Source organism: Conger conger, chromosome 10 (genome assembly GCF_963514075.1).
Source record: "Conger conger chromosome 10, fConCon1.1, whole genome shotgun sequence".
Classification (NCBI taxonomy): domain Eukaryota; kingdom Metazoa; phylum Chordata; class Actinopteri; order Anguilliformes; family Congridae; genus Conger; species Conger conger.
The window spans coordinates 37517315-37582978 of NC_083769.1; the positions used below are offsets into that span (position 1 = coordinate 37517315).

The 65664-nt window shown below is 40.5% G+C and overlaps 1 protein-coding gene across 1 annotated transcript; it reads left to right on the forward strand.

The window, feature by feature from the left end:
• The first annotated feature begins 22053 nt into the window (after positions 1–22053).
• Positions 22054–57699, forward strand: grm6a (glutamate receptor, metabotropic 6a). The gene is made up of 10 exons (XM_061257220.1): positions 22054–22566; positions 42380–42596; positions 43044–43179; positions 46033–46187; positions 46493–46633; positions 46954–47154; positions 51447–51586; positions 52004–52627; positions 53480–53791; positions 57460–57699. The coding sequence occupies exons 1-10, from the start codon at positions 22054–22056 to the stop codon at positions 57697–57699; spliced, it is 2679 nt and encodes an 892-aa protein (XP_061113204.1).
• Positions 57700–65664: the final 7965 nt, after the last annotated feature.

A 65664-nucleotide genomic window follows, 5' to 3' on the forward strand; every position in this document is an offset into this window, starting at 1 on the left:
TACGGGCGGAACCCAGCCGAGGAGCAAATTACCCAACTGTCCAGAGACAGAGAGGATGAAGGAGGGATGGAGAAATGGGGAAGGAGCATACAGGACAGATGGAGGTGTAGCCCTACCCCCTTCAACTCCCCACACAACAGACGTCAATTACCAAAAATGTTGCAGAGAGAAAATCTAAAAATAGTGAAACTAAATTGTGCACATTTAATTACCCTCTACCTATTATGGGTTCCTTACTGCCATAGAGAAATTTCCCCCAGTTATCAAACCTATAGTTTATGGAGCATGTCATCACACTATAGGGAAGCTATTCTAAACATCTCTTTTGATTCCACTTTCAGTTGCTAAATAAGAGCGGCCATTTTATTTTGATAAGAAATAGAAGCAAGGTGTTTACACATGTCTCCATGCACTTTAATGGGACAAATATATTATAGTTCAGCTTTAGCAACAGAGAGGGAGCAGCCTGAGAAACATTTTGTTTGTATACGAGTGATACCTTTGGCGGTGCTCCTTGTTTTCAGTCCTAATGCTCTCTGTGCCAGTTTCACAGACGCAGATTAATCCTGAATTTAGTCTATAAAACAAGGCTTAATCTGTGTCTGTGAATCTGTTTCGTATTTCTGGAGTGCAACATAAACTAGCTTCCTATTGGCTGGCTACTTCTTCTCCCTAATTATGTAAATGTAAGTACGAAATATGCCAGAGCAAATCATCAAGCAATCTACAGGGTAGCAGCTCCCAGCAACAAGACTGTTTACAGACCATTTTACACCTTGACTGAGACTACAACAAATGTTAAAGGAAAGCTGAGAGAGATATATTGCTGTTTGGATGTTAGCAGTGCTTGGAGTGGGAAGAAATGAGTGCAGGAACTAGGGTGAACAGATGAGATGGCAATAAAGTACAGACATCCATGTGATTGGGTTGGAGATTGCAGTCATGGAGCTTGCTGGGAGGGGGGATCGGGCAGATGCAGAGCTGATGATAAGTAGCTGAAACAGTGCCGGCAACATAGAAGTCATTTACGGGCCACTTCGAGCACTGAATGTTAGAATAAAGATGAAAAATAGACAATTTTATGACACCGAGGACTATGAGTTGCTGTTAAAAATCCAGTCTTGGAGCATCTGCATGGCTCATGAAAATTTAATATTTTGAACTCCCACAAAGTTTTTCTTTTTGCTTTAAAAATACAAAGCTGCTGTTACTTATGCATGGCTTCACTGAGGCTAAGGCATGAACATCCAGCATCAGCAGTGCCTCTGCTCTTCTCAAATCACACAATTCTTCAGCTCACCTCCACTTATTTATTTTTAATGCACAATTTATTGTTACATTTTGGCGATCGTCCGTCCACAAATACTTCTACATTATTCTCTCTCTCCCTGGGTAGATTAACATGTAATAACATGCTGTCAATACAATTTGCTAAAAAGCAAATTACAAGATATATTATTTAAACATTTTCATTCAAAAGTCTAGTGCCCAGTGGTAGTCCAACTAACAGAGTAGACTACATAGTCCAACAAAGACCATACATACACTATAAGAGCTGATGCAACACTGAACATTTTACTGTGTCGTATTTATGTATCTATAATTACATAGGCCTTTATATTGTATTAAAAGCAAGTCTGAATACAAATTTTTATAATATTATATCATACATGTACATGAGGCAAGCCCTGTCAGTAAAACAAAATGAAATGCAAAATGCCATAAAAGAGAAACAAAAGTCGATCCGCAAATACTGACAATTTGGAATGTATTCCATATATTAACCTACAAAATGTCATCTTCACACCACACATGCACATAAACACACGCGTACACATTTAATCCAAATCTGTACCCATTAGTGCAGCAGAGTGAGAGAGAGAGAAAGAGAGAGTGAAAGAGAAAGAGAGAGAGAGAGAGAGAGAGCGAGAGAGAGAGAGAGAGAGAGAGAGGAGGGGGGAGTACGGAAAAACCAGGCTTTTAAGGGATTTGACAGTGATTTGTAGCATCACAGTTGTGAGGAATGTTGTGCTTTTTTATTTGAATTTAACACGATTCCATAATAAAGTCTTGAGAGCCAAAGTATTTTCACTGTTAAAAAACTAGAACTAAATTAAAAGATGAGTTTAAATTGTGTTTGTACGATTTATGTTTTTTTCAAAGGCTATCGATGAGTGGGACATGGAATACTTGGGATGGAAGTGGCTTTCGTGAATCGTGCAATTTTCATTTGCACTTCGTAGCGGCATAATTTTCATGAGAATTTAATTTGCGTTTCGGGATGTTTGATTGTTCTCCGGGAAACCATGACTTTGAAAAACGACGAGATGGCACGCGCAGGTAGGCTAAGTACTACAACTATATTTTTTCCTTGCCTTCATTCAGATCATGTAGCCTTTGAGTGTCTCCACTTCATCTAAATTTACTGAATTGTTCTCACAGCCAGGTCGACGGTAACGTAATTAACTTTCATACTTTCAGTCAATATTTTCAATAACTGGGAACAATCATGCAATGCAATGATAAAAGCAACAATGACGGCAGTTATATAATTTTCTATGTATGAAACAACTCTACCGTTATCTGTTTAGCCACACTGAAACCCATCCACCCAACTTAGATTCGGAAAGACATTCAACTGTCTTAACAGTTCACTCCTACAGATGTTCTGCTAAGCTGTAAGGACATTAAAGATGTTTTTTTTTTACTTGCACACTGACAAGAAAAGTAAGTCGTGATTTGAATAACGGGCGGTCTATTTTAAATGAAACGTAGACTACCTACTTTACATGCGCAGAATCCTGGCAGATTGCCAAGTCTGAACTTGACTCAAAGTTGGTGAACCCTTGTCATAAATAGACCGAGCTGAATTACGTGTGCGACTACAGGATATTTTAACAAAGCAGATCGACAGTAATGTAGTAACTTCAAACAAACGCGTATTTGCAGATTATACAAATGTAATTATGTCAATAATGTTGTGATTTATTTTCTTAAAAGGCTTTACGATTTTCTCCACCTGTTGTAGGCTACACTAGGCTATGCCAAATAGGTTATGGTCGCGCACCGGCTACACTATGAGCGCATATATTTAGGTGTTAGCTAAAAGAAACGAGCTACGCAGTAATTAACTCTATAACTAATTTGCATCCATTACATTTACATTATACACACTGTGAGCAATTTATTAGGTGGACATGTACACCATCTTGTTAAGGCAAATATTTAATCAGCCAGTCATGTGGCAGCAACTGTGCAGAAGTGGTCAAGAGGTTCAGCTGTTGTTCAGACCAAATATCAGAATGTGGAAGAAATGTGATCTAAGTGACTTTGATCGTGGAATGATTGTTAGTGCCAGACAGGGTGGTTTCAATCTCAGAAACTGCTGAGCTCCCGTGATTTTCACGCACAATAGTCTCTAGAGTTTACCGAGAATGGTCCGAAAAACCAAAAACATTCAGTGAGCAGCAGTTCTGCAGGGAAAAAACGTTAATGAGAGAGGTCAGAGGAGAAGGGCCAGACTGGTCGAAGCTGACAGGAAGGTGACAGTAATGCAAATAACCCTGCATTACAACAGTGGTATGCCAAAGAGCATCTCTGAACACACAATGTGTCAAACCTCTCAGTGGATGGGCTACAGCAGCAGAAGGCCAATACGTCTTAAAAAAGACCTAATAAAGTGCTCACTGAGTATATATCACCAGAATTACCTCAAAAATTCTAAAAGACCCATTAACAGGTACATATAGCTATAGCATGCATTGCAGCTACACAATGCACTGCACTACATTTTAGACTATAGCCATTTTACAGTATAGCCTATCTTATTTGTTGCAATTGTAGGCTATATAACATATTTAGAACTGCTTTTGCAAAATGCAAGTTTTTGGGTTTTTAGATTACAAATATTGATATATGTGGCCATAATTGCTATGACAAATTAATATGTTAATGTAAAGGACCCATTTCAGGATGTTTCAGGATATGCAAGCCTGCCTATTATTGGAAAAGCATATTCTGAATAAATATGAAAAAATGAATACGAATAATTACCGTATACAACGTGCATCCTTAGTTATCTGTAGTAAGTGAAGACCAGGCTGCCTGCCAAAATCTTTTCTCAATGTAAACTTACAGTACTACAGCTTTTAGCATATGGGTAATTCATTCAATGTTCAGGATTTTACATAAGACGCATTTTACTGACCTACATTCCCTCTGTCTTTGAATAATACAGCGTGTACATGGCTCTGTGCACTGCGTGGTGATAATGCAGTAGCCTATGAAATGAAATATTATTTACATTACTGGTGTAGACAAGGATGCAGGTGTGATGCTAAGCTACTCTTGAAAAGCACTATCATATTCCATATCAGTGAAGTGAATGGCAAGGCATGAGTTGCGTAAACGCATGTAACAAAATCTCAGTTCAATTGGAACATTGAAAGGCTGTGATCATATAAAGCAATAACGACCTTTTACTCCTCTCATATTTTACTGTTTATTGTTTAAAACTGTAGGCAGTCTCATCGCATAAGTTTGTACTGTTCTTGAAGAGAACATTTCAAATAGAAAGGAATAGGTCCAATAAAGTAATCTATAGGTCAACAATTGCCTTGCATATAAAAAAAAGAAAAAAAAAGAAGCTTTCTGCTTGAATACTTTTGGTTTTGCATTAATTATATGTATAATGTGATATAATTTTAGGCAAGTCCTTTATCTGTGAAATTGACCCCCAGGTGAAAGGAAACGCTTCTATATTGAAGTATTCCATATGGTCCCTCTAACTGTTTTACACTTGTGAATGGCATGGAAACCTTGAATGCAGTTGGATTTGCAAACACATTCTTTCTTAGTTTCAAGGGGTGCCCTTCTGCTTCTGGTACTCCAGAGAGCATTCATGTATATCTCATTTTGAGGTTGATGGTTTCTTTACTGACTGGTGTTCAGAGCTATTAAGACAATACTGTAGCTTTGTACCCTGTTCTGGTACCTTAGTACTAGTGACAGCAATTGAGCTACAGATGGGGACAGAATAAACCTTTATCAGATAATTATCCCAAAACCGCTTTTAAAATATCTGTGATTAGCAAGCACTCCAATTGAAATAAGGAGCTCACATTAGCAGCTGAAATCCTTAGTACTTTGTGTATCTCATGTACCCCTGCCTTTTATTATTCATATTAAATGTAGCTATTTCAGTAATAATGGAAAGAAATCTAATCTCTTTGTTGTCATTTAATTGTTTAATGTGAAGTGCTCAGATAACATTGTGTAAAATGTTTCACATTTGGCAAATTTAGATAAAATGTAATTGGGTGCTCATGGGTGATGCTCACTAAAATTGTAAAGATTTACATCTCTGAAAAGGCCCAAGTCTCAAATATGTCCTGTTTACAATCAATGCTTGAAAAGTAGCCTAATCCAGTGTTTAATGGAAAAAATAACATATATTTAAGCTACCTAGATGATTGAAAAAAACAAATTATGTGCATCTTTACAAGTCTTTTGCCTGCTTGCACCTGACCTGGGCACTTTCATATCTATTGATCTGTTGTGTTAATTATGTATGAATTTGGTTTCATTACATTGATATAAGTACTGTGGAGGACCTACATATCGATCACATTATTCCACTTTAGATTAAATATTATGCCTGTAGTAAAATATGGACTTGGAGGACTTCCCAGGAGAACCACACTGAGAGTGCAGATGCAGTTCTAACTGAAGACGACGTGGCTTCGGGAAAGTTCCCGTGCGGGCCTCATAGCGTAACACAACCCTTTAGCAACGTTTACTTTCTATGGTGCGTTTCTTTAAACCAGAGGAGAGGAACAATTAATCAGCCCAAAGTATTGTTACGTGTAACAAAAAGCAGCTGGCTTTTTTCTGTTAAGTTCAGCTCCCAGACCACTCCAGGCTCTGCTAAAGATTGCACCGCCAGCGGACGGCGTTGACGCAGAGCTGCGCTGCTTTGTCTGGGAAAGAGTCGCGCGGCTGTCCGTTCAGCACTCCCGACCGGAGAGCTGCAGCACACGGGGCGGCAGCAGCCCCTGCACAGCTGCCGCCACGGCCTCTTCCTCATTACCGGGTCTATGTAGGATTACTGCTGCCCTGGGAGGGCTAGCCAGGTCTTTTGTGCCTTTCAGCTGTCTGATGCCTACTTACTGTAGGTCTGCGGTATGAATTTCATGTCTGAAATTAGATGTCTGAAGTAGTGGAATTACTCTCTTATGGTTTCAGATGACTAGTCATTTATATTGGTTCTGTATTGATTAGGTTGGTAGATGGAAGTTCCAAATGTTGGAACCACTTTTGTAATTGTTCCATTGGCTTGACCATTTATTTCTCAGTTGATCATTTGATTGAAAATAGATTTTTGCATGTCATTTTCCTGAAAAGGGAACAGACATAACTCTGTTGCTGCTATAGCTATAGAATACCTTGTTAATGCTCAGTTGGATTCAGATCTAGGCTACTGACCGAGTGAGGTGATGACATATGAATGACGTCATCACCAGGCTCCTCAACCGATTGGATGGCTGTTCCTCTTCAGTGGACAGGAGCATGGTCATCTTGAGAGATGTTCACTCTGCAAGAAAGAAATACTTTTAACTGCTGTCTACCTGCACGTGTACTCCTCTGATACAGTGACTATGCCAGGTCAACTGGTGGACCGTGGAGTGTAGAAAAAGGCCAACAACAGCAAAACTTTCAAATTATATATTTGCCTATGATGCCCTGTACTGAAGAAGGGATTTGCACTGAATTCCAAGTTGAGAATATAATCTTTAATCTTGGTAAAATGCGTAAAAAACATCCATTGTTCACAAAGGTATTGATAAAGAATTTGTTGCATAAGTGTCCTCAGTGCAGAGAAAAGTTCACAGGGGTCTATGAATAATTAGAAAACACCCAAGTCCCAAAGCCCCCTGAATTCCACATCCTAGCAAATACAGTTTAAATGGCAAATGGAATAGTTTACCTCTTGTCATCCTTAAATACACAACAATAAAAAAACAAAGCAAATTGCAAATCTGTTGATACGAGATGCTCATGGTGTGTGGATGTGTCTGACATTCTCTGGGCTATTATGCTCATCCCGCGGGATTACATAACGGCCTGTGCGACCTTCGGCCAGCGATTTAAGAGCCATAAAAGACGGTCATTCCCCGTCGGACCATGAGTTAATCGTACATTAGACCGTGTCCATGCAGCTGCATTCCAGCTGTTTTTCGCTCCGACAAATCTTCTTAGGCCCCGATCAAACAAGGCATCACGTGCAGTTTTGACTACCAAACGGAGCGACTGAAAGCTACGAGCAGTTTTCAGTTTCAGATCAATTTGGTGTAAGGCAGAGCGGACATTATGGATTCTGCAGCTGTGTGCCGTGAGTGGCATACAGGGACACGGACAAAACTTTTAATTTGCTTTTAGGCAAAGAGCAGAAAATGACTGTGGCAGGAACTCTGGAAGACGTCCAGGAGAATCGTCTTTTTCAGAATATCCTGTACTCTGTGCCTGCCTAAATTCTGCTTCCAACGAATGAATGAGACCCACTCACCGTAGCAATGCTATTTATTCAATACTTTATGTCGGATATTTATGCAGTTGTAACTCATGTTTGAATTGTTACTTTGATAGTTAGGTGTCAGTGTTGAAAAGGGTTAATTGCTCTATTGTTTGGCTGGGAGACCAAGTGCAGTCTCCCAGCCAGGGGTGCTAAGCCCCCTGTGGCTCCCCCATATTTGGAACAGTGGTAAAAGCCAAGAAAGTGGCCCTTTCAATGGGGATGGGCCCCATATGCACTGTGCATATCTTGCATATGGGATAGGAATATGTCTCCTACTATCATATCATCCTATTACGTATATAAGCATGATCCATATTTACATAATGATAAAATGTATAATCTTTGTTAGACTGGTTCACTGATACATGGAATGAGAATAATTTGGAAAAGGTTCAAACAAAGGACTAAACCCTTAACGCATAAGGCTTACAGTGCATGTCATATAACCACCAGGTCCTACTGGAAGAACTGTACAGCGGTGTAACCACAGCACTTCTGTGAGTGTAACCTTCTTCTGGGTATTGAATCACTGTTGATTGTACCCTGAAATGGAGTGATATAACTTTACAACCAAGCCCACACATTAATGCTATGTATGCTGCAGTATCTTGCATTTGAGCATTTGACATTTTATATATAAACAGAATCATAGTGTGTCAGTTTGGGGGGGAGATAGGGAGACATGCATGAATTGCTAGACTAGCTAGTACACTGTGAGACTTCATGTTTGACTATGTGAAACTAAGTAGTTCTGCAGTGTGTCTCACCCAAAGTTTAAATGAAACCTACAGCTATGCTGTCATAATCTAGGTATATAATACACATTGAAAGTCAATTTTTGCTGCCCTATGTTAGATTGTCATGACACTATAAGACTATTATAATGTGATGCTTTGAAATGAGCAGTGAACTCTCACTGACTCCCATTTGACTAAAGTCTCATTTCTTATACAGATCATGCTGCATTCAAGCCTATGCACATTATTATTATTAAATATGCGGAATTATCTTGATATCAATCACTAGACATTTTTAAACACCTTTTTCTGTATTCGTTTTTCTTTGAATGTTGGATGTGAGTGAGAGCAGACCAGGCCAGTAGTGCTGGCTCTAGGTTTTGAGGGGCCCAAAGCCCCCACAACCAACCCACCCCCTAAATGATATAGGCAGTTGCGGTGCCCTATGCATCTGCTTATGTGACTTATTTGCTCAAGCAAAGGGTCTAAAGCAACCATGGGTACAGAAAGGGACAAAAGCCAGCCAAATGTTCCAGTATGAGGGTCATCTCTGAATGAGTCACCTGTCCAAAGGTGCATCTATCGATTTTCTGCATGCAGTAAGAATACATTTACGTAGATTTTCTTATGACTCTTGAAGAGATAATTAGAAGCCATGACACAATACAAGCTGAATCCCTGATTTTCTGATTGTATTTTGTGATTGTACAATTTCTGACCTTGGCTTACTGATTAGCATTGTAGTTGAGTGCAGATTGAAACTTACTTACTTACTTAATAATCACTGGTAAAACTGGTACTGGCACTGCATAGCATTGCAATAAAATGACTCTACACATTAGAGTGGCAAGTGCGCGCAACCATTCAACATTAAAACACAGCTATTTCCCCGATACGAATGCACTATTTCTACATTGTCCGGTCGGACAAATGTACCAGATAAATGGAGAGAATGAGGATGGACTCCAAGGTGGTGTGTCCAAACAAATCACCATTCCTTGGTGCAGTCACACTACCCAGAGTCCATGATTAAGCCTGGTTATGGCCGTGTCATCTATGGCGGTAAGCCAGGTGGGGTAGCGCATAGCTGGCGGTTGTCTTAGCCAGGGAGGGAGGAGCTCCTCACTGAAGAGAGACTCCTCTGCTCAGAGCCAGCTGCAGGCGTAAACACTATGCAGCCGTGTAGGGCCACAGCCATCCCCGGGCCCCGCAATTCAAGTTTAAGTGGTGGGTGTGGTGTACTGGAGCAGTCTGGGACCACAGCAACATTCGTGTTCAGGGCCACCAAAAACCCCCGGGCCGGCTCTACCTCTGGTTGATCTGGTGGAGTCTCATCCTCCAGTACAGTGGCACTCAGCTGCTGTAGTACTGCAGATTAAAGAGAAACAGTAGCTGCGCTCTGGAGCATGAGCTGAAAATGGTGCATTTCTGCCACAGATATAAACAAATGCCTAATATGGAAGACATCAAGCTACAAATAAGAAATCATAAAATGAATTTGGGCTAAGCAAAGTTCACACATTTACATTTATTACATCATGTTTCTAATTCACTTCTCCCATCAACATGCATGTTTATATGAAATGGAGGTGTGGCTTTCATGCTAAGAAGAGGAAGTACTGTCCTCCCATTTCTCAACATAAACCCTATTTTAAAGAAAATGCCGAATACATTAGTTGTATTTCAGCGAGCTACTTTTATCTAGAGCCTGCCAGCCCTTTCACATTAGAAGATATAAATACCAGAGAACAGCTGTATTATTCCTCTGCTGGCAGATGTGTATGTAAGCAATACATAAGGGAAATTAAGTCAATAAGCATGACTTAAAATGTGGGGGGGGGGGGGTGAACTGAAATGACATTATTGACAGTGCACCCAAGTTACGGTCAGATACAGGACTCATCTTACAACCTGACCTAGACATCCCTTCCCTCTCCAATTCAGCCAGGGTAAGCATTGTCTGTCCATTCATCTTTCACTATACCTTGCCTTCCTATGTTTATGCACAGCATAGTTACTAAATATACAGGATCATTAAATTAATGTGTAATAAAACAAATCTGACGTGCAATTTTGGAACTGCTAGTACCGCACTGCTCCTACAACTGCCATTGCCTGTCATTTATTTTGGCCATATTACAAAAGGCTTTGGTAGGTATACTTTCTGAAGTTCAAATATAACATCTTGAGCATCTTGAATTAGTATTGTTATGGGGGCTAGGGGTTGTGATCACAAAAGGTGTCAAGGGAGATTTTAATTGTGGACTTTTTGAAATGTGAATAAAATATCAAAGATTCATCAAATGGGTGGTTGTAGCCCACTCTGAAACACCCATGTCTATGCTAGTGATGTGAACATGATGTAAACATCACTCTGAAATAAATTCTGTGAACATGTTGCTTTCTTCTTCAAGACACACCTGCCAGGTTAGATTTAGAAGACTGACATTACGTATGCAAACTCTGACAGGTTAATCAAGCCTCAATGCTGTAATTACAAAATGATGTATATAATGCCATAAAAATATGAAATATTTAAAATGTACACTGACTGTTCTTGGTATATCATCAATAATATGATAATTATATTAATGAGCTCATGTCAAATTAGCTCTTCCAAAACGATTCATTTCATGAATAACAATGTAATTATGAATAGTTTGAGAAAGAATATAAGTGGCAGTATCCATACACAGTGATTTCACCACTGGAAAGAAATCAGTGTTTCAGCATGTGGCCACCTAGAAAATGTTACTGTGAATTTTGTCGGGACACAAGTCTATTTATGATTGTGAATGCCATCAGTCCAGCAATACCTTGGCTTTTGTCATGTGAAGTATCCATAGTACAAAATTAGTTTTCTCACATCTGAAAAAAACAAAATCAGATATCACATTTATACTAAATCAAACCATGTCTTCATATTGTGGCATTAGGATTATATGAATGATAAGATATCAATCTTGCTAATACCCAAACAGAAGTGTCCTGTTCATGTTGTGGATATTATCCAACAGCAAATGTAACACAAATATATGGTTGCTGGATTGAGTTAAGTGAATCACACTCGTAGATAGTACATTTTTCTAAGATTACGGCATTTTATGGGTGCAGTAGGAGCAACTTATTTGGATCCATTGCAACACTGTCCTGTTTTTTTTTACAAATCCCCACCACTCCACTGTCCCTTTGGTAATTGTTAACTTTTATTTTGTATCTTTTCCTGGTATATTTTTTGATTCATGTACACACCTGCCTGTAAAAAAGATTTTTCCTGATTGGATAATAAAGGTACATTTGAATTTGAGTTTCACATAGCAGGGTAATTTGTTTACAGCAAAGTAACTGCTGTTTTTACTAAAATGTTACTGTTGAGCCTCTGCAGCTCTCCAGGCTGAATTGGATGGTATAACAGAAGAGACATGAGAGTAAACTGGAACAGATTTACTGTCTCACTTCCACTATCCGCCTTCAGGGAGTAACTGAGAAACCAGAAAACTGCCAATCAACTCAAAAGTTTCAGCAGAAGGATATAATACATTTAATAACAGAATAAAGAAAGGAACCCCAATTACTTTTCCCTTTCAGTTTCAACCATTTTATTTTAATTTACATCAGTCTTTCTTTTTCGTTTTTTGTTCTTGCTTTGGCTTTCTCTCTTCATTTTCAGCTGTCATGTAAATTAAGCCAGTAGACAATGACCATATTGTAAAAGAAAGTCTTTTCTGAATTCCTGATCCTGAAGTTTTGAACTGGAATATTTATTTGGTATTTGTGAAAGGGGAGTAATGAATCAAGCAAAAACATTTACACATACAGTTGAATGCAAGAATTTGCACGTACTTGTGTGGATGGTTATGATTTTCTGGGCATTTAAGCATTTCTTATTGTCAGTGGCATGGCCCAGAAACGGAAAAATCCAAAATGGAATTTAAATCATTTCCCCGGATTATCTGAGGTAAAACGTGACCGGGTCCATTAGCAGAAGCCTTGTGCTGACAGGTTATGTTTGAGTGGAACATTTTGCTCTTGTACTTTTCTATTTTCTATCATATTATTGTGGCTTGTTTAACTGCTCTCAGTGGATTCTATCTCTAGTCTTAGCTTTGAAAAAAGCTATTAATATTATTATTATTATTGAATGAAATGCAGACCCTAGCTGCCTGTATCCTCCCTAATCTGGACTACTGCCAATTAAGTGTCATTCTGCACGGAGAATTCTGCTAATGTGGTGAAAATGCAGAATAGCAAAAGTAGAAAATCGGGTACATGCAGAACGTGTATACAGAGTACACATAAATATATAATATGACCTTCAAATCAAAGTGCTGTACAGTGTTGACGGAGAAACTCAAATTCAACCACCATCAAAGTGTAGCACCCACCTGGGTGATGCATGGCAGCCATTTTACATGGCAGCCAGACATGCACTTCACATCAGCTGACCATATTCAGCGAGGGCACAGTGGGGATGTGATCCCGGACTCGGGGGACCCATCCATGCACAAGAACTGTGCCTTCACAGGAAGGCCCCCCCCCCCCACTACCACAACTTTATGCTACAAATATACTGTACATAGGGAGACATTTTAGCACAGACTGTGTTGAAAGTATGAAGTTAACAGCTATTTTTTGAAAATGTTAAATGATGTGCTGTTTTTAGAGTATCTCTTTTCAGAGTGTACATTTAGAAAAATGTGACTGAAGCATTTCAGGCTATGTAGCGTGCAAAAGGGTACCACAGTAATACCCCTGCTAAGAAAACAAACTCATAAGCACAGTTATAAGCCCAGTTCTCATAACATTATAGCACTCTGCTGTCCAAAGAATGAAGCATTGCTACTAATACTACTACTCCAAAAGTCATGCTCTGTTGTGAACAAACCTGAGAATATCACACATGAATGGCAAATGTTTGCCATGCAGTGGGAGGTGGGATAAGCTTTTCAGTGGTTTACGGATGATTTGCTTGATGTGAGAGTGCAGCCAATGTGTAGAATGAATGTCAGTTGTGACAACAAACACAGTTTAACGCTGTCATATGGCAACACTTGAGAGAAATACCTGAGCAGTCAGAACAGCTTTCTGTCACTTGCTATTTTGCTGGATTGATAAGCGCAATTCTGGCTAAATACTATTCAATTCAATTTATCTCACTATTTAATGGAATTTCTGGAGTCTAGAAAGAAATAAGATAAATTGGCATTTGGTATGTTGAGAAACTGGAAAAACCTGGCCTTCCATGAGAAAAGAGATCAAATCTTAATATGTTGGTAAATATAACTTGAATCAGACAACATAAAGACTCATGTCAATATCGATACCTTGTTACCTTATCAGCTTTCTTATTTCCCGATCTCCTTGAGAATATTTTTGTCAAGATCAATATGAGTTTTCTATCTTCCGATAATCAAAGCTATTGATTTTGCTGGGTTTTTAGAAATGAAATTATAGTCGGATTTGATGTTTCCATGGAAAGAAGGACGTGTTGTGTGCAATTACAGCATAGATTCACAGAGTAAAACAATAGATCTTTTTTTATCCATTATAAATTCATGATCGCTATAAATCCATGGTAAGCCAGAATAAATACAGCCCATATTATCAGCTGTTTTAAAACTGTGATTACAGATGAGGCTGTAAGGGGCAGATGAGATGTATGGGCTAGAATTGTTTGGTTTTAGGTCATCAGATCTGAATCTTTGGCATCAATGGGAATGACCCTGTTGAACAATAGATTGATGAAGCTAAATTGGAAGAAATTAGAACCTTAGTTAATGGTAGTTGTGTTCCCCTTCTCCATAGCTAGAATGTTTCATTACATTTATCTAACATTTTCATACATGGGTTTCAGCTGAGAAAAAGCTAAACAATTAAACAATGCTAATGTGAATGTAAAATGATATAATCATACTTGGACTGCAGTAAAGTAAGCACCCCAATTGCTGATCATGTAATCAATAACAATGGTGGACTCTGCATCTGTTTTGTAAAAAGGGTAAGTATAGGACCGATGTTCTGTAGTCAAAGCACCTGTTATGGAGATGGAATAACAAGATGGTACCTTATATCAAATTGAGGAAATAAGACAAATGTCTAATATACTGTCTGCTTTAGGTAAATGATCTTCATACCTGGATTTTTTTCAACACTTAATTGATCAATTAAAGCAGTCACTTGCACAGTTAACTCATCTAACCTGGATTTTTAGATCTGAATTGGCTGCTAATAAACCAAAAACCAGCCGACCCTATGGCTCGCCAGGACCAGTGATGAAGATAACTGTATTTAATGAAATTCAATTAGAATTATTGAGAAAATATTGCTGCATGCAGTCTTGTAGTAAATTAAGTATAGTAATCAAATTGTTTATCTAAGAAACAATATATTTGACATGTCTCATTTCTAATATTTCAGTGAATATAAAATAAAATAAATTATTTGAAGACATGTTTTCACATAGGCTACTGTACATGTAGTGAATCACAAACAATATTAAATACATTGTAAAGTCATTCAACAGATTATTGGACAACCATGTCTAAGCCGATGTAGCCTGTATGCTCTGTGACATAGAGTCTACCAGAATCTGGAGGAATGCAATTCTGCTTTTTCACAAGAAATCAATCCATTCATGTCTATTTGATGTAAGCGGAAAATGCTTATACATCATTCCAGACTGTCCTGTGATTAAGTTGAGACAACTGAGAACACTGTGGCATAATGGACTTTATCAGTGTCAGGCTACTCAAACAATCCCAGGGCTGCTCTTGTTTGGTGAATAATGGGTGTTGTCATTTTTAAAGATCCCATTGCCTGAGATAACTGCTTTACCATGGTGGTGAAGATGTTCACACACTACCATTACTGTATGTCGTAACTGACATCAGCCATGCCTTCTACGTGTGTAAGCGTGACCAAAGACATCAAGAAAAATACAGCCCACAGCATTAACAAACCACCACAACCTTTCACTGTAGGAAATTGGTTGTGTTTTCATCTCTTGTTCACCACCGGTACATTTTACTGTGACAGTCGATGTTTACAGTTTTCTATATTCCCCACAGGAAAGCTGTAATGTTTACTCATTTGTTATGCATTGACAAGTACTTTACGTTTGACATAAAGTAGTATTCTTCTGTTATCAATGGCACTACAATCTCAATAAGGCAGAGATCTCAGTGTCTTAATTAAAGACAGAAAACAATTCAACGATATTTGTTAACAACAGACCACAAATGACTGAAGTTTACACCACACTACATTTTTGCCATCATCACTGTACGTCCAACAGGTATGCAAGAAAGTCCCACATGCACTGCAGAACTGTCTATCAAAATAAATGAGCTGCCACACACATTAGCCCACTGTGACAGCACCAGGGTTATTAAAAGTACTTGTATACTGGGAAACAGAATTGTTAAAATTCTTGAACAATACCAGACAGTATTTTTCTGTTCCGTCGACTAATTGTCAGGTTTTTGTGATAAAGTGGTATTGCATAACGTCTGCAGAATTCTACGAGCTGGTACACTCCTAAGCCAGCCGTATGTGAGGGTGCAATAACTGCCTTTGCATTATCAAAATATAATAACTTGGAGACAAAAATCTCAATTTGGCAATTACAGTGTAATAATATACCGTTTGTATGTTTTTCATTTTCATGTTTACTGCAGTTCAAACTGTTTTTTTACACCTCACATAGTTTAAGTGATGTTTTGCCACCATAACAATTACAGTGACTAGAGTGGAAGGGGAGATGTGAGAGATGTAGGCACAGGGAAGACGTTAGACAATGTCTTTCCTGTTTAATTGTGAGAGCTGCAGTATGGCTGCTTTAAACCATGTCCTAAATGAAATGCGTGCAGAGAGACGTATTCTGAATGATAATTGGTATTCGGCATTAAATTTAGCACTTAATCTCTAGATGGCTGGCAGCTCACATTCTGCAGGCAGATAATGTCATCCTATGCTGTGGAAGAAGAGGGGAAGCAGTAACAGGGCCTTTCAGTGCGGCTGCAAAGCCGGAAAGCCATGCCTGAAGCCTTTACACTGTTTAGTGTGGTATCAGCCATTCACAGGGAAAAGAAGAACACTGGGAAGCCCCTTAGGGATCACTTAAAGAGGTACATGGAAGAGAAAAATGACAAATGAAGCACCTACTGCACACGGTCTTGTGCCAGTGCCAGCAGATATACATTTTGTAAATGTAATTTATCAAGGCTTCCAGCGAAATAAATATAAAAACTAAATTGATGAGCACACTTGCTACTCTACCAGCTTCACCAGTCCACTTTGTTTCATCCAGGCATCCACGTTAACATATAATTCACCATTGAACTTGTTTTAAAGAGTGTATTCCTCCTCATTTAAAGACCAAAACAGGGTTACAACATGAATTAATTCGCTACTTTTTAACTGCTAGCAGGCCGTTAGCTTCTTGTGGTTTTAACATAGTAAGAAGACAATCTCACGTTCTTGTCTGCCTGTCAATGACAATATGTAGACTATGAGTCATTTAATGAGTGTAGAGTCACTAATTTGTTTTCCATGCCCACTGATTAAGATTTCATTTACCATTTCTCCCAAGATGGGTTGGGAACAAAGAAACATAAGCAAGAAAATTAAATGCTAAGTGTAAAAATAGCGTTTTCTTGTTTGATTTCTATGGAAAACTGAGTCACCACAATGCCATCTTTTTCACCCACTCAAAGTCGTGGGGCTTCTTCGCAAGTTAATACAAATGTCGGTCATAAATGAAATATGTGTACCTTAACTGATGTTCTTGACCACTCTTACTTTAGCTGCTAAAGCTGGTGAATTAGGAACTTGGCTCACCTTATCTCTACACATGTAGGCCTAAACAACCAAATAAATAATCATCAAATTACTATGTAAATAAATGTGGATTTAAATTATTTTAAAAACAAGCAAATCCAGAATTCTGGTATGTTTTCAGTATGCAGACATACTCCCATCACTACTGAATCTGTTAGCACAAATTCTGTCCCACAATATCCTGTTCAATCATGTCAGCTATTATGTGTATGATTATACAAATAAACGGTGACCATTTCTTATTATTATACACCTATTTCTATTTAAACAGGAATTGGTAAACGATTTTAACAATTTCACTAAAAACCTCCTACAACACAACATCCAATGAGCAGCAATTCTGCGGGCAAAAACGTGTTGTTAATAAGAGAGATGAGAAGAGGGCCAGACTGGTCGAAGCTGACAGGAAGGTGACAGTAACGCACATAACCACACATTACTGGTATGCAGAAGAGCATCTCTGAACACACAACGAGGCAAACCTCTAAGTGGATAGGCTACAGCAGCAAAAAACGTAATAAGTCTAAAAAATAAGTCTAATAAATACCTAATAAATCACTCACTGTATCTGGGGGCACTTACAAACAGATCTACAGTATTATCCATATTATCCATCCATTAAATGATCCACAAAATCCACCCAGGCACATCTGACAAAAAATGAAAAAATACTCAAACTTCAGTTTGCTTTTTTTGGTGCAAGTCTCTCAAAGCCTTCTTTAAATAAGCGAGAATTGACTGGACATGTTCTAAGTTTCAATGGTTTGTGGTTTAGAGGTAGTGTGGCAGTGTGACATCTGACTGAACAAGGACTGCTTTGGTTTGATCCCAAGCCCAGGCCCAGCATGCGGTCTGGGGGGTCTTTGATAAAGTGCTTTGCCTAAACGGGACTGCTCCTCCCTTTAATGTGTCCTGTGAAACATAGTTCTGAAGAGTTCAGAATTTACTGGCACAAGAGAGAGCTAGGATTACTGGGAACAATTTGGGTATTTTGCTAAACATGATCAAGATTAGCTGCTATGCTATACTGTAGGTGGAATACAGTGGCATACACATTTCTAGAGGAAGAGGAATATTCTTTGCCTACATGACATAGCTAAATGCTAATTGATGATTTCATTCACTTTTTTGTGTGCTATGTTTGGAATTCATCCACTGAGCAAAATGTGTCACACTGTAGATGTCCTTCCTTTCCTTTAAAAGAAGCGCTCAATGTGACCACCAATGTAGATGGACTTTTAATCATTCACAAAAGATTGAAATAGAATAGACAAACCAAATAAAAACCAGAAAAAAGCTAAAACATGCTCGGAACAACTGACATATCCAAAAGCATGTTTCACATCATCTGTGAAAGTCTTTGAAAAGAGCACTGCATGTAGCAATTGTCCAATTTACAAATGATCTACACTGTCTATCCTTATCATTGCTGGAACAATGATAATTTAGCATTGATAGATTAACTTATTTTTTCAAACTTATTTTGAAATAAATATGTTAACAGTGTCAAATACTCTGCTTATGCACTACATTCATGTAATCTACATAAACATAATGTTCTCTCATAGATTTAGCTAATGAAAATAAATAAATTATATAAATGTTCTCATACAATTGACATAATATAAATACCTATCTGCTACAAACAGACTTTCCTGGAAATGGGTGTTCACGGTCATAAAGTAAACCTGATTTTCTTCACACATTGAGCAAGAGGGGGAGAGGATGCAGTGAATGAGCTGCTGAACCCGCAGAGCTGTTCCTGAGTACTACTCAATTATCACTCATGGAATTGGATGTGATAGTGAGCACTGTGTACCTTTGCACTCATTAATTAAAGAGTAGAACATAATTAACACAGAGACATATCAAAATGACACCTGATGAAGATTTAAATACAGTTCTCTGTACTATAATGTACGCGCCAGCCACAGAACATTTAGGCATTGTAAAATAAACCAGAGATTTGGCCCGCCAGAATGCCACTCTAGACTATTAAAATATATTACAGATGTTTATTTCAGTAGATAATGATTCTTCTGCTGATATTATCATTCACCAAAAAAATGAAACCATGCATTTATCATTTCTCTTTTTATTCCTGCCAGCCATAGGGTTTATCGACTATAATCCATCAGTAGACTGGACCTCTGTAGATGACATTCTAGTGAATGTGATGTGAGGTGAGCACACTGGCACAAAATGGCTGCCGTGCATTACCTAGGTGGGTACGACACCTGGGTGAAGGCTAAGGGAAGTTTCCCCCTTTTCACGGTAAAGCACATTGAGTGTGAGAAAGTCACTCTATGAATGGAATTATTCATTATTGTGATAATTATTATTCATCATTATCATAAACATACCAGAGTGTAACCCGCTCCTAACCCGGCTCCCACAGATGTTCAGCAGTGGAGCTCAGTGTCTTGGCCTTTTCTCTGTGATCTTTCCCCCCTGAGCGACCATCACTAACCGCTCATCCCATCAGCTTAATGCGCACTTAAGTTAGTCCACATTAAAGTGCCCTGAGTTGCTCCTCAGCATGCGCGATGAAGCAGGCCTCCACCAAGGTCTGCGGTGGAGGCTTAATCTAGGACCGGCGTGGGATCAGCCTTCCGCTGAGGGATCAGCCGTCCGCAGGACGTGGTATCAGTCTGCTGACCTGCACTCCCTCTATGTGGGGCAGATACCCTCCCCGCCCTGCCACAGCTGGAGCTGAGCTGCTCCATTTGCAGTCTGCCGGTGTTAGCCGCAGTGAGGGCCAGGCTTCATCTCATTCACACAGATTGACGTTAGCGGTAATATAAGCCGGTCATAGGGGATGTGGCCTGAGTGATTCCCATGAAGTAGACGAGAACTGCATCGGGAAGGCGATCAGTATATAGGGTGAAATTAATCTGCGGGGGGGGGGAGGGTGAAAGGAGGCAATCAATAGTATTTCATGTGAAATACTGAGATGCTGTGTGTAGAGTAATGGTTACAGATAGGGTGGTGACTTTTAGTGAGGCAAAGATGTCTGATATGATATAAAAAATATCCCATTGTCTGGGATCTTCGTCAGGAATATTAATACATAAAATAATTATGGGATGATACCAGTGCAACAGTTCCTAATTCCTCCACACTGTGATGACATTTAAAACAGAGTACAGTCTGTGGAATGTGCTGAAACAGTGCAATAAAGTACCGAAAATCTGCTATGCATAATGCATTCTTGTGCCTGTCTAGGACACACTATATATGTATATCACACACAAACCAACAGCAAGCAGACAGAGCAATAAAGATAAATGTTCTAATCTCACCTGAGAATATCAAATCCAATTTTCTAAACCACCCCCCCCCCCCCCCCCCCCCCCCCACACATTTTCTTTCTCCCCAATTTGGAATCGTGGATGGTCCTACCCCACCAGCATATCAGCAATGCGGCTAAAGGGAACAAATTAAACCAGCGACCGTTTTTACACTCCAAAAGGCCAGATAAGGGTACTCCAAGAGAGAGCTTCTGCCCAGTGGAGTAAAGATCTATCTCTCAATGATGACAAATGGTAAACTGTACTATTGTTGATAGGAACCATTGCAGTGGTAGCTCGTAGCCCCAGGCAGGGCAATACTGTTCAACCTCCACTCCAGGCTCTCAATTATAGTTGTATTATATTTTAACAATGGAAAAAAACACACTTAAGTCCAGATACGACAAGAAGGTCAAAAACAAGCTTCCTCCAAATCAACAGTTGCATTTTACAGCTATATAGTTATAGTTAAATAGGCTGCTTACTTGTTATGTTTGTATATTATATGTTACTTTGATATATAAAATTTGTGTGTACAGGTTCCATGTAGGTTTCTTGTCAGTGTAAAAATGAAGGTACCTACATGTAGTTACAGTAATGTTAGTTGTCTCATGAAATGTTTGACAGCAGGAATTTCATATTTAATTTCATGTTTTTACGCTCAAAGTCTCAAATGTCTATGATTAAGTGCAATTAGCAAAGTTTAGAGGAAACTATCAGCAGGTTTTTACAGAGAAATATGAGTCTTCAAAACTTAAAAAAATGATGAGCTTCAAAATTGTAAGATCAAAAGACAATTGAAATAGCTTTCTATGAAAAAATATAGAGGCTGAGAACTGGAACTGTTGAGACTGGAATTTAAAAATTAAATTGAAAATAGGCTTTTTAAACCATTTACCTGAAATTAACAGGGGTAAAGAAATGATCTCTTGCCATTGCATAATCAAGCCAAGAGCAACTTCCCCTATTGTATATTGTGCACGTACAGCTTCTTGTGTCTTCAGTGATTTACCTCAGATTTGTTCAGGTGGGAAAATAACTTTTTAAATGAATGTGCAATAGTCAATCCCTTAATATTCCAAATGGTGAATTAGATAAACCTCATAATGATACCCTTTGAATTATCTACATACAGTACATACAACGTAATCCTATAGCTAAAACATTTATAGGGCTACATTAACCGAGCAGAGTTGGCTGATTCAGTAGGGCGAGGTAGATTTTTGTGGGTTACGTGAATGAAGCTACCTAAATACATTAGTCAGCTAAAGAAGAGCAGAGGAAAGAGGCATTTTGTTCACTTCCTTGTTTTAAGCAGGCTACAGTTTGTCTACAATTGGAACAAAATTATACTGCAACCCATAATAAAGCACAAGGTCGAGAGTGGAGACTGTCAGGAAACGGCTGCCTGTTTTGTAGCGGTAACATAGTCACATATCAAAAGTATGTTCTTGCATTCTTGGTATTGAGAAACAGCCTCTCTCTTTCTCTCTCTATCACAGGTGCTTCAGATAGAAGGTAAGGCCTTTCGCTGTGCCAGAGATAACACCATCTCCTTTTGGTGAGGACCATGATGTCACAAGTTCCCACATCTCTGTCTCATCATTGGCATGGAATGATTTGGGCATTTGGGTGGAGCAGCTGTCATTCGTCCACATGGCCCCGCCTCCTCTGGATAATGTGGGCGTGGCTTAGCCCGGGGTCATGGGCTCACCAGGGCACTCAGCCTCACTCCATCAAGATCGAAGGTGACATCACTCTGGGCGGGCTCTTCCCGGTGCATTCCAGGGGACCCCCTGGCATTCCATGTGGAGAGATAAAGAAAGAGAAAGGCATTCACCGCATGGAGGCCATGTTGTACGCCCTGGACCAGATCAACAGCGACCCCGAGCTGCTGCCGAACATCACGCTGGGGGCCCGGATCCTGGACACCTGCTCGCGGGACACCTACGCCCTGGAGCAGTCCCTCACCTTCGTGCAGGCGCTCATCCAGAAGGATACTTCAGACGTGCGCTGCTCAAACGGCGAGCCGCCAATCATCCGCAAACCCGAGCGTGTCCTGGGCGTGATCGGAGCATCGGCCAGCTCTGTGTCCATCATGGTCGCCAATGTCCTGAGGCTCTTTGAGGTGAATACCCCACACACAACCTCTGTCCTGTTCCACACCCATCCCGTAATGTCCTGTTCCACACCCATCCCGTAATGTCCTGTTCCACACCCACCCCACAATGTCCTGTTCCACACCCATCCCGTAATGTCCTGTTCCACACCCACCCCACAATGTCCTGTTCCACACCCATCCCGTAATGTCCTGTTCCACACCCACCCCACAATGTCCTGTTCCACACCCATCCCGTAATGTCCTGTTCCACACCCACCCCACAATGTCCTGTTCCACACCCACCCCACAATGTCCTGTTCCACACCCACCCCACAATGTCCTGTCCCACACCTACCCCACAATGTCCTGTCCCACACATCTTCTGTACTGTCTTGTATCATTCTGTCCCGTAAAGCCTTATGTTGGCACGGGTACCATAAGGGGGAGAAAGAGTTAGGTTGTTTCCAAGGGCATGGGCTGAAAGAGGCCTTCAAACAATATGAGAACGCAGGATCTTCTGGGGTGGGGCCAAATGTGAATTATTTTCATGGGGCCCATCTCTAGTCGTGCCCCTGACTGTATTCTTACCTAACCTCAGTGGTGGAAACTCCAGGTTCAGTGTTTTGTTCCAATCACCTGGATTTGCTAATTAGAACAATTCTTCAGTCAAGAGGTAGAACTAATGAATGAAATCAGCTGGCTGACTGGAATAAGCAGGACTTTCCATCTCTGCTGAAGCAGGCAGGGGGGGCCACCAGGAATTTTGGGCCTCCTGAAAATATCTCAAATCACCCCATCCCTGCACAATTGCAGCACATTTTTCAGAGGACCCCGAAACACAGGACCCTTGGAATCATGCTAACAACCCCCATCCCTATACAGGTAGGGCAACTAGTTGTCGACATGGCTCAGGCAGTAAGAGCAGTCGTCTGGCAGTCGGAGGGTTGCCGGTTCGATCCCCCGCCCGGGCTGTGTCGAAGTGTCCCTGAGCAAGACACCTAACCCCCAATGCTCCTGACGAGCTGGTCAGCGCCTTGCATGGCAGCCAATTGCTGTCGGTGTGTGACTGTGTGTATGAATGGGTGAATGAGCAGCATCAATTGTACAGCGCTTTGGATAAAGGCACTATATAAATGCCAACCATTTACCATTTAGTTGTCATCACTCATGTACTGGAGAAGGCAAATGATCCATAACTTGTTTTGCTAGAAAAACTTTTGCGAAACAACTTTTGAAGTGATAGGAAACCTTCATGTGTAATGGCCACAACTATCTAAAGAATACATCAATATATTGTTTAACGCAATTAGGAGTGAAGATGCCTTGTGCCTTGTGAGTAAAGATTGCTTCGTGAAGCCTTGCAAATCTTATCTCTGTAGAGCATGGAAAACAAGCTGACAGATATGACTCTTGCACTAGTACATTTGTCACCTCACATTAGAGCAACTCTTCATCGTCCAAAACGCAATTAGATCTTTATTGGCATCCTCCTTCACAGGAAAATGTCCAGTGTTATTTAAATTCTTGCTTATCTGAGTTTATACGAGTCCACTCTGGTTTTCTAGCTGAGTTGCAGAGAATCAAAGGGGCTTTGAACTTGAACTTTCCATTTCCTATTGTTCCTGTGAAGTTGCTCTGTTCTTTTGGGAATCTTTTGACCTCTTCTTAGACAAGCCTTGGCATTTAGACAAACTACTGTATTTGGTGGAATCATCAGGAAAGTTAGTTGAAATGCTCTAAAGAAATCCCAAATCTACATCCTCTTTTCTCCCCCTATACAGAATCACGAGCACACACAACAGTACCAGGTGTTGTTGAGCGAAAAGGAAATGAATGTGTGTAAGAGCAAGGTATTAAGTTCTAGCAGCAGTTTTTTCCTGCACCAGTGTCTTGGTAACTGAGGCTGTTGCATAACGCTGATTGGGGATGTTTGACTGGGCAGCCGCGCAATTGACTATAAGGATTCAGGAAGCAGAACTAATCATGTTTACCGTTCTGAGCAGAAGATTTCTGGTATTGTTTCAGCTGGCGGGAGATGAAGTGTTCCCTAGTCGGATGAGTAACAACAAACTGTGCATGATGGCAATGCTACCTCCTTTATACTCAGTCAAATCCTTCCTCCAGGACAGAACATTTATGTGCCACGGCAGACATGGACACGGGCACACAGACAAAAACATCAGTGGTGCTCCAGGCTCTTTAAATAGGGGATGTATTTAAAAACATCTCCATTCCTTCAGCAAACAGCCACAGCAGTGACAGTCAAACCCCATCCCTCTAAATGTGACCCAGAAGTGCTGGCCAGACACAAATATTTCCGGCGAGTCCTTTGGCCTGAATACACAAATACATGGGGTGCAAAGAATCAAAGAGGTTTTGAGCTTGAACTTTTGGTGGTTTATTGTTTATTGAGGAAATGTTTTTGTTTCTTTGAGAATTACTTTTGCCCACTTCTTAGACATGCAGTGGATTTTCAACAGATTACTGCTTAATAATACCGGTGGTATCATTTATATTTTATATATTTAATTATTTCAACTAAAATAAAAAATAAAAACATTATGGTTTTGCATGTACTTAGCTAATGATATAAAAATAACTAACATTCCACTTACATTTGCCAATATGTATGCCTGTTTTGACAAAAAAGCATAATTTGAATATGTATGAATAAACTGAATTGTTGAATATCTTAAAAGTGTTCATTTTAATATGCCACTTAATGCAGTCAAAGGATTAAACAGAAATCAGAACAGTGTGTGGCAAGGAATTTATCTAGGTGTGGAAACCAAAAGCTGTCCCAGCCCTTGAGGATTGTGATTCTTTAGCATTTGTGGGGTGATTTGTGGTCTAAATTAATGCTGCAGAGAAGATATTCAAATGAATCTCCGGGGAGAAAATTTGCTCGGCTGTCAGTGGGAGTCATGTAAGGTCAGTGAGAGTGTTTTTTTATTATTCAGTTGGTTTGACAAGTAAGACAGTGGCATCCCACAGGATACCTTTTTATAAAATCCTTTATTTAACCAGGGAAGGTAAAATAAAGGGAAGATTGAGAACATGTTTCTCTTTTTCGCAGACATCCCAGGAGAAATGCCAGAGAGAATGGTCTGAGAGAGAGAGAGAGAGAGAGAGAGAGAGAAAGAGAACAGGTGTAAAGCCCCTGGACCAATTAAGGGTTAAGGGCCTTGCTCTAAGCAGAGTTATTTCTTTAGTGCAGGGACTCAACATCATCTCTCCAGATGCAGGTCAGCATCCCTATGTGCTCTCCAGGGACTTAAACCAGCAACTCTACAGTTGCCCGTGGAACACCCTAATAGGCTACCTTGTCCAACTAGGCTACCCAAACAGTGACATGAGCTGCTGCTAAGGCAACATGACCACCAGGGGGGTCCCCTTATTATCCTAAAATGTAGTATATATTAGGAGTGCGTGGTCGGGTTGGGGGCAGACCTGGAACAAACACATAACTGGTTTGGATTCAAATACTTTTCTATACTGAGCTTGTCTGGTGTATTGGAACTATCAAATATTATCAAAAAGTGCAAAACCTGCCTTTTGGTTGGTTGAATTGCACAAGGCAATTGGGCATAGGAAAGTATTTGAATCCAAAACAATTATATATTTGAGCCACGTCTGGTTGGGGGGCCCCAAATGAAACCATGCATTGGGCCCTTCACAAGCTAGAGCTAGCACCGGTCATTGGGCATTAGGCAGTAAAAGTCATCATGGGGCATTATCATTATTTTGGAAGCTCTGTTTCTCCCACAGAGCCAAGGCAGGGGAAGCACAAGATCTCCATGACTAATTCACAGATTTGCACTAAACTGTACACTTATTCAATATTCTCTCCTTTTACTGCACAGGGGGGAAAAATCCAATTCTACATGGGTAGGATTATATAAGGAAAGGAAATGTCAAATTGAAACCTTCATTTTCTCCCTTCAGCAAAGGGAATGCATGAATTTAAAATGACCCTTTGAAACATTATGGTCACCCCAATTTCTGAATGAGATCAAAAAGAACTACCGCAGATTGTAAACTGCAAATATATCATTTTACATTACAGCATAGCCTGCATTAGATATGAGTTATTAGACAAGTAGAAGAAAATTACACTTTATCAGTGCTGTTGTACAGCAGATATCATAAGGCAGCAATATATCCAAGAAACACTTGACGTACTGTACTATTATGTACCACAAGTAGAAGTTGTTCACAAACAGTTAAAACTGAATTTCAGATATTGTACTGATTTGAAAGATTCCTGAACAAACTTTTACTTAAACCAGACTTGTACTGTGTGAGATGGTATTACTGTATGACAATGTGCTGGATGAATATTTGTTGCTTGAAATGTGGCTATACTTCTTAACCAATAAGAAACAATACCTGTACGGATGAACGCTGGTATCATGTATTGTCCAGTCATGATGAAATAATAAATCTACTACAAGAACTAATAAAAAGTATAAATATAAATAAGAAACCTTCAACCTTTTTTCCATTTAAGTTAGACAAAAAAAAGAAAAGAAAAACACATTCCCTCTGTCGGACTACAGTACAAAAATCAACCACCAGTACAGTATGCAGTGAAAAATATATACCATACATTCTTGGCACAGATGATAATTGTCTCGGGTAATTCATAATTTGGGGAATCAATGACCTGCCAAAGAAAATCTAATAGATGCAATAACGTCAGGGTATTCAGAGTAGACCTTGGTCAACATACGTAATTGTTTTGGATTGAAATTAGATCGATTATTCATGCTCAGAATAAGATAAAAGATAAAAATCACTGTTTCACCTTATCAAAGGCTTTTGATACTGTTGACCATGCTATGCTGTTGCATAGATTGCAAAAAATAGGCATAGGTCCACAGGCTTTAGACTGGTTTCATAATGACCTTTTGGACAGAACACAATATGTGACACAGGAGGGCTTGAGTTCAGAATGTAAAAACATTACAGAAGGTATCCCACAAGGTTCAATCTTGGGACCTGTTTTTTTTTACACCGTACATTAATGATTTACATTTTACATTTACATTTTAGTCATTTGGCAGACGCTTTTGATCCAAAGCGACTTACAAGTGCATAGGTTCTACCATAAGTCAGAGCATCACATCCAGAAACTAGCAAAATACACAGGAAATGCTGTTCTGAACATAGTTGTCATCAGTCATTTTTTTCTGTCATTTTTTTTTTTTTTTGGGGGGGGGGGGGGGGGGGGGGGGCGGTTAGACAAGGATAGGGATATCAGAAAGGAGGGGCAGGGGAAATCAGGAGGGAGGACTAAGGTAGAGTTTGAAAAGGTGGGTTTTGAGTCTGCGTCGAAATAGGGGGAGGGATTCTGCTGTTCTGACAGTGGTAGGCAAGTCATTCCACCACTGAGGAACCAGAACGGAAAACAGGCGTGAACGTGCAGCTCGACCGCCAGGTGCACGTAGAGAGGGAACCGTAAGGCGACCAGAGCTGGCAGACCGGAGTGGTCTAGCTGGGGAGTAGGGAGTGATCAGGGATTGTATGTAAGGTGGGTATGTAAGGTGGGGCAGTCCCTTTAGCAGCCTGAAATGCCAACACTAGGGCCTTGAAACGGATGCGTGCGGCAATAGGAAGCCAGTGGAGGCCAATGAGAAGCGGAGTGACATGAGCCAACCTGGGCTGACTGGTGATCAGGCGGGCTGCAGCATTCTGGACCAGCTGGAGGGGCTTGATGGCACATGCTGGGAGACCGGCTAGGAGGGAGTTGCAGTAATCCAGGCGGGAAATGACGAGCGCCTGGACTAGGAGCTGGGTGGCTTTCTCAATCAGGAGATGACGGATACGGCGTATATTATACAGAAAGAACCTGCAGGTTCTGGCAGTGGAGGATACTTGTGGAGCCAGGGTGAGGCAGTTATCAAGAGTCACCCCAAGATTCTTTGCCGTACGGGAGGAGGAAACTACAAAGTCCTCAACAGTCAATGAGAGGTCGACTGACGGAGAGGACTTAGCAGGGATGTAGAGAAGCTCAGTTTTGGCAAGGTTGAGCTTCAGGTGATGGGAAGTCATCCACGCAGAGATATCAGCCAAGCAGGCAGAGATCCGTGTGGTGATTTGGGTGTCGGGGGGGAAGGAAATGAAGAGTTGGGTGTCATCAGCGTGGGAATGATAAGAAAAGCCGTGGGAAGAGATAACAGAACCAAGAGACATGGTGTATAGCGAGAAGAGGGGAGGCCCAAGAACCGAGCCCTGCGGGACTCCAGTTCGTAGGGGGTGAGGGTCGGAGACTGCGCCCCTCCAAGTCACCTGGTAGGAGCGACCAGAGAGGTAGGAGGAAAACCAAGCGAGTGCAGAACCTGTGACACCCATCCCAGACAGCGATGAGAGCAGAATCTCATGGTTGACTGTATCGAAGGCGGCTGACAGGTCGAGGAAGAGTATGATATGATATTGGTATTGGTAGGAGAGTTGAATCTGCAAAACTCCATTTGTATGCAGACGACACTGTTCCTTATTCTACTCCATCCAATATTCAGAAGACTTTTCAGGAGTTACAATTGGCTTTTAATGAAATTCAGAAACATCTTTTATATCTGAAACTTGAAAAATACAGAATTTATGGTCTTCTCTAATTTGAAATCAGCAACATTAGGATGTATTCATATGTAAAGCTGTCATTGGTTTATGACCCTCTTATTTATGCTCTTATTTGGCAAGATCATTCCGACATTCCAACAGTCTCTGTTCACCATCTTTGTTGACATACACTGTACCAAAATTGAGATGAGGAAATTGGCTTTTTCCCATAATGCCCCTTTGTCCTGGAATGCATTGTAAAAGACCTTTAAACTAGGACCGACAGTCACTCTTCCTGAGTTTAAGGCTCTGATTTAGCATCATATGTGACCACTGTACTGGTTTTTAACTTGGATTTTGGATACGTGTGATTTTATGTTGTATTGTTGTAATTATATTTGCACATGCCTCTGTCATGCTGACTTTCTTGCCAGGCCGCCCACGCAAGAGAGTTCATAAATAAATGCATATTTCACCCAGGTTTCAAACAAAAACCCATAACCTACGCATACTGTAACTAATTAGAACCCTTTCACCATATCTGACATAGATACAGGTGACCAAAACTAGCATCTTAAAATTTGACCCGCTTCTGTGATGTAAATATATCCTTTGTTTAGATAGCAGAAAGGACTTGCAGTTGTGCTTGGAACACAATGACGGTCATTGCAAAACACATTAGAAATTGTGACTGCAAACTGTAATGAATAAAATTGACTTGAACAGAAAAATGCGGCTTGTGGTGTCAGCTGTCCAACAGCATGCCCCTAATTAATCTCAGCAAAGATATATAAAGGCTATGACAAACACTAAAAGCCGGAGCCCTGTGTAAGCCTGGCTGTGTATCTTCATTAAATGGGCAACTGAAAGCTCAGTGAACCACATATGGAGACGATCCTGGTTGCTGCATTGCTCAGTGGTGTGCAAACAAGGTTTAATGCAGAACATTTGTGTTCAAAAGCGCAAATTTAATTAGAAGAAAGTAAATTAATGTACTAAGGCACTGAAAGAAGAGGTAAAAAAAAAAAAAAAAAGCTTGGGCTGTTGGGCTGTTATTGTGATTTTTAATACGCTTGAATAGACAAAACAGATCGCTTATTCATAGTTGATTACATCTCTAAAGATAGATTGAGCAGCAAAAATAAATTAATATTTAAATACATTTGTTTAAATCCGGTGTTGCCATTCACAACTATTCCATGATTACTACCGAATATGTGCTTACAGAGTATATGATTAAGGTTAAAGTGACATCTGAAAATGCAATAAGGGTAACCTGCCTATCAAGCTGTTTTTTTCTATACATCTTCTCAGACTGGGATGAAGCATGTTGGGATATATAGTTTAGTGCTACATATGTGTGCTCAAAGAGCAGTACGTTGTGAGATATCCCATTGAACTGACTGCATCTCTTCTTACCGTATACGAGCAGTGATCGGTGTAGAAGAGAGTGAGACAAAATTCACAAGAAGATAAATATTCTGAAAATCTTCAGAAAACACATGGACAGTTCATTGAGTGTAAATATGATTTTTTATTTTATTTGCACATGAGAGAAAAAAACTAAATAGCTTTGAAATACAAACTTATTGTAAAAGGAGCCCCTTGAGGCTGTAGGGCATTGTACATAAGTGTGCCTCTCCGCAGACCCCCAATAGGAAACAGACTGTGTTGACCATGTTGACACAGGGTCAGCAAGGTTTGATGAAAAGACAGTGCTCATCAATACAGGACTAAATGGTAAATGGTTGGCATTTATATAGCGCCGTTATCCAAAGGGCTGTACACTTGATGCTGCTCATTCACCCATTCATACACACACTCACACACCGACGGCGATTGGCTGCCATGCAAGGTGCCAACCAGCTCATCAGGAGCATTTGGGGGTTAGGTGTCTTGCTCAGGGATACTTCGACACAGCCCGGGCGGGGGATCGAATCGGCAACCCTCCGACTGCCAGACGACTGCTCTTACTGCCTGAGCCATGTCGCCCCATGTCGGACTATTGCTCCCATCATTGTGCTGCCTCTGCCCAATTCTGCCACCTCAGTGGAATGATCCCTGATGAGTTGAAAGAGCACTGTATAAACATCCAGCTGTGTTACAAAGGTTTAACCAAGTTTGTTAGGCAGACAGAGATAACATCTGATTTGTTGTTTACCTGTAAACCCTGGGTAAATAGAGGGGAACGTGGAATGGTTTGAGGAGACTCGACCTCCTGTGCACCATTCGCGTATAGCCGTTCATATTGCACCTTTCCACGTAATTATATTTCTGCTTTGCACATTTTTGATTAAATTGTATACATTTTGCATCCTCTTGACTCGCACCACTGCACACTTAGCAGTTTAGAGTCCTAGCAGACATAGACAACCTAGGATACCTGCACCCCGTAGTCACTCGCCTATACACAGTGCCATCACAAGATACATAAGTGTATCATTGTAGGCTATACAGGCCACATGCACGTTCACGTCTACATAGATAGATAGCGATCGTATAGAGCCACACTATTAGCGGACATTTGCTGTTCCTTTTGTTGAACTGTTAGAACAGAGCAGTTGAACTTATCTTTTGGAGTCAGATAAATGAGAACAAAATTAAATTAACCCTGTTCCAGTAGCATTGGTCAGAATATACACATTTCCTTCACCGCTCAGATACTTCCGCCTTTTGGTGTATTTGGGGGGTTCTTACAAGGCTAATATGACCTCACCAATCAAAGGATTCACAGAATTAAATTGTTAAACAGATCATCATAGCTTGTCATATGTTAAAATTGAATGTATTTCCTCTGTGTGTGTGGGTGTGTGCATGTAGCACCGCACTGCAATGTGCTGAGGTACAAACCATTGTCATACTGCACTACATATGCCCACATAATGACGCAGCACCTAAATCTCTTATCCTACTAGAATGCTGGTGTACTACTGTTTTTGGGCTTCCCTCCCTGTTTTAGTGGCAGAAAGCTATGAAATAAGAGGATTTACCATACAGATATAGGTCTTTCTTTTGCAGAAGTCATCACACACAGACACACAAATCCTCATCACGTTATATATGACAGGACCATGAAAACAGTGCGTCCAAACAGACCTCAGATGCACCATCTCAGCTCTCAGTCTTTAATTTACCAAAGAGCAAGATAAAGGGAGACAGACAACCACACGCATATTCACTGTCAACTGCACTTATTCTGATTACAGGCGGGTCACAGTGACAAAAAAAACACACAGAACAAGCCTGTCAGTTCAGCTCTCTAGCCGGACCACTTTAGTGACCTGCCAATTGCATAACTGCTGGAACCTGCACTGGGGACTTTGCCAGAGGAGACACACTTTGGATCACCATTAATGGTCTTTTTTTTTCCCCATTAAAGATGAACTTAATTTTTGGTTCAAAGAACAGCATTCAGTACTCTGTTTTTTATATGTTTTTTAAGCACATTGCTTGACAGGGCATTTCAGACACTTAGGAGAGCAAAAGTAGAAAACTTTATCTACATTACACAGGGTTATTTCAGTATGTATTAAGTATCAGCTAAATTTGAGCAATCAAGTGCATTGCAATACCAACTTATGGTATATCAGTCAAAACATTTCCATCTATTTCTGCTTAAATGGGTGGAGTTCAATTTATTGGCAGACTCTGAGGTCTTTCATGAGATCAAGAATTCCTTGACTTTGTCGGCCTCCCTAAGTTTTATGACATTTGTATATAGAGATTTTTTAGAGAGAGATTTGTGGCATGAGCTACAGTATTTGGTGGGTTTAAGTGCTGCTTACACCTTGTTATGTATGGACCACTAGGGCACAACTTGACATCCACAGCTGGAACATACATACAACAAAACCTTGAGAAACCACAAAAAGGCAGTCATATTTTTAAAGATTTTAACAGAAACAAAAGAATGAAGAACATGAAATTGTCTAGTCAACAAATCACTAAAAAATGGGAAGTCTGAGCCCCCTTGCAATAAGAGGTCAGACCAAAGAGCCCCCACACCAAATTGAGAGGACCTGCAACAAAACAATCAAAAAGAACAAACTGAGAAGCACAAGATTTAATCTGTAATCTCATGTTAGTGTAAAGTACCAAACGGCAAACAATGAGCAAGCCACAGCCCCAGCATATCTATATATATATTATACAGAATATTATTTTGGAACTGTTTTAAAGTACAATTCACATCCTTGTATTTTAATCAGATAAATATTCCTTGTATTATTATCAGTAATAAATTATGTGCCTAGTAATAGAATGCCTAATAACAGAATGTTATTAATACTAATTTCAATAACACAAAACAACAAAACATTTCACTGAAACCTAATTTAACCACCTAGTCAGCCCAGTAAATTTAGTTCTGATGTGTGATGTGGACGCTTGTTTGAAGACAGTGTATTGATTTTCTTTGCTCAGTGTAGACTTAGGTTAACAGTGTTCCCTCTGTCACAAAGCCATGAAAGAAAACTTTCTTTCCTTGAGTGTCTGTCACGTTGCAGAGCTTAATGAAACTTTTCCTAACAATAAGCCATTTAACGGGAGCCCAGAAAGCAGATAACACATCAGGCAGCTGTTAGCTGCAGAATTAGGGAGGCCTCCTTCAACAATAAGCCTCTGGCAGCAGCTCAGACCTCAGGCTAAATATAGAGCCGCGGGGATGAAAAATAAATACTTGATGGTTCTCTGCTCTAGGAAACACACAGCAAAATGTTCAATTGAACAAAAACCAGGGAACTAAATAAATACCAATGAACTGCATGGAGCAGGTCAGATTGTAGATGCATACCCATGCATATAAAATGTAGGCTACTGCATAGAAGATGCAGAGAGTGTGTTTCACTTGACCTGTCCCCAGTGAAGCTTGAGCTGGTGAAACATGCGACCACACAGCTGACAACAGGAGAATTTTATTACAGGCTTAGGCATGCACCCATGCAGCCTGCACTGTAAGCGATTTTACTGTAAATCTTTTATTCTATCATGTTTTTGCTCACACTGAGGTTTTTCACTTAAATATAGTGAGTGGCAGTTCCGCTTTACACAATAACGATGCTGTTTGCAACTCAGCAACACCAAACTGTTATGTATGTTCAGAGACCCAAGTGCAGACCAAGGGATAATCAAGAATCATATTTATTTCAGTCCAATTGTCAAAAGCCAGGTAAAAAATCCAGAAGGCAGAAATGCAAATGGTAAGGCAAGCGGGAAGTCAAAAACACAAAGCAAAGATCAAAACCAAAAACTTGGAAAAACAACAAATCAAAAGGGCAAAGGCAAACTCAGAGTTGGGCAAAGGTGTGTCTCAGGAATCTCAATCAATAACAGGCATACACAGAATCGACACAGAAATGTTGATCATCGTTTTGACAAAGTTACTAGCAGAGACTGGGGTTTAAATACATGAGGGGAAATGGCATACTAGGTGGGGCACGGGAGTGAGGAGGCTTAACAAATAGACAACAGGTGAAGAACATAATTGGGTAATGATACAATAACAAGGGGGAAACGAAAACGCGGACTAGATACACAAAGACCCACACATAAAACATACGACTCCGGATTAGGGAGTGAACAATTGCACAGAATTAGGAGACGTAGTGCTAGTGAGAGGCAGGTGTGAACACTTCGCTGAATCAAAGTAAGTCATTAGAGATGGAATAGAGAGGCGGAGTTACAAAGCAGAATCGAAACTGGAGATAATGTTAGTAAATTAAGTGATTAAATCTAAATTACCAAAAACTAGTGACTGTTAGTTAATTAGTTAGACAGACAGTTAGTGCGTTAATAGTAAGTAGTACTGTACCATATTTTTATTTGTAAGTTAGTGCTCTACAACATGAGCTGGCGAAAAAGCAGGAAGTAAGAAAACGCGTGGCTGAGAAGGAATCGTAGACAGGGGAGAGACTCGGGCTCAGAAACATACAGACACAGACATCACATGGGAGACTGATGCAATATTATGAATGAATGACCAGATATGAAATTATGAAAAATAATTGATTACAAGAATAATGAATATAACTAACAGACAGATTTACAGGAACATTACTCAAACAGCAACAGGGTAAACAACAACATCAGACCAAATCCATTATTTAAATAGTTGCAGCATTCACAAGAGCTCTAGAACCGATTCTCTCAAAACCTTACATCCATTTTTGGGAATTACATACAGGGTATGTAATTATGGGTTATGGTACCCCCAAGAATAAAATGTATGAATCTGTGAGTCCTTACACGTTTGTGGAGAAAGTGACAATGAAGTAACATAACAGTAGGGGTGGACATCTAGCCTGAGAGCCGTTTTAACATACATAGATTATCCCTATAACCCCAATATAGCTCAGGTTTTACCAGGATATAACCCAAGTCATCTAGGCTATGTCCAAGTCATCTAGTAATGCTTTCACTTTTGAACGTTATAACGTTAGTTGTACCGTAATGTTCCTTAAAGACCAATTTCTTCTTTTTATTCACTATTGATGAATATGTTGTCATTATAAATGTAATACTATAAATGTATGTTGTCATTATCAAAGCACTTCATATGAAACATTTAGCTAAATATTTTTGTTGAAGTATAAAACATTTAGCTAACCGTATAAAACATTGTACTAAATATGAGCAACATTATCTAAATGTAGGACACATTAATTCAATATTTAGCCAAATGTATTAAACATTTAGCTAAATAACATAAAGATCTAATCTAGTCTCTCCAACATTAACGTTAAACAGCTGAGTAGCTAACATTAGCTGAAGAGCTTAAATAGGCTAATAGTGTACTTCTAGAGTATAGACAATCAAATAAGCTGACGTTGTCAAGTGGCAGACAGTAAATAGATTAAATTAGTAGATTAAATTAATATTTTAACTGAATAGTTATCTGTAAACTGAATTGAGTATCTTATCTCTAGTATCTGAGTATCTAGAGATGTTGCGAAAGTTCAGTTGGAGATGAGCTCTCCTACATAACATTAGCCTAGCCAAAATCCACTCCTTATATTTATGAAAATTTCTCTGTAACTTGGAAAAAGGAAAAAACGCCTTCCACACAATTGGGGAAACTTGTGTCACTATTGTCCCCAAGGAACAGCCTTTCACAATTTTTTCACACACTTATCTCTATAACAGGGATGTCAAACTCCAGTCCTGGAGGGCCACAGTGTCTGCTGGTTTTTGGTGTGTTTCAACACGAGTGATGAATTTAAGTCTTTCATTGGCTAATGAATCCACACAACTTGTTCTCAAGACCTCAATTGATCGGAAAGCACAAATACCTGCGGACACTGCGGCCCTACAGGACTGGAGTTTGACACCCCTGCTCTATAATTACAATTCATTCTAATGTGAGGGGCAGCGAACTTGACCGAGGCTGGAGGCTGGCAAAGATTGCCAAGGTGTGATTGTTCCTTCAATGACAAGGGGGCCGGGCTTAGGATCACTCTAATTGGTTGAAAATATCACATGGGCAGCCCCATTACCCCATTTTGTGAAAATAGTATTCTCTATCCTATCTTCTCACCCGATTGAGTGAATGAACATCTTCGGTTCATTTGATTTTACTTTTTTTGCAGTGCTACTAATCTATAGCCATTTTTGTTTTCTTTTTTGGTGGAATCTTCATCTGCATCCCCCGCTGGCATGGAGTTTCACTATACAGTTTGAAGCCCTCATGAGCAGACACACATTCATATGCAACGCCATGTTTGGCTGTGGTTCGATTTTTGCTGAGTTCCCCTTCCCCTTCCATATCAAGTATACACCCAGCTCTAGCCAGCTGAAGCCCTGCCAAAATAAGTTAAGCCAAGGCCAAGGCTTGCAAAATGGCTGCCATTGCATCACCCAGGTGGGTGCTTGGTGGTGCTTGGTGGTGGAGTTTCCTCTTCACTACTTTCAGTCTGAGAAAAGCTCTATATCAATGCAATCATCTGTCTGTCTGTCTGCCTGTGTTTCTATCCAGAAACTTTTGGGAAAAGTGTTTCCGGCAAAAACAAAATTTTTATTCCAACATAACTTCAGTTTCACAGATTTGTGTGCAGCTCCTACCCTCACTTTCTCAGCCCCCGTAGGCTTCTCCCTATCATCATTACCCATAACAAGGGGTAAAGTTATGATCTCTGACTTATGACAGAATGGACTCAGAAAATCTCATCTCTCTGAATAATACAAATTCATTGTTGGCTCAGGATTTGGGGTAGGGGATACTGGGGGAATTGTGGAACAATATCTTGTGGTGGGTGCATTCCACGTGTATCTATGCTAGACAGGGCTTGACGCAATGCAGGATCTGACACCATGTTAACCTGATCAAAGTTTTCTAACATATAGATGCTCTGTATATTCTATTTGTGATAGCTGCCACCAGGCCCCTGTAACATTCATTTCTGTATTTTGGTCTTGTTTATCACTTTACAGACACTTGTCAGAAACTTTCGACACTATATCGGAGCCTGTGGCTGTCACAGTTTCCTTCGGGATGCCTCGTGCCAATGTACCTTTAGCAAAATATGAAGCAGATTTCATAACATTTGCAGTTCAATCATTCAATCTCTAAACCCGGAGGAGATTACAGACACGATAATGAACTCAGTCAGTAAGTTCAACAAGATATGTTTATTTGTGCATGAGGAAAAGCTACTATTTCCCTCTGTCCCAGAGTGAATGTGCTGCCATTTGAATTCTGACTTATGTAACTTGTCAGGTATTTAATTCCTGTATTATTTATTTAACATGCTTTCTGTTAGACATGTTGTGTTTTGTCATTTAGACCCGTCTTGTCTTGACTAGCAGTAGCTATTGTTATACACTTTTGTGACTAATGATATTGATTTGAATACATAGCTGAAAAATTGTGTTGACACATGATATTTTTTCATTTTTTGGACTCGACTCAATGTGAAATTGCAAATAAGTTTTCGAAAGAAAGATTGTGATGAGGCACATGCCTACATTTATTTTAGAAAGGAAAAATCAGCTGTGTGTGTATTGCCCAACAGCTGTGACCTTTTTGAAAATTGCTTTTAAGTAATAGTGTTAAGTGTTAAGTTGAGTGTTTAATGATGATCTACTATGTCAGCTTAAATATTAAACCTGTAAGGTGTATGATCACAAATATGTGATTAGAATGCTCTGAATGATGGTCAAAGACAGTTCATATGTCCCAATATGAAACATTTTACTGTGATCTAGTCAACGAGTGAACCAGAGTTGGTGTACCCTGCCAATTAGCTCATTGGCCAGGGTAATTGGTGAAGAGAAAAACCTGCATTCATACTGGATTTCCAGGAATGGATTTGCACACCCTGCCTTGACACAGTGGGGTACAGCTACCCTCTCATAGAACAAGCCCTGCAGTAATAATAAACGAGTCCGCAAGAGAATCATGACAAGACTATTCATCTCTTAGGATCTTTATCATTCATTATTTCCTCCACAACAATTAAATACCGTCTCCTCCCACAATGTTCAAAGCTAAAACAAAAATGGAACTTGATTAAATTCAACCAGGCTTGTTCATTGTTTTATTGAATAAACTTTGTCATTTTTGATATATGAGATCATCTGGATGTTGTGGTCAGTGAGCATCCAAACCTGCAGTATTGCCTTCAGCAATGAAGATGTGAAAGGAAAAATACTTTAAGAATAAAGGAATTAATATTATATGCTGTAAACATGGTCAAAATAGATGTGGTTAATGGAACAGAATTTATAATACCAAAATATTTCTGCCTTGATCAGCTGGACATTTCCACATTATAAATCTTCAGGCCAATAACGGCTCTTTGCTGGGAGTAGACATGGAAATGGCATTGTTTTGCCAAAAGAAAAATACGTAATGAATATCCACTGCTCACTTGGCTATCTGCTTTGTGAAGGAGCTATCCATTAATTTTTGCACGGAGTATTCAGAATTTCCTATCTCAACCAAAAATAAATTACTGTTATGTTTTTAACCTTCAGTTTACCATACCTATTACTGCTCCCAAACATTGCACATTTTTACAGCATGATTAATGCGAATGAAACATATTGCGATATGTATTCCTACAAGAACAATTCAACAAGGGGATGATGACAGACAGACAGACAGACAGGCAGACAGAAAAGACTGACTGACTGACTTACTGACTCACGAGCACACACAATCACACACATCCATTGAATGCATGGATAGATTGTTAATGTCATGTGCTTAATTACTCTTTAATTCATTGTTTTTTTCAATGTAAAATGCTCACATCTCACTGATAAGGGTCCTGCAATTCTTTTTGTCTTCATTTGCAGACTGTATGAGCATAAAATGAAGAAACTCAAAGTTTCTTCATAGTTCTGGTTACCGTAGTGTGATGCTTACATTGCTACCACTTAACCACAGACAGTTGTCATCAGTTTTCTCTAAATTCAAAAGACTAACATCTTGCATACCCTTACCCACATGTAATGCAGGACAGAAAGCAAAAACTAAACAAGATTTAGATTGAAACAAGCATTGTTTGCCATACATTTGTCCCATTTCAGATGTGTTGACAGATTATTTGTTGGCCTTTCGCCCTCAAAGGCTGATCAGTGCCATCTTTAACCTAATATTTACATGTGAATGTGTTTGTGTGTGTGTTAGCCTCTGTATTCAGACTCTATATTCACAGAGCAGCTGAAACAGAGAGAGGAACCATTACAGTGATTAAGAGAGAGGATTTGGACTCTTTCAGCTCAATGAATGTATTTTTGATATGGAGCCTTGCTCAAATGCTGACAAATGCATCATATTATTCCATTATGTGTGATTTCAATCCACTTCAACAGGAAGAACAGAAAACTGCATTGTTAAGTCAGTTATGACTTTTAGCATATAAAAATCTATGGACAGTGGTTTGTTCCTCTTTAGTCATTATCAAATGCTCAAATTAGTTTGCACCCCCCTGTTCTCAGACTTTCCCACTAGACAAAGCCCAGGGAGGGAAGGGTTAATTCAGTGCCTGTGAGCATAAGCCTCCCATGGGCACCAGTATTAAATATATTGTAATGCTTACAACTGAGAAATAGCAACCTTGTCTCTCCATCTCTGTCTCTCTCCCTCTCTCTCTGTGCTTAACTTAATTTGACTAAAACCCCTCTAATCCTTCCAGATAATCTGCCAAATGGTTCACTGCCTCCCCTCTCCTTCCCTGGTCACATCCCTCTGTGTCTGTACACCCCCCGGTATTTGACCCCCCCCCCCCCCCCCCCCCCCTTATAGGGAGCCTTTCACAAAGAGACATCAGCGAGCCCATTACACTAAACTCTCAGCTGAGTCATTAAGAACCCAGCACATGGGCAGATTAATCGTCTCATGTTTTTTTTTTTTTTTAAAGTGAATGCTTTTACATCTGCAGCTCATTCCATGTCGGCTGTATTATGGGCCTACTGTAATATGAAGTGTTGGTTGGTTCTTTTTTTTGTTTAATTTTTTCATCTATGGGGTGTGGACAAAGTCAAAGGTTGAGGTGGTGGTGGGGAGGGTTACCCCCCTACCTGGCTCCCCCATAATTCAAACCTTGCAGTTAACAGTTAATGTGCTAATGTAATGAATAGGTCAATGACATGGCTCAGGCAGTAAGAGCAGTCGTCTGGCAGTCGGAGGATTGCTGGTTCGATCCCCCGCCCGGGCTGTGTCGAAGTGTCCCTGAGCAAGACACCTAACCCCCAAATGTTCCTGACGAGCTGGTCGGGGCCTTGCAATGGCAGCCAATTGCCGTCGGTGTGTGAGTGTGTGTGTGTATGAATGGGTGAATGGAGGAGCATCAATTGTACAGTGCTTTGGATAAAGGTGCTATAAAAATGCCTGCCATTTACCATTTACCAAGTCCACTCAGGCAATAGCAATCGTTAAAAATGGTATGACCCACCGTAGGGGTGTTCGAAATTGTAGTGCAATTCTAATTCAGACAGGGCTACGGAGACACATTTGAATATTTACAATTACTTAGTTTATGTTAACATTTTAGAACTCCTCTAAACTTTTTTTTTTCATCACTTCCTTCAGGGGGGTTCAAGTCTGAATTAGAGAACACCCCCCCCCCCTATAATTCAAAACCCTGTTGCAGCTGCAAAGGATTTTGTGAGGTATGGAAGTGCTGGCACACTTTGACTAACACTTTACTAAAGAGGCAATAATTATCCTAAAAAAATAATTATTTGTCTGCCTATATCAGTCCTGGCTTGCACATCTTGCTCATTTAGGATTTCTACCCATGTCAGCCATTAGCTTTGACTGGATGCGAGACCTGCCATTTGGCTGCAATCCTGTGTTTTGAGGCCCGCCTGCCAAATATTGACAACCAACTCGCATGAGAAAAAAGGGACAGATTGAATTTTTTCCAGCTTTAAACAACAAAGCAGGGAAAGGGCAGAAAAACAGACACCTCTTTGTCACCAATCTCAGCCCCTACTCTCAATACACAAAAGTGATTGTTTGGATGAAAAATAAATAGTCTGTATTTAACATTCTCTGGAAATACTTCAAATACCAGGCAGAAAAAGATTGTTGTATTGGGGGTAAATATAAGGCTCCTCTTAATGCAGTTAGAACCAAATCATTGGAGACCTCTGCAAAGGTAATTGTTGAATCTGTGGCAATGCAAGGTCCAAAAGCGTTTAGTTGTAGCTACATGCTATACATTTCACATAAAGGGCAGGTTAGCCTCCAGCAGGCAATGGAAGCTAAAATCCTTGTTGTTGTAATTGTATTGACTTTAACTGATAATATGTCTCACCAATTTTTCAGAGAGACATAAAGAGAGGCAGGCAGCAGCAAAATACTGTATGGATTTCTGTTTCATGCTAGCTGTGTGTTCAGAGATGCTCTTCTGCATACCACTATTGTGACGCATGGTTATTTAAGTTACTGTTGCTTTCCTGCCTTCCTGCTCCAATCTGGCCATTCTTCTGAGACCTCTCTCATGAACAAGGCCCGTTTGCCCACAGAACGGGCGCACAATTGATGTTTGTTATTTTTCGCATCATTATCTGTGAACTCTGTTGACTGTTGTGTGTGAAAATCCCAGAAGATCAGCAGTTTCTGAGATTCTCAAACCACCATGTCTGGTGGCAAAAATTATTCCATGATCAAAGTCACTTTTGTTTTTCACAAAGTCCCCCATTCTGGAAAAAAAAATTAACCTCTAGACCATATCTGCATGCTTTAATGCATTGAGTTGCTGCCACATGATTGGCACAAGCTGGTGTACAGGTGTACCTAATAAAGTGTACGTGGATTCCTGTTCCGCTGCAGATCCCCCAGATTAGCTACGCCTCCACAGCCCCTGAGCTGAGCGACAACAACCGCTACGACTTCTTCTCCCGCGTGGTGCCGCCTGACTCTTACCAGGCGCAGGCCATGGTGGACATCGTCAAGGCGATGGGGTGGAACTACGTCTCCACGCTGGCGTCCGAAGGGAACTACGGAGAGAGTGGAGTCGACGCCTTCATCCAGATCTCCAGGGAAGCAGGTAAGGGCAGGAACACTCTGGAAAGTCTAGCTGAAGTCTTCCCATGATTCTGCTTCCATCACAACTGTAGTTAACTTGGCGTGGAAATGCCCCCAAAAGAAGTAGCCTACAGCTGCACTGCAGAGAAAATAGATGATATTTAGAAACAGTTTAGAGGAAAAACAGCAAAAACTGGTGTGGAATGTAGTGAAACTGTGGTGAAGGATTAATCTTGTAATAGTTAAAATGAGTGAAATCACTGATTGTAAATAGTTATTGTGTTTGCCAATCAGTTACGTTTGAATTTCATGTCTTTGGTATTAAAATTTATTAAAAATGAAACCTCATTTTAATTAAAAGTATATACTGCATATTTGTGTTATTACAGCGCGTCAACAATAATCAACGATAAGTATTTTAGGTCAGGGGTGGCAGCTGACTGTTTGCTTCTCTTTCGTCCTGACACAGGGGGTCTGTGTATTGCTCAGTCTCTGAAGATTCCACGAGAGCCCAAACCAGGGGAGTTTGATAAGATCATCAAAAGGCTGATGGAGACCTCAAATGCTCGGGGGGTCATTATCTTTGCCAATGAGGATGATATTATGTGAGTACAGCTCCGCAAATCTCCTTTTCACTGTGACGGGAAATGAGCCACAGGATTGGAATGAGTGCAGGATTTTTATCTTAAAAATATGATAAGATAACCATGTCAAGGCATATCTATGACGCACTGCAAATAGCTGTCTCTCAGCATCTTTGCCAAAAGTCTGCTCCTTTACCTGTATTTGTTATTCTAGTATGTGTTTGGGAGGCTTCTGGGCATGGCAATAACAACAGGGGCATATATACACCAACAGGGCTGAGTGTGTGTGTTTGAGGAGTGATGAGAAGGAGACTTTGATTGTAAACGCAGGACCACACCAAGGCTAAAAATCCTGCATAGTATGCCTTTAATCTGCGGGACTTTTTTTATTACCAGTTTTTCTACCAATGTGAAAATGCTAGAGGCTGTACTGCATAACATCTGAAGTGCAGAACAGCGCTGAGATATAACCTTATCAGTTCCATTTAGCACAGTCAGGCAAAAAAATAAATAAATAAATATGGCATGTAGCTGGGAGAACAGCGGAACAAATCAACACTGCTTTTCATGAGGATCAAGTTTGGATAAAGTACTGACGCCTGTCACTGAGAAATTAAGTCTTTGGTGGCTGATATCAGGAGCCGGCCTTTGCAGATCGGGAGTGCTGAGAAAAGGAAATAATATTTTAATAAGATTCATTTTTACTACGAGGTGTAATAAATAAATCCTCTTGTAAACTCTCACGTCATGTTATGAGTGAAATAAAGAAGGATATGCAGAAGCGGGGTTAACGGGGGTGGTGTGGCACACCCATATGAGCAGCCATGGGGAGCCCAAACATAGACATTGACTTAGGCCGAATTCATGGAAAACAGTGTTTAATGAATGTTGACAAATAACACTGTCTATTGTTTGGATTAGAATATATATGCACTCAGTGACCACTTTATTCGGTACACTAGCTTGTCAATGCAAATGAATTTGCCAATCATGTGGTAACAACTAAATGCATTAAAGCAAGCAGACATGGTCAAGAGGTTCAGCTGTTTTTCAGACCAAATGTCAGAATGGGGGAAGAAATGTGATCTAAGTAACTTTTACTGTGGAATAATTGTTGGTGCCAGACAGGATGGTTTGATTATCTCAGAAATTTCCTTTTCTGGGATTTTCACACACAACAGTCTCTGGAGTTTGCAGAGGTATGAAAAAACATCCAGTGAGCAGCAGTTCTGCTGGCAGAAACACTTTGTTAATGGGTTGAAGCTGACAGAAAGGTGACAGTAACACAAATAACCACACATGTAAATGTAATTGCATTACAACAGTGGTATGCAAAAGAGCATCTCAGAACACACAACCTGTCAAACCTCTAAGTGGATAGGTTACAGCAGCAGGAGACTTAATTAAAAAATAAATACCTAATAAAGTGCTCACTGAGTGTATATGTTTTAATCAGATTTGAAGTTGAAATGTATTGTATCTTTAACATGAATAAACTGCAAAAGACTCCAGTAATTTTTATTACAGATTAAAAGCAGGGGTATTTACTCCTAAAATTACCGAAAAAACTGTTTATCTGAGGCTCGACAGTCTGTAACTTTTAAATAATCATAGATTAGTGGAACACAATTAGGTCAAGTAATATATCCAGTGACCCATATTTTATGTTCGTTATCTGTTGTCTGATCACTGTGTCCTGACCGACTACGACATGGATTCAAGTCCAAGCATTTTTGTGGATTATCTTTGATAAATGACAAATATGGATTCGAAGAAGACTTCAATGATGGATACCATACAGTGTAATTCTTTGAAGAGGAAGCAGAGTCAGCAATTCCATAACAGTATTACAACAATGACAGCTATGATTATATAATATTAATAACTGCATTCTTTTTGTTTTAAATGTTATGAATAAATTATTTATTGATCCTTGAACCACATGGAGATGTCTTGTGTTCAAGTAAGACCCAATAGTACAGACTTAACTGGATTCAATGGGAGCCTTTCAAAGTAGACCATTATCGCATTATTGACCCTAGTCTCAAAAAGTATGTGTGTAGGTGTTCCTGAATAGTATATTTTTATGTGATCATCAAATTCTGTGACACAATGAAGCAGATTTTATTTATTTCCTTTTTATTTTCAGACCTAACTAGTATTTATAATGAATGGCCCATCAAGGATGACAAGATGGAATACATGTCAAACTACTTCTGCCTCCATCCTGACTTGAGTATAATTACAATGAATAATTCATTACATTGATATAGTGCCTTTTTGCACCATAGAGTATGGGACGGTGACCTACATCAACTGTCTCCGATTAAGCGGTGCCCACCTGTTTGATTTAGGGCAGCCATTTTGTACCAGACACTCACAACACATCTGCTGAGGTGGAGAGGGAGAGATTTATTTAGCCGTTTAAATTGGGGGATGATTAGATGGCCAGACTGAGATAGCCAGATTGTGTATTTTTCCAGGACACCAGGAAACCCTCTGTTCTTCCTGATGAGTGCGATGAGACATTTTATGACTGCAGTGAGTCAGGACCCAGGTTTAATGCTCCATTTGAAAGATGCCATCCCCTAAGAGCCTATTCTAATGTGGCTTGAGCCACGCGCCAGGGAGAATGCGACATTGTGGTATGGCTGTGAGCAAATTATTATGCTATTTCTATGTTTTTGTTTAGAAAAATGTGAACATTTTTTAAGATTGTACAGGGATTCTGATTTGAAAACATTAATTGGTCAACCTTGTTAAACCAGCAGGGCTGTAATTGCTGTTGTATGTGGTCAATATATATATTTTTTGGTAGTCTTTCATTCTGTCCAAAATGGCTGACCAGCTTTTCAACCACCTCTCTCGCTGTAGACGGGTCCTGGAAGCAGCGAAGAAGGCTAACCTGACAGGACACTTCCAGTTTGTAGGCTCTGACAGTTGGGGTGCAAAGATCTCCCCAATCCTTGACCAGGAGGATGTGGCTGAAGGCGCTGTCACCATCCTGCCCAAAAGGGCTTCCATTGAGGGTATGGCCAACAGGCTCAATCCGTTTTTCACAGGCCCAATTTGTACAAATAAGGGTACTACTGAATGCATACTTACAGGTCTTTGAAGATACATAGAATACAAACAAGCAAAACATAGAATGGTCAGTCACAATTTTTTTGTTTTTTTTAGAATATTATGTTTCATTTAAAATATTATAATGATTATACAAATAATAATTATTATGATTCATTATTATTGTTAAACCGGCGTTCAAAAGGGGAGGTTGACACAGGAAAAAGATGAATGATGAATGGTCTTTGGTCTTTCTGTGGCTTTGGCTCAGGGTTTGACCAGTACTTCACCTCAAGATCTCTGGAGAACAACCGGAGGAACATCTGGTTTGCAGAGTTCTGGGAGGATGACTTCCGGTGCAAACTGACCAGGCCAGGGATCAAGATAGATAGCGACAAGAAAAAATGCACAGGTACAAACAAACAGTACATTTATTTTATTTATTTCTTGACTACTGATTTTGTTAGGCAGCAAGCTGATGGCTTTTGGGTGCATATATGGATGGATATTTTTCACAAAGAGAAAAATTTGTGTGGAATAGCTTGCCAGGTCATGTAGTGGAGGCAGAAACTCTGGGGGTTTTCAAAACCAGCCTTGATTACGGCGTTCGATACGATCTAGCTTTTCGCTAAACTAAGCATTAGGTACACCTTGGTGAGCATTGCTGGGCTGAATAACATGTTCTCGTCATTATGTGATGTTATTATCCTCTCCCTCTGTCTCTGGGCCCAGGCGAGGAGCGGATCAGTCGTCACTCCCCGTACGAGCAGGAGGGGAAGGTGCAGTTTGTGATCGACGCGGTGTACGCCATGGCCCACGCCCTGCACAGCATGCACTTGGACCTGTGTGGGGAGGCCTCGGGCGTCTGCGAGAAGATGGACCCTGTGGAGGGCCGGATGCTGCTCAAGTACATCCGGGCCGTCAACTTCAACGGTGAACTCACGGCCCGGCAAACACCAGCCTACATTAGATTACATCATGGGCATTTAGCACATTAACACAAATAACCATGTATTAAAACAGAGGTATGCTTGAAGAGCATCTCTGAACACGTCAAACCTCTAAGTGGATAGGCTCCAGCAGCAGAAGATTTAATAAGTCCAATAAATACCTAATAAAGTGCTCACTGAGTGTATATTGAAGCCATGCAGATTAAGTACTTTGCACACTTTTAGGTTACAAGGCCAGTTCATTACCATTATATTGCACTGCCATCATTGCAGTTATTGGTGCAACCACAGGTGTAGGTTTCATTTCAACTGTGGGTGAGACACTGCTGGATCGGGTAGTCTCTCCAAGTCAAACGTCAATTCTCCCAAGTGTACTTGCTGGTCTAGAAATTAATTAATGTGAAAATATGTGCATGTGAAAATATGCCCATCGGTTTGTCTGGCATCAAAACTAAATGTTCCTAATAAACTTAAAGAGGTACACAACAAACTCTAGGGCAGATACCAGTCAATGATAAGATACTTTAATTTAGCAGTGAGTGAGATAATTTTTCTTACTGGAGGAACAATAAAGCTTTAGAGAAGCATATTTTACTATATTTGGCCATGCTATAAGCAATAATAGGAGCAAGGATTCCAGTGGTGTTATACTATCTCAGAACATGGTAAAGTCTGTACATTGAACCATTCAATGGAAGGAAGCACATTTATTATTAATTATATTTGAGAAAAAAAAGCTGAATAATAAATATTCCATCATGCCTTTGGTGTCTTCTGCCTGTAAAGTTTCACACCTGTCCATACATTAGAAAATTATGAAAATGAATGTCCTTCCCCGCAGAACACTAATTTCTGACTGACTGTATATCAATTAAATGTTCTTTCAGGCTAAAAGGCCTTTGGGGCACACTGTACAGTTCTTGTATCATTTATTAATACAAGTACGATGTATAAATGTGTTATTCAATTACATATTACATTTAATTCCACTCAGTCCAGTCATACAATCCTCTGTTTGCATCGTCATGACCTCTTCAAGAGCGGTGGCTGACAGCAAACTGCAAACAGAGGAAGAATTAACAAGCTTATCAGTTCTTCCCCTGCCCCCTCCCCCCTCCATTTAATTTAGTGGTGTTCTAATGTCATAGTATTACTGCTGAGCACATGAAATGATTTTAATATTAACAAAGAGATCAGGATACAATACAATTCATTATGACTAAGAGGTCATGGATTTGTTTTTACTTAAAGCCATTTTTTTCAGGATAATTGAAATAATTTCAAATAAAAGAGCAAAAAGGCAGAGCTACCATATGTGATGGAGTGAATGGGAATCAGGAAGCTATGGGCAATGCTTTATATTCAGGGTAATTCTCAGATGAATTCTCAGTACAGCATGTTCTGTGCCTCCAGCTCACCTGCCAGCACGGTCCAGGAGGTCAGGTTGGTTGCTGCCATTCATAAAATTGCCCTGTTCATTATGTTGTGTCCTAATAGAGGCTTTGTTGTAAATGAGTGTTAAGCACAACCTTGAGAATAACCCTGAACCTGTCTCCATCCTCTCAGTTGCCTTCCAAACCATCCAGTTAAGTAAACTTGCCTACTTCTATTGGGGGTCAGAGAATTCATGCAATACAGTAAGTGTAAAAATGACAAAACTGCATATTTCTCCTTTTAAAGAATGCATTGGTGTATTGGTTGTCGATATCAGAAAGTAGCAGAATCATCAAGGAAAATCAAGGGTATCAGTGCATCTCTAGTGACGTATCAGTGCATCTCTAGTGACGATTATCTCTAGGCTTGAATTCTAACTCATATGTACAATACTGGGTCTTAAACTTTTTAGTTTTGGGACCCAAATTGGAAATACCAATTTATTTATTTTTTGAAAATCCGATTTTTTTCCAATTCAGTAGCCAATTGGACCCCGTCTGATTCATTGGACCCCATCTGATTCAATTAGAGCTAGTATTAGATGCACCGCCCACACCCCGTCCCTCGGCAGCCGGCAGGAGAGCGACACACCTTCTTCAAGCCGTCTCATCTCACAAGTTGTGACCATGATTCCCGAGGCGCTCAAGGTGCTTGTTTGTGCAGCGATCTACTAACCCTCCCTCTGGAGCAGCGAGCCAATTATTGCTGCTCCACGTGAGCCGGCCTTTTGGCAGGACTGAGAATCGAACCCCGGTCCCCGGTGTGCAACTGCAACTGCAAGTCTGCGGCGTCTTAGCCTGTTGAGCCACCGCGGCTCTAAGGAAATTCCTTTTAATACCGGGACCCAAAATTTAAATTTAGTACCTTTCAGGTTTTGTCATATATACATACTAGCATAGCCAAGTGGACTTCATCCTACTTCATACACTCTCCACAACGCATTTGGGTCCAGACCCATAGTTTCAGAACCACTGGGATACATAGTAATGGATGGTGGGAGAGGGATCAAGGAAAATGCTCCAATGATGTGTGTTGGAATGCCACACCACAATACTTTCATGAAGAAATACCACAGGGGGTTGGCAAAAATACAAATGATTTTTGTGTTTAATTTTAGATAGTAGAATATATTTTACCTTTAATAGATATTTGCAGTGACAGATTTTAAAGATAATTTATAGTTCCTAATGTTCTCCACCTAGCCAATATCATATGACTTAAAATTATGTGAAAAATTACTTTAATTTCTGATATTTCTGATAATTTCTGTTATTATTATGGCTGTCATTAATTTTAATTAATTCAATTTGGTGAAATATATTCTGTACAATAGCGGGGCGTCGTAAGACAGGTTTTCCAGGTTGGTGTGCCCTTTTCTCAGTTTGAGCAGTTTGACCCCTCAAACGGTCTCTGCACCTCCCTGCTAATTATTCTTTCCGCAGCAATTATTTTACTTTGTACAATGAATAGCCAACGATAGGCCAACGATCTTACAGCGCCGCTACCGTGTGTGGACGTACGTGGAGGATCAGGGCTGAGACGAGCGAGAGGTCACGGGCCCCTGGACGTCACCCTGCACCCGCCCGCGGCGGCTCCGCTAACACGCGGCACACAGCCGTGCACAAAGAGCCTCCCTTCAATCAGCCCCCCCCCCCCCCCCCCCCCTCGCTCCCCCAGGCCTGCTCTCCGCAGACAGGAGACACGCGCGCTCTTCTCCTTTCAAAGCTATCTTTGGGTTCTTCTTCTTTTTTTTTCCCCTGCCGGTGTTTCTGCTCGCTTTTGTGGGTAAGAGGCTTTCTATGAAAAGCTTTTGCCATTAAGTGTGACCCTCCGCGCGGCGACTGCGTTAGACGAAGGCACACTCCGAAGTGGACGCCTGAAGGGACAGGGTGGGCAGAACACGCAATGTGCATTACAGCACATCGGGACTCTCTTAATGCAGGCATAGAAAATAAGGCTTTCCTGTATGGAGGGGACACCTGCTGTTCGCTGCTCTCTGGGACTCCTCACGGTCACGGGGCTTCACTTCACGACGCTCTGTCTTGTCAGATCTGCTCTGAATATGCAGATGGAAAGGTTCATTTTCCCTCAGGTAGATTCTAGCACGGTGCTGGTCACACGGGGCTGGTGACAGAGGGAAAATGTTTTGTTTAAGAAAAGAAATTCTTATGTGTACACTCAAGGCTTCTTGTTAAGAAAATCTGCAAAAAAGAAAAAAAAGGCAGATTTTACTGTGTTCTGAATATGTATTCAAGGAGACGTGAGAGCATCTAACACTGCAAGAATGAGCTGAAAGGACAGAAAAATCCAATGTGTGATATTATAATGGAAGTGAGTAGAGAGATGAGCCTTTTAAAATGCACAGAGGCCTTTTAAAATGCATGCAAGCATATGTGTACATTAAGGGAAGACAAGGAGACCTGTCACCCCCGATATTCTCATGTAAATTCATTGCTCAACTTGTGGGACTTGACGTTGGCTACACAAGATGAGGTGGTCCAGCAGCACTTCGGTCCCAAAGTTGAAATCAAATATACACCAAGGCGAGCGCTCCTGTTGACTCCTATTGAAGTGCATCATGTATTGTGCCCAATTGAAATTACTGTATATTCAGCCAAGAGACATCGAATAGCGATGACAACATGCAAGGAATCAGCTTCAGAGCAGAGGAAGATGGTTAAGTCATAACTCCCTAAAGAGTAGGTTAAAGCAGTAGCATAATAGAACTACTATGCTATGAGTTACCAATAGTGATTGATACATCAGCATTAAAATCTTCAGTGAAAAACTTCAGTGATCTTAAGGGTTAACACTAAACAGTAGCGGTATTTGTGCCCACAGGCAGCGCAGGGACTGGTGTCCTCTTCAACGAGAACGGAGACGCTCCAGGACGCTACGACATCTTCCAATACCAGATGTCCAACACCACCTCCCCAGGGTATAGGGTCATCGGCCAGTGGACCAACCACCTTCGACTCAATGTAAACCTCTGCAGTCTCGCCTTTCCTCTTGGTGTGATTATCATAATTTTGAAGGGTTCAGTGATAGCCTTTCCTTTCATTTGTCAGAAATCTGAGCCTGTACATTTTCAAAGTCAAAAGCCCAGCGTTCCAATGTAGCCGTCTTGATTTCGGACAGTTGAGCGTTGGGACTGTTATTGATACAGTAACTAGCTGCTGCATTGATTTATTTGGTAGATTCATTGATTGCCAATTTATTGTCATGCATGGACTCTCAGATGGATGATTGACAGTTTACATTCATGCGTTCTCTCTCAGACAGATGTTTGACGGTTTACAGTCATGTGTTCTCTCTCAGACAGATGTTTGACAGTTTAAGGTCATGCGTCGTCTCTCAGACGGATGATTGGCAGTTTACGGTCATGCGTTCTCTCTCAGATGGAGGAGATGCAGTGGTCAGGGGGGGAACGGCAGGTTCCAGACTCCGTGTGCAGCTTCCCCTGCAACCCCGGCGAGAGGAAGAAGATGGTGAAGGGGGTCCCGTGCTGCTGGCACTGCGAGCTGTGCGACGGGTACCAGTTCCAGGCGGACGAGTTCACCTGCGAGATGTGCCCCTTCGACATGCGGCCCACCGAGAACCGCACAGGCTGCCGGCCCACGCCCATCATCAAGCTGGAGTGGCACTCGCCCTGGGCCATCATCCCGGTCTTCCTGGCCATCCTGGGCATCCTGGCCACCTCCTCGGTGGTCATCACCTTCATCCGCTTCAACGACACGCCCATCGTGCGGGCCTCCGGCCGCGAGCTGAGCTACGTGCTGCTGACGGGCATCTTCCTCATCTACCTCATCACCTTCCTCATGATCGCCGAGCCGGGCTCCGTGGTGTGCGCCTTCCGCAGGCTGCTGCTGGGCCTGGGCATGTGCATCAGCTACTCCGCCATGCTCACCAAGACCAACCGCATCTACCGCATCTTCGAGCAGGGCAAGAAGTCCGTCACGCCGCCCAAGTTCATCAGCCCCACCTCGCAGCTGGTCATCACCTTCATCCTCATCTCCGTGCAGGTGAGTCCGGAGGAGCGTGTGCAGGGAAGCCGTTCCCCTGAACTGGTTATTCAGTTTCACTCAGAGTTAAGTGTCAAGTAAATCTTTGGGATGGAGTAAATGGTAAATGGTTGGCATTTATATAACACCTTTATCCAAAGCACTGCACAATTGATGCTTCTCATTCAACTGTTCATACACACACTCACAAACCATTGGCTACCATGCAAGCCACCAATCAGCTCATTAGGAGCATTTGGGGGTTAGGTGTCTTGCTCCAGGACACTTCGACACACCCTTCGACACACGACTGCTCGTACCACCTGAGCCAATGTCGCCTGAATTAAAGACCGACAGAGGAACATTGTGCTCCTCCCCTCACAGATCTAGGGGAGTCTGAATTGAGGATCCAAGCTATCCTGGTGATACAAACAGGAACATCTGCTCTTCCAGATGCACACCCCTGTGTTCCCTTCACCTCCATTGAACCCACCAACCCCCCCCTCCCAAGAGACCTTTCCTGTAAAGTTTTTGGCCTTAAATAATGAATGGTATAAGTTAAAGTCTGTTTGACAAGATGCAACGAGGTAGGGCACACTGCTTAATGGTAAGCTTCATCCGTGCGTAACAGCCATTGGGGACGCAACCCAAATCAAACTGAAATTGCAAGTCAAATCCTGCTTAGTGCTTAGTGCACATCTCAAGTGTTTGCCCTGGCACTGCATGGAAGTGCTGATTATTTGAATTACTCTGTCAAAAATCATAATTTGAACAACCCCGTCTCAGAACCTTTTCACGAGCTGAAAATTGGATTGTGCCCCAGCCACCCACTCTGCTGGACGTTGTCGCAGAACCGCTCTCTCTCTCACGCAGGTGCTGGGGGTGTTCATCTGGTTTGGCGTGATTCCACCGCACACCATCATCGACTACGAGGAGCTGCGGCCGCCGAACCCAGAGCTGGCGCGCGGGATCCTGAAGTGCGACATGTCGGACCTGTCGCTCATCTCCTGCCTGAGCTACAGCCTGGTGCTGATGGTGACCTGCACCGTGTACGCGGTCAAGAGCCGCGGCGTGCCGGAGACCTTCAACGAGGCCAAGCCCATCGGCTTCACCATGTACACCACCTGCATCGTCTGGCTGGCCTTCGTCCCCATCTTCTTCGGCACGGCGCAGTCCACAGAGAAGGTACGAGTGCTCGGCCTGGGCGGTGTACCGCCATTCCGTTCCTTCTGGAATCTGAGGATGACGTTGTAGACGTTGAAGCTTCAGTCTGCCTGTCCATTGAACAATGTATATATGTGTTCTCCAGCGTTAATTATTTTTGGGGTAGTCTTTATCTGGGTATGGAGTCTTTCACTACCGCCATTCCTCAATCTTTGCATTAATCCTGTGTATTCAACTGTGATTCTCGTGGGCCACATTACATGTAGGTATTTGCTCCAACCGTACGCAACTACACCTTATTTCACAAATTATTTTACAGTTACCTCCGTGTTTCAGGAAGTAAGTTAATTAGTAAAGTCAGGTGGTGTAGTGCATGGTTCTAGCAAATACCGGCAGTCACTGTGCCCCACAGGAATTAGAATCCTGTGTTAATCATTGCTTTCGATGAATCTTGGAGAAAATATGAAGTCACTTACACATTTTAGCTGTGCGGGGAAAACACAATGCTCATTGAACAAAGGAAAGAAAGGTGTATTTCCACAAAAACGTGTAGCTTGGGGTGGAAACTAGCACTACCAATACAAACATGTGCATAGAAAACTGTATTTCAAGTGAAAATCAAAGCAAGAAAGAGCCTGCCCAAAACTCGATAACAAGCAAACGTTTTACGGCAAGGAGATTTTTCTTCAGAAGCATTCTTTGATGTGGGGATGAGGCGAGAAGGAGGGGGATGAAACGGGAAGAGAATTTTATTCCTCTGTTTTATCTCACTAAGACGCACCATGACACAGAGACAAAAGACATCCCTGCGAATGGCACACTTTGTAGGTTTTAATTGTGGGAGGAAGAAGATAAGAGGAGTTGGTGGGAGAACAATGGCTCGAGCCATCTTAATAAACCTGAGCTGCAGTGCGGAGGAATTAGCACAGAGCAGCCCTTTCAGCCTGTTTGAGATAGAGAGACAACTGGCAGGGCAGCGTCTCACCAAAACCCAGCCCAGCAGGACACATTTTCCCGCTCAGACCCAACCCATCTGCCCCAAAACATGGCACTTATTTTACATTCATTTATTTAAGTGTAGCATCCCCTCCAAATGTGATATGGCCATTTCCCCATTTGTTTTCTTTCATTCAGAACACATCATAAGGCTATTTCTCAATCCAAGCATTAACTGAATCAATCCCCTGTAAATACCACAAGGATAAACCAGGGGGACTTCGGTTGAAAAGAACACGCCAATGTCTGCACATTTCTCTGGAACAAAAAAAAAAACAATTCCATTTTAAAAGAAAATTAGCATTCCTGTAAATAAATGAGCCTCCCTCTACAAAATATTGAATGGGTTTTGTATTCGCAGGCACTGAAATTCAGAATCTGGTTCCCTGCCAGAGCCCTGGGGGACACCTGTGTGCCAGTTTCCTGGTCCCTTACATCTGCATTGTTCTTTTCAGAACACACAAACAATGCAGGAGTACCCAAGATAAACCCTGGGATGCATTGATGATGCTTAATTTTTAATTTAACCTTTTTATGTTTTTATACGGGGTAGGTTCATTTACATACCTCCAGTAGCTTAACTGTACTGTAGCCTATACTGTAGCAAGGTATCTTACCTGGTTTTTCACGAAATAATCCAATTAGCTAAAATTATCAGGAGGGGAATTACAATAAAATGACTGAATTGTACACCGATATGTACCCAGGTATGCCTGTACACAGTGCGTATATTGAAAGCATTTTTTAAAAGCAATTTCAAAGCAACCCTGTCTTTTTCATCAAATGACATAGTGTTCAGCCTTTGGGTAAAAATTCCTCTCACAAACAAGTCCTTTGATGATGGAGAGAGCATCGAATATAGAAGTATTTTCTTGACTAATAATGGCTAACATTAAGAGGCAGTCAGCTGAATATATTTGTGCCCTAGGTCCTTCCAGGTCTTTCTTTCCCCATAGATGAGGAGAGAAACAAAAGGAAATGAGAGGAGGGGTGAGGTTAGGATGATTCTAATGGCCCTGACAGGGGCCCTGAAGAAATATCACAACACAAGATTTTCTGTCGTGGTGGGGCCCCATGTGAGATCTTTCCAAATCCTTGGTGGCACTTGTATCATCTATTGAGACTTGCAGTATTTTGCAGTGTTGTACAGTATGTAGGGAATATAATGTTTCAGTATTCCTTACAACTGCAAAAAATATATACTTTTTTTAATTAATCACTATTTATCGATCTCTTTGGGCAATGTAGGCCATGGTAGAACAATGAAAAATGTAAAGGCCTTGTGCGTTTATGCTAACAAAAATATAGCTGACTCGAGAAAGATGTAGAAAAATATTGCTTCAATATGGAGTTTAGCCTCTCCAGGTTCAGAACTTCTCTGTTAATCAATTAATGAAATAATCAACTCAACAGCTTCATAGCAGTGGAGCCAATAACATCAATGCAAACTGTCATAGGATAACCCACCTGCCACTCAATAAAATTATGCCTGGCTGACTGTATTCAGCAGGTTGGCTGTATCCAGCCCGTATAGCCAATGCGGTCTAAGACCCCTCCATCGTACATCACACTCTGACGTACCTTCCGAGTGACCTACATTAGCACTGCTTTCAGGTCACTCATGTGTAAGGAGATGTTTAGGCTCTTAAAACATAATGGTTTACTGAGAAATGAAATGAACAAAAAACCTAGGAAAGCAATGTGTGTATGGAGGGATTTTAAAAATGTTTTTTACCTTCTGGGTACTGTTAGTTACAGTCGTATGCAAAGATTTGGGCACCCCTTGTCAAAAAGAATTTTACTATTAATATCTTGGTGAACAGAAGTGAACCTGACCTCTAAATTGTACAAAGTTAAGCATTTCTTCAAATTTTAAAGTAAGATTACTTTTTATTTTAATTTCTTACTGTCTCAAAATAATAAAAAGGAAAAGGGCCCTGTGCAAAAGTTTGGGAACCCTTTTGGATTATTCTTTTTCAAAAGATGATCACTGTGACCCAGGTGATTTACTCGTTAGGGCTTCAATGAGTCAACTGTTCTGTGCATGGCCCCGGTGAATAACACCCCAAAAGTATAGCATGCACAAAAGTAGAGAATAATGCATTCCAGGATAGCGGGCTACCACACTTGCATGATCAAAGCTTCAAATACCGTACAGTTAAAAGAAAGAGTCAAAGGAATCCTTTGAGTCCTGCTGAAAGATGGCACCATGAGGTTCATAAAAAGTCCAACTGAAATATTTGTGTTGTATCTGTAATGTGTGAACCTGTAGGCTTGCTATCCATACCTAAATGAGCTTCTATCCTTGAGCAAGTGGAGCAGATTCATTTATTCACAGGGGAAGAATTCAAAATTTGGCTTGGACTTCAAAATCCAAGTCCAAAAATTCTTATGCAAGTTGTCTGCAAATGTACAGACATTCTCAATATTCACATTAAAATGTGGTTTAGTTTAGCCTCAGTTCAATTAAATAAATCTCCAACTGAATTTCATGCCATCACATTAATTTATTTCTGAGTCAGGTTTCAGTTTTTTTGTATGATATCCCCCCGCATCCATGACCAATTAAATTGAAAAAGGATTTGTCACAGTTACAATTCAAACTTCAGGAAAGGGCTGTTTCATTCTATAATGAATGCTACACTAGATACGGATGCATGCGGCCTACGTCTGCGGCCTTCTCCCCGATGCAGATGTACATCCAGACCACCACCCTGACGGTGTCCATGAGCCTGAGTGCCTCGGTGTCCCTGGGCATGCTCTACATCCCCAAGGTCTACGTCATCGTCTTCCACCCCGAGCAGAACGTCCAGAAACGCAAGCGCAGCTTCAAGGCCGTGGTGCAGGCGGCCACCATGTCCACGCGCCTGTCCCAGAAGTCCAACGACAAGCAGAACGGCGAAACCAAGATAGAGCCCGACAGGTCACAGTAAGCGACGGTACGGGTAAGAGCCTCCGCCTCTATTACCTCCCGCTAACGTTGAGCTGTACCTTCCCTCTGTGACTCACCGACTCATTGCTATGCCCTCCCCCAAGTCCAACGTATTCTCTAGGATCAAAAGCCATCAACCAGTTCCATAAGAAAGCTGTTAAATGCATGTTCGTACATTCACTCTGCAACACTGGACGTATCGGAGAGGAAATTACGCTTGGCAGTTCATAAGTTCATCATAACGCCTGTCATGAAAGTCAGTTCCAAGAGTTAGGAAAGCAGCTATTGGGATATTAATTATTTGAACTGCCATTTTGAAACCAGATATTGAAATCATATTTCATGGACTTGCATGCATTGGACCAACTACAAGAGACAAAGTGAACAGCTGTTGAAATGGATTGCATTCCTTTGCTGCATTTGCATCATACACGAGAATAAGCGTGTGACAGAATCCCTTTTGTGAAGCATGTATTCCCACCAACTGCAACAAAACAACAGCATGCAATTTTACATGCCCGCTTATTGTTTGCAAAAAAGGCAGATAGAAGAACAACATATTGTGAAATGAGAACATATTTGTCCCCAAGGCTGTGACTGTCCTTCATGCCCATAACCAGTTTAATTAAGAGAGTCTGTCCAGCAGAACTGGATTACAGCATTGTCACACAAGAGCATTCTCTGGAACTGAAGAGTGACTCATCACAAAGCTCCAAAGGGCTTTGACTAATGCCATCCCTGCCCTCTGAAGGAGGATATGAAATGACCTCCAGGACCAGGCGTTACTCATGTCTTCAGAATCAGAGACCACTCTGAGGAGCCTTCTGTCCCATCAGGCACTGCAGCTCAGCTCACTGCTTAGAGCAGCTGACCAAACAGGGCAGACCCCACTTCTCTATGTTAACCTTTTCAAGGTCCATACATTTTATGTGGAATAAGTTTGCCTGGCAAGATGCGGTTTCCTTTTCAACCTTATAATAATAATACAAATAAATAATAATAATAAAGTTGATACTGTAAGATTTATATCTTATATAGTCCCTGGACCTCTGATATGTTTCTCATTTCTTTTCTTTTTTTCTTTTTTCAGGTGACTCCAGTCTATGCCAATCACAGTGGTCTCAAAATTCAGCTGGATATGCAGGCATATGAACTATGTCTGGAGACAACACACATACAATTCCCACACAGTAACACTGACTGACGGAAAAACAACTCGGGATGTACATGTAATAGAACTGGAAAATGACATTTTATATCATAAGCAAACCATAAACAAAAGAGGACATAAAATGTTTTCTGTTCCTCAAACATGAAATGCTTCAAATGGTCCAAAAGTAAGTAATGGGTTTTTGGTGAATTACACCATCTCAAATTGGATAAGGTATTATTTTTGATGATCAGTATTACAACAGGATAAGTATTGCTATCGTTGGGCAGAACATGAATCTTTGCTTTTATATATCAAAATACTTTCCTGAAAAAATGTTTTCTAAATCCCTTTGATGTTCTCTTTTTCCTGGCCCTTTAGTTGATAAACTAATTCTTTGAAAAAAGATGTGACTCCTCTTTGGAGAAACAGGCTTGATCCTGAGAACAATTTAGCATAGCGTACAGTTTCTTTTGTGTGCGTGGATCACCAACATTTCAGCATGGATTGTCTGTATGTGTGTGCGTGTGTTAAATGTGATTATACAAGAGAGCATTGCTTTTTTTGTGAAGTAGGACGGTACATTGATAATATGGAAAAAACTACCAAGGAAAGATACATGCTTAATTCAGTTAAACCACGCCGGATTAGTAAGAATGAATTTCAAAGCCGTTGACATTTTTTTTGACTTACCTAAGCTTTTTTGTCTAATCTTGAACTGAAACAAAACTTATCTTTTCAGCAACAAAATTATGTCATCATTTTGAACATGCTATTTGGAGGTAAGGACAAAATACTCAATCCCTATCAAGCCCTCTGTGAATTTTGCGATCTTGGGAGTGCCAGAACAGAGCATAAAGAGCATAAGTATTCGTGAGAAATGGTTCGATAAAGCATTTTACTACAGTTCCTTTCTAAGGTGACAGCTGCTTATTGAACTGTGCTTAATATGGGGGACTGTGTGTTTACAAAGCACAATATCTTCCAATAATGATGACTAAGACAAAATAAATCTAACCACTGTTATACGTCAGAGCAGCCACTGCTGTGCTATAGATCAAACCAAACTTGAGGACATCTCTGGTGCTGGTTAGTGGAGATATGTGGTCTTTCCTGTGGATTCTCGACACACAGACCCAGTGCTGTAACTACCATGTGATAACATGAACAAGAACACCCGCTAGCCCTCCGCAAGAGCAACATTAACACATCTGTTTGGTCTCTCCTTACACTCTTCCTTCCAATGTAGAAAGAAAATAAACACATTTTAGGATACAACCCTGAACAAGATTATTGTAAGTTGTAAAATAACATTGTACTCAGAACCTCTGACACTCACCAGTCCAACGGTTCAACCTTCTTCAGTGTCCATACTGTATATCTTCAGTTTCAGATCTCACCTTCTTTAATCCATGAGTATTTCACATGATTTACTATTACTTTTGTACAAAGAGAAATCAGCTGGAAACATATCACTGTAGTAATATTTCCTTGTTTTATCACCCATCACCCCATATCTAAATTGCATGAACTGTACAGAAAGGAAAAGACATTAACTGTCATGAAATAAAGGTAAGAAATATTTTTGGTGTGGTCCAGCGACTGTAGTTGTGTAGAATGTACATCACAAAAGGATAATGCTCAGACAGGCTGTGTTTGTGGCTCAGATGCATTTGTTGAAACTCTAGATTATAAATATCGAGACATTTGTTGAACAGCATGGAATTCTTTATGGCTAGTCCTGCCGTGTTGAGTCCCATAGTTTCCTGAAACATGCCAATTCAAGAGGCAAGCAATAGAGCACACTTCACATTTAATAAAATGGATTATATATTTATCTTCAGTGTTGCGTTTTTGATCACTACACAGGAATGCAACTACCTGTGTACAGAAATGTATTAACTACATTCATAATTTATAGGAGGCGGCATGGATGGTGCAGTGGGTAGCACTGCTGCCTCACAGCAAGGAAGTCCTGGGTTCGAATCCCCGTCGGCCGGGGCCTCTCTGTGTGGAGTTTGCATATTCTCCCCGTGTCTGCATGGGTTTCCTCCGGGTACTCCGGTTTCCTCCCACAGTCCAAAGACATGCAAGTTAGGCTGATTGGAGAGTCTAAATTGCCCGTAGGTATGAGTGCGTGAGTGAATGGTGTGTGTGCCCTGCGATGGACTGGCGACCTGTCCAGGGTGTATTCCTGCCTTTCGCCCAATGTATGCTGGGATAGGCTCCAGCCCCCCTGCGACCCTGTTCAGGATAAGCGGGTTAGGATAATGAATGAATGAATGAATGAATAATTATATATATAAATATCCCCTACCTGAAATATGAACCATCATACCATGAGTAAATAAAATAAAAAATTTTGCCTGTAGGTAGTCTACAGACAAATACTATCACTCCCAGATCTAAATTCCTGTTTGATCATAGTCTTGCCAGTTCATTACTGGTGGAATTGCATGCAAAACATAAATCATAAATCACTTTGTACACAAACTTATAAAAATCGAATATGAAACACTATGTGATGTGTCCTTAAGAATTAGAATACAAAAACGTATTATGCCGTAGATACATTCTGATATTATGATTGGCTAAACCTGTGGACAATTATTTGGATTCCCATATGTTCATTTTGTATTTTTCATTATAGAACTTCATTAAATTAGGACAATACAAGGATTCACCAAGGACAAAAAACACTATGGTATGACAAAGCTTCACTGGCCCACAATTTTAACGACTGTGTTGATTGTCTATACATTGGGCAGGCATGGGTTAACCATATGTCAGTTTACAACATAAAGATATGGTTCTAAAATAGTGAGTTTTAAAATGGATATTTTTATTGGTTTGTGGATGCTGATATTAACTTTTTTTGGCTGTGGCTGTAGGTGGAAATCATCCCACACCCATGTTTCAGTAATTTGTTTTCTGTTCAAAATAATTACAGGCAGCAATTTTGTCTATTTACCATCATGTACAGTAGATATTTTATCAAGGGTCAGTGCAAGAAAATAGTATGATTATACAAAATTGTTTTAAAATTATTTATTTTTTTATGTCATATTTATCATTCTACAGTTATTTTGCTCATATCTAACAATCCTAGGGCTGTAAATCAATTTATTGAATTGTACTCGTATATATTAAATCCATTAACTTTTATTAAAAAGTGATCTTTTCTGTTGAGATTTTACCCTTCTGTGAATTTCAGTAGTAACCAATGAATCAATTTTGTGTTAGTGACTAAAATATTGGAGCCATCTTGCCATTTTTCTAGCATTTAGCTGTTATGAAAATGGAATGAATAATTCAATTAATAATATTAAGCTCGGCTGAATAGTTTTTAAAATGCTGCTAATATTGAGGAGAGATGGGATGTAAAGCTGTAAATCACCTTTAATGAAGGATTCTGAGCATTCTTACAGTACATACAGTCCCCGACAATTATATATTAATATTTTTTTATGCATACCCTTGATAAAGGGGAATAAAAACAGGGCAAAATACAAAAAGCATTACAAGTATTGAACTATATTTAAACTTTCCAACATATGGAACATTATTAAAATTCCTCTTTCAGTGGAATCAACCAAAATAATCTCTTGGGGGGACGGGGGGAGGTCTTCCGCAGGATCTTGGGAATGTCCACGTTTCGAGACATTATCTTGTGTATTTGACGCATTCAACCTCCATGGCAGAAGGATTCAGATTTTGGAGCACAATCTCTTGATACTTGCTGGAGTTCATTGCCCCAGGACCAGTGGATGCAAACCAGCAGCAAATATCAACAACCATATCATAGGTATCATGCTGTTTTCAACATCAGCATCCTTCTTCCAACCAAACCTGCTGTTGGCGCATGTGACCAAAAATATTAATTTTAGTCTCAACTAATCAGAACTCCCAGTTCAAATCAAAGTTACAAAGCTATTGAGCAGAGTATTTTTCCAGGTGTATCTTTGTGTGTGTGTGTGGTGTACCTTGGATTGGTATTTGCCTCTGAAACCATCTCCTCACTATGTGTGCATTTGTGTTCTCTACCAGGCATTTTTACCGCTGTTCTGGTGGTTTTAAACTCTTGAATTCTTATCCTAATATAGGGAACTGGTAACCTCAGTTTAATTATTTGTTTGTAACCATCTTCTGACTTGTGAAGGTCAGTAGCCCTTTGTCTTCTTTCTTCTGACAGCTCCTGATGGCGATGGGTCACTTTTACTTTTATACCCCAGTAAACAGGGGCAAAGGGGGCAGGGGGCACTTCTCCCCAATATTAGAATCAGGCAGCAAACACAGATAGGATACAAGCTGGTCACAAAAGCTATTTTTCAGTATATTTCTTGGCACTGTTTCCAACTCCAACAGTGCACCAGAAAGCCAACAGAGACAAACTTTTAAACCATCTTCTTCATATTTTCATTGGATTTTATTTAAGTGTTATTTGGGCGTGAATAATTGAAATATTTTTCAAGAAACGCATTTGTAAAATTGTTTCCTCTGAGCGACTGTATTCCTATAAAAACATTATTGTATTTGTAAGGCACACAATATAGCTCTTTACCTGTGCTGATTATTTTAAATAATTCATCAAGGGTGTGAATAATTTTGTAGGGCTCTGTGTATGTATTTTAAGTTTTATTTCAGCTTATATTACTTTCCAAGATTGAGGACATAAAGTCAGAAAGTTAGAAAGGGAATGTGCAAAGACCATCATTTAGATATTTTTTATATGAAACTCAGGTTTATGTTGTGTATATAAATAAATGATGCTTTCTCATTGTCATCTCCACATTTTATATGAACTTTTGCTTTTCTTATCTACCAGGTCCCTGAGGGGGCGGGGGGCAGAAATTGGGCGTAGGTGCATTATGTTCAAAGTATGCCTAACTGTGCATGTTAGAATAAATGTTTTAATAATAAAACTCAACTCAACTCAACTGAATAGTTCTCTTACATAATCTCTTTCATTTCAAGGCTGTCCGAGATTCAGGTGCATTAGCATTGTCTTTCAATTACAGAGCTGGAGCCATTCAGAGTGATGTGCCTTGGGGAATTCTCTCTGCTCTTCAAAACCCTTCATTCACAGTATGACATAACACATACCGACCACAGACGCACGCACGTACACACACAGCACAAACACACCCATGCACACACACTTGCATTCACATACACACGCACAGCAAGGCACTGAATAGACAATCTATTTCAATATATTGTCCGGTTGCTCTTTTTGTTTTTTTATAACTGATGGGCATAAAGCCATTGCAATAACCAGAGAAAGTTTAACCTTGAGCTATAATATTTGCATGCTTTTGCTAAGACATTGTTTTATATCAGGTAATGACATAAAAACATGTTCATGCCTTTAAGATTATTAAATCTCAGTGGGTTTTTTCAGTTTCTTTTTTTTTTCTCATGCCATATTATATTGACACGCCCACACATACAGAAGCTAGGTCAGGCTTAGAGGCTAATCGTCAAGGAAAAGGTCAGTGACCTTCAATGCAGATTCTACTAACAGAATATATTATATTTCAGAGAAAATATTAAATTAAATGTTTATTCAATGGCATTAAGCTCTGCACATATACATATAGTACACACAGGCACATTATAGGTTACATGCAGTAAACTATACATTCATAAAGTAATCTAGAAAAATCTTCATTGTATTTTCCAACCCAAGGTTAAGGACCAGTGGATCATTTTCCATTCAAATATTGAGATATTTTACTCTTCCGTATGCAAATGTGGGTCCAATGCAATTAAGCACTAAAAGATAACATCCAACTTTCCACACCCAGTGTTCCCAAACTACAGATTCTTCACATTTATTTAAGCCCCAGGCAAAGACCTCTCAGAGATTTAAAACTCATCCGTAAAATTGAATGCATATGATGTTTAAGTAACTACAGTACAAAGCAATTACACTGTAAAACACTGCAAAGGCTGATTTACCATGATAAGACCCTGGCCGGAACCTACAGCAAGTAAAAATAATGTATCAAGAAATGATCATGCAGGACCCGTGTGGTTTGTCTTGCTCATACACCAGTAGTGAATCAGCCACTGTGACATATTTAGTCTCTCCTGGTTGGCCAGGTGCCTGCAATATGACGGACCAGATGCACATTCAGTGCAGTCCAAAGGTGGAAAATCCAGGTCCACAAAGTGAAAGTCATCCCCGGTATTTCGCTCCAATCACCTGGATGTGCTAATCAGAGGTAGGACCTGAGTTCACGGGTGGAAGAAACACAGGGCAGGACTTTTGCTTCCTGACCCCTGGACTTTCTGCCTCTAGTGTAGTCCTCCAGTACGATGAGCTCACCCAGTGGGTGAGTGAGAAGAGGTGGCAGCTGGGAGAATGAGTTTCGGGGGGACACAAGCGAGAGGTGCATGCTGTTTTGCACCCTCCTGAGTCTATGAGAATGTTGCAGAAGCTACTTAGTAGGTTTCAAACAAAAATAAACAGATGTGCAAATGAACCCACACAGATACATGTAAATGCACAGATACAACATCCAGATATTGTATCTATTAATACTGTTCAATAAACCAATGAACACCAGAGATATAATTGCCAATTCGAATTTGGGATAAAAATATTGTTTCAACTGTAGGCTACTGTTAGACGGGGGGAGGGGGGTCTCCAGCAATAGCCATGCCCACTCTGCAACTGAGTAATGTGACCAGTACAATCAATGTTAAATCACTTGTCCTCTGCAGTGCAGTTGCTGACTGTTTACTTGAAAACCTTTAAGCAAAAATTATAAATACATTTTTTGAAATATAATTGAACCAACCAAGGCAAAC

Coding starts and splice junctions, on each gene's coding strand:
- grm6a (XM_061257220.1), top strand. CDS start 22,054: ATGATTTGGGCATTTGGGTGGAGCAGCTGTCATTCGTCCACATGGCCC. Junction 42,597..43,043: donor CCAGATCTCCAGGGAAGCAG/GTAAGGGCAGGA, acceptor GTCCTGACACAG/GGGGTCTGTGTATTGCTCAG. Junction 53,792..57,459: donor CGGCGCAGTCCACAGAGAAG/GTACGAGTGCTC, acceptor TCCCCGATGCAG/ATGTACATCCAGACCACCAC.